Source organism: Erpetoichthys calabaricus, chromosome 15, assembly GCF_900747795.2.
Source record: "Erpetoichthys calabaricus chromosome 15, fErpCal1.3, whole genome shotgun sequence".
NCBI classification, from domain to species: Eukaryota; Metazoa; Chordata; class Cladistia; order Polypteriformes; family Polypteridae; genus Erpetoichthys; species Erpetoichthys calabaricus.
In genome coordinates, this window is record NC_041408.2 from 2,211,249 (window position 1) to 2,282,724 (window position 71,476).

The 71,476-nt window shown below is 40.8% G+C and overlaps 4 protein-coding genes across 9 annotated transcripts; 2 read left to right on the plus strand and 2 right to left on the minus strand.

The window, feature by feature from the left end:
- Positions 1-1,565: 1,565 nt before the first annotated feature.
- Positions 1,566-22,958, minus strand: LOC114665958 (putative deoxyribonuclease tatdn3). 4 transcript variants are annotated; one of them, XM_028820643.2, is made up of 10 exons: positions 22,872-22,958; positions 20,427-20,459; positions 19,505-19,578; positions 17,731-17,815; positions 15,896-15,958; positions 13,363-13,472; positions 12,061-12,116; positions 11,074-11,186; positions 9,780-9,860; positions 1,566-1,650 (listed from the first exon to the last, which is right to left on the minus strand). In XM_028820643.2, the coding sequence occupies exons 1-10, from the start codon at positions 22,944-22,946 to the stop codon at positions 1,627-1,629; spliced, it is 714 nt and encodes a 237-aa protein (XP_028676476.2). In that variant the 5' UTR covers positions 22,947-22,958; the 3' UTR covers positions 1,566-1,626. The 4 variants fall into 4 exon arrangements, with proteins under 4 accessions (XP_028676476.2, XP_028676475.2, XP_028676478.1 ...); XM_028820642.2 differs by lacking the exon at positions 1,566-1,650 and adding an exon at positions 7,388-7,885 and having other exon boundaries at positions 22,872-22,957; XM_028820645.2 differs by lacking the exons at positions 1,566-1,650; positions 22,872-22,958 and adding exons at positions 7,388-7,885; positions 22,312-22,467.
- A 785-nt stretch (positions 22,959-23,743) lies between these two features.
- LOC114665618 (putative deoxyribonuclease TATDN3) lies at positions 23,744-38,526 on the minus strand. Of its 3 annotated transcripts, none has more exons than XM_028820224.2 (10): positions 38,240-38,526; positions 36,739-36,771; positions 35,970-36,043; positions 31,691-31,775; positions 30,495-30,557; positions 29,593-29,702; positions 27,803-27,858; positions 27,347-27,459; positions 25,662-25,739; positions 23,744-23,972 (listed from the first exon to the last, which is right to left on the minus strand). In XM_028820224.2, exons 1-10 carry the CDS (start codon positions 38,291-38,293, stop codon positions 23,829-23,831), a joined length of 810 nt encoding a protein of 269 aa, XP_028676057.2. In that variant the 5' UTR covers positions 38,294-38,526; the 3' UTR covers positions 23,744-23,828. The 3 variants fall into 3 exon arrangements, with proteins under 3 accessions (XP_028676057.2, XP_028676056.2, XP_051775467.1); XM_028820223.2 differs by having other exon boundaries at positions 25,662-25,742; XM_051919507.1 differs by lacking the exon at positions 35,970-36,043 and having other exon boundaries at positions 25,662-25,742.
- A 44-nt stretch (positions 38,527-38,570) lies between these two features.
- Positions 38,571-50,887, plus strand: LOC114665619 (kinetochore-associated protein NSL1 homolog). The gene is made up of 6 exons (XM_028820225.2): positions 38,571-38,819; positions 41,471-41,555; positions 44,669-44,790; positions 45,275-45,326; positions 49,729-49,796; positions 50,259-50,887. The coding sequence occupies exons 1-6, from the start codon at positions 38,613-38,615 to the stop codon at positions 50,457-50,459; spliced, it is 735 nt and encodes a 244-aa protein (XP_028676058.1). The 5' UTR covers positions 38,571-38,612; the 3' UTR covers positions 50,460-50,887.
- Positions 50,888-55,090: 4,203 nt separating this feature from the next.
- Positions 55,091-66,232, plus strand: batf3 (basic leucine zipper transcription factor, ATF-like 3). The gene is made up of 3 exons (XM_028820226.2): positions 55,091-55,280; positions 57,422-57,526; positions 63,614-66,232. The coding sequence occupies exons 1-3, from the start codon at positions 55,215-55,217 to the stop codon at positions 63,785-63,787; spliced, it is 345 nt and encodes a 114-aa protein (XP_028676059.1). The 5' UTR covers positions 55,091-55,214; the 3' UTR covers positions 63,788-66,232.
- The last annotated feature ends 5,244 nt before the right edge of the window (positions 66,233-71,476 follow it).

Here is a 71,476-nt window from a genome sequence, read left to right on the forward strand (position 1 = left end):
TCAAGGCCCACACGCTCTGGTGGCGAACAAAAACACTGGCGGCCGGTTTCCCTACGCATGTTCATACGCACCAATGATCTCCCATTCTCCGTTTCCCATTTTCTTTTGTTTGAGTATACAGGGCCTAACAAAGTAGCTGATGTTGCAAAAGGAGTTATAATGTTAACCAAGCAAAGGCATCAAGTGCTGGAGGAGGTGGAAAAACTGTTGCTAGTGTGATTGAACGAAAAGCAACTTGCAGGGGATAGCGTAAGCAAAGCGATCATATGTGCGAAAGCCAGGAAGATTCATGGCGATTTGCTGAAAAATAAAATCCTTCTTTGAGTGGCAAAGATGAGGAATTTAAAGCCAGTGGAGAATGGTTTGAAAAGTTTCGCAAGAGAAATGGCATTTAATTTTTTCCCTGTGCCTAAAACTCAAAAAAAGTTTACAGCGAGCGGTTCGTAAGGGTCTGGTGTGAACTCTTACAGTGTTAGTTTTCTCTGTTATTCAATGTTTTTACATTTACAGTAGTTTATTATTACACTGGGCATTCTATGGTATAATTAACTCTTTTTATGCTTAAAAAAATCTATATATTTACATACAGTGCGTATGGTCTGGAACAGATTAATTGTATTTACATACAATCTTATTGGGAAATTACGTTTGGGTTGCGTCCAGAGTTTTGGAACGAATTACAGTCATGACCAGAGGTACCACTGTACTACAGGAAAAGCCAGTCCTATAATGACGTATTAAAACGTAAATGGATGGATAAACAGGAAGCCTTTTTAATTGAGCCAGATTGCATTTTACAAACAATATCTAATGTATTTAAGGACTTGTCAGAAATTCGAAAAATTAGGTATAAACAGTAATTTGGCTGTAAAAAAAACAGGGTTTATTGTACCTTGTTTCATTTTTTCACTTGTGTATTTATATTACTGTAATTTTTTTTTTCTCCTTTCTATTTTTAGATAAAGAGTGTGTGTGGTGTCCTTCAAACAACAGCATGTGACTTAAAAGGATTATTTTGTTTTATTACACAAGACGGTATGTCTTTGTGTATTTTTATTTTTATGACCTTCCATAAACCAAGGAGCAATAAGGAGCTGTTATCATTGTGGCCGGCTGACGCTAATTGTGACTTTCTACCCAGTGAACTGTTATACTTATTAAAATGCATGCTGGCTCATCATGTACTCTCCCACTGCCCACTGAGTTCAATGCTGCTACATGTGTACAAGGTCCAACTCCCTCTGTGACATGCATGTATGGTTTAATCCTTAAAATATATAACAGACCAAACTTACATAAATCACAGGGTCCACTCTTTTTAAACCAATTTTGCTGGAGAATATTAATGTGGTGACAAAATACATTTAGAAAATAAAAATTGCTTCATATGGTGCTCATCACACAAACATGCCATCCACCGTGCCAAGTAACGCAGTCTCTGACGGGCGTATCTGTGACCCTCCATCAAAGTCAAACTTATTGCATACAGTACGTGTCGACGGCCTACCTTCAAGGTGGACTCCCTGCTCCGCTGCACACTTATCAGCTTCACTGGAAATTGTGCAGGAAGGGCGTTCGTCTTCACGGTGCAGCCAGGGGCCATGGCAAAGCTAATGTTTTCGACTTTTAAAAGAGAGGCCTTGAACAGACCTGTAAAGAAAAAAAAAATGGTTAAAGATTTGATAATATCATGAGGATGGCATCTGAGAAACGTCATGAGGACTGTGCTTAGATGACTTACACTCCATTACAATGTTGGACTCAAAGGTTTTTAGAGGTAACATCTAGCATATATGTTGATAACATCTTGAACAGTTTCTCATTTTGGGAAGCTGGATGAGCCAATTATTGCTTGGGCACATTTATGACCCTACTAGATCAGATTGATAAGTGATGCTCTAGGGTGTGCAGTTCTTTTTAGGGGGGGCTGAAGGTTCTGCATTGATTTGGTTGTAACTGACTGCATAAGAGTACTTTGCTATAACCTGCACCCTGATTGGTGTAAAGCTGCTGCTGTGATACTCCGTCTGTGACATCAGAAGCATGGATTTAGCCGTACAGGTAAAATTTATGAGCCTCTGGAAGGAGGATAAGTTTTAGAAGCAGGAACACCCCTTCTCGTTCCAGGAAGACAGCCTGGTGGAAAACAGGTTAATTAACGTATGAATAAAAAGTGTAACTTTCTCTCCTGCCTGTTCTGCTACTCGGTCTAATTTCCTGGGGTTATAGATGTAAAAGAAAGTTGGAAATATTGAACTACAGTAGCAATCAACTCTGACAGTTGCCAGGCTAACAAGAATAAACATACCAGGGCCATAGATAGGGTATGGGGCATTCTGTTCAGGTCTACGTAAATAAAGAGCCTGAAAGGGAAACCAGGTCACCCCATGAACCTAACCACGGCAAAAGAAACACTTGCAAAGTCTTACTCAAGACATAAACTTTAATGACAAATTACACCTAAATACGTATTACAAATACTGTCTCAAAAACATATACATGTTTGTAAGTAAGAAGATATATACACTCACTGTATCCAGCAGGGGGTGCTAGCTCCTTTGTTAGAATAAGTTCTTTTGTAATTGTGGCATTTTACATAACCCGAAACTATACTGTATAGATATAATATAAAAAGGCGATACCCCTCCCTCAGTGATACAGCAGTAAAAAATAACATAGGAGAAATAACTTAGCTTTCTTTAATGACGGTTTACGTGGCATAACAGATGAGGAAGCCATGACAAGACCTTTGGGAGTGGGGGCCCAATGTATAGAGTCTGCCATTTTCGTCGCTGCACTGCAAAGGATTTTCAGGATCGGATGATGGTATCTCCCATTCGTCCGTCGGCTTCAAAGGTGTGCCGGGCAATGTTCCAAGGCTTTAAACTCTTTCCCCATGTGCAGGCTCCCACTTAGGTAAATCATGCCATTCCAAACAAGGAAAAGAAGATCCAATGTCATGCTGACTCTGACATACAGAAATAGTACAATGCCCATTTTGCAGTTGTCCTTAACTTGTCTGGTCTTGAAATGCTTTGCCTAGCCATTCTAAATGCTGGGCCCCCGTACTAAATCTGGCTTTGTGTTAGCTGTACATGTGAGAAGAAAAGAAAAGCAGATTTAAAATATCTGCACAGAGCACAATGACATATTAAACTTCTAGTCTGATTACACTCACCAGCCACTTTATTAGGTACACCTGTTCAACTGTCTGTTAAGCACTTTGAGCTACTTTTTTGTATGAAAATGTGCTATATAAATAAATGTTGTTAACAAAAATTATTAAATCAGTCAAACACATGGCAGCAACTCAATGCATTTCGGCATGTAGACATTGTCAAGATGACCTGCTGAAGTTCAAACTGAGCATCAGAATGGGGAAGAAAGGGGATTTACACGACTTTGAACGTGGCGTGGTTGTTGGTGCCAGACCGGCTGGTCTAAGTATTTCAGAAACTGATGATCTACTGGGATGTTCACGCATCCTGGGGTTTACAGAGAATGGTCAGAAAAAGGGAAAATATCCAGCAAGCGGCAGATTTCTGGGCAAAAATGCCTTGTTGATACCAGAGGTCAGATGGGAATGGCCAGACTTGAGCTGATAGAAAGGCAACAGTCACTGAAGTGCAGCTCTGAACGCACAACACCTCAAACCCTGAAATAGATGGGCCACAGCGGCAGGAGACCAAACCTGGTGGCACTCCTGTCAGGTAAATGAGGCTACATTTCACACAGGCTCACTAAAATAAGACAATAGGAGATATGGAAAATGTTGCTGGTCTGACAAGTCTCAATTTCTGCTGCAACATTTGGATGGTAGGGTCAGAATTTGGCATCAACAACATGAAAGCATGGGTCCATCCTGCCTTGTATCAACAGTTCAGGCTGGTGGTGTAACAGTGTGAGGATATTTTCTTGGCACACTTTGGGCCCCTTATTACCAAATGAGCCTTGTTTAACATGCCACAGCCTACCCGTGTAGCTGTCCCTTTATGACCGCAGTGTTCTCATCTTCTGAAAGCTAATTCCAGTAGGATAACACGCCTTGTCACAAAGCTCAGTTCATCTCAAACTGGTTTCTGGAGTGTGACCTTAACTTCAGTGTACTCAGATGGCCTCCAAACTCACCAGGTCTCAATCCAGTACAGCACCTTTGTGATGTGATAGAATGGGAGATTCATATCATGGATGTGCAGTCGACAAATCTGCAGCAACTGCGTGATGCTATCACGTCAATATGGACCAAAATCCCTGAGGAATATTTCTAGGACCTTGTTGCATCTATCCTAGGAAGAATTACAGCAGTTCTGAAGGCAAAAGGGTTTCCAACCTGGTACAAGCAAGGTGTGCCAAATAAAGTGGCTGGTGAGTGTATGTGTTACATAATTCAGAAAAGTGCGATATGTGCCATACAATACAATTTATTTTTGTATAGCCCAAAATCACACAAGAAGTGCCGCAATGGGCTTTAACAGGCCCTGCCTCTTGACAGCCCCCCAGCCTTGACTCTCTAAGACGACAAGGAAAAACTCCCAAAAGAAACCTAGTAGGGAAGAATGGAAGAAACCTCGGGAAAGGCAGTTCAAAGAGAGACCCCTTTCCAGGTAGGTTGGGCGTGCAGTGGGTGTCAAAAGAAGGGGGTCAATACAATACAATACACAGAACAGAACAAATCCTCAATACAGTATAAAGATTTTAGAAGTACGAAGTACAATTTAACAGTAGATGACATAAGAAGATTTGGATATGTTTAGAGTCCTGGAGACCTCATCCATCAAGCTGCCTCCCCATTTGGCCATTCCATGGCTGAAACAGCGCTGGCAATAGATTGTGGAATGACAAGTTATTATAGATGGCCACGCCTGGAAGGCTGCATGCAATTGTTCAGTTAAAGGCCTTTAGTTCTTAATTAAGGCTTCTGGCATGTTATGAATGATCAAGCTACTTAAAAACAGTGACGAGCATTCAAGATACCATAAAAATATTTATTGGTATTATTCATAAAAATAATTATTAATACTTAACACCACATATCTCTTTATACAGAGCTGTAGGAATTTATAGCTTGAATTACTTTACATGAAGAGGGCTGAGAAATTTAGATAAGCCACCATCTGCTTTATGGTTACAAATGAACATGCTAATTATCTTGAGGGATCAACAAAGAGAAATTGTTTTTCACTCTATTCATTTCAAAACGTTATCTTTAGGTATGAAGAGTTCTTAGTTTTCTTTCTGTATGCACTACTGCCTGTGTTTTCAGTTTCCAAAGGTTTTGTAAAAGACAGCTAAATGGATCATTTGATTATGAAATTCTGTGTGGCCCACCTTGCATGGCACTGTACTGTAAGCTATAAGGCTGCTAGTTGTCAAGTCACCTACCAGTGCACCAAAGTATCAACAAAGTAACCGCTGTGGACCACCAGGGGGCGTACTGCTCCCCAAACCCCAACACAGACAGACTGAGACACGTTCAACACACCACACGCTTTATTCAGGTGGGGAAGCGTGGACTGTGGGTCCCCACTTCACAGCACAGTACAATAACATGGTACAATATAATATAAATATAGCCCTTCTTACTTCTCTTTCTCTCTCTTCTTCTGTTGTCTCCACTCCTCCTCGCAAGCTTTGTCCTCCACCTCCTGGAGTACTGGCTGCTGGCTCCTTTGATAAGGTCTTGTTCCGGCAGCACTTCTGGGTGTGGCCGCAGCACCCCGATGGCGCCCACGGAACCCAACAGGGCCGCACCACACTCCAGCTCCCATGGAGCCCTGCGGGAGTGCGAGGCATCGCTGAAACCCAGGGGGGCTGCCACCTGGCACTCAAGGGGAGGTAATGCTCTGGATGCACTCCAGCGTAGAGGTGTCCCGGCCAAAACACCACACCACTGTATTCTGTAATTTCACATTTTTCTGGATGAAAACTAACTAAACTTAGTTAAAAAAAAAAAAACTTCTGCCAACTGATTCTAATTTTATCATTCTGCATTTTGTAAGACCTTTAGGTATATATGCAGAATTACATATCATAGTAGACTAATATTTCATAAAGTTGTGGTTAATGATGAAAAAGGGGTACTTAAAAGAACTTTACAATTAACACTGATTGTAGTTAAAATGACCGGCCAGCCCAGTGGAGCCAACTGTAAACATGAGGATCAGAGTGCAAAAGAAAAAAAAAATGGCAGTGGGGGCTCCTGACTGAGGAGTCAGAATTGTACATTGTTGTCTCTAACAGAAGGCTCCTGGCCCACCAAAGGGCAGTATTATGGCATATGGGGGAATACCTGATAACAGTGAAGCACAGTGGAGGGTCCAGGCAGGTTTTGTGGTTTCTTTCCACAGAGTTCATGAGTTGATTAAAATTGATGTTCCCCCTCACTGCCAAGTAGCACATGCAGGTGTCTGATCAGTCCAAACTTCATTCTGCAGTATGATAATGAACCCAAACATGGCTAAAATCTTCAAAAGAGGAAAAGGGAATTCCGCAGATTATCTCCTAATTTTCACTTCACTGAGCCAATAAAGCAGGCAAAGTCTGCAGTGAAGCAGAGGCAAGTGAACAAGACGCATGCAAGGATCTTCAGAAACTGCAGGACAGCCAACTGCTTGGTAACGTTTAGGCAGACTCAATATTGAACTCTTTGAGGGTTATTTTTGGTTTAACTGTGCTTTCTAGGAAGTGTATTGCTTAATAAAAATATTCATGGCATTGTTTTTGAAAGCAATTCTCGCTTTACAGCATTTTGTTTTGCACAATACTGAGATCAGTCATTGTAATTAGTATACATACACGCCAGGGCGGTGGTTACTCTGTCATCTGTGTGGAATTTGCACTTTCTCCCAGAGCCTGGTTTTGCTCTCACATCCCCAGAGATGGATGTGGTAGACGATGAGCTCTCCGGTTCTGCAGATTTAAGCTCCTGTCTCATGCGGTCCTGTATTGGATCAAGTCGGTTTGAACACGTCATGTTTTATTGTACAACTAAGCTGGCTATGCTATGTGCAGCTTGTCATCTTATGATAAGAACTTAATCACATTAGAAGAGGACAGCGTTGAACTTGACAAAACAGTAATCAGTTCAGTCTGCTCAAACAAGATTAACAGCAGACCTGATGTTTCAGAAATGGTGGGTTAATAAACGCGATAGCTGTTGCTTTATTATAATGCACAGACACCAGAGGTGAGACACTGGCAGCCGTATTTTAATTTCTGAATGTCTTGTTGCTTCTACTGCTTTCATTCTTTTTTTTTTCCCCTAACTGGCAATGGCAGCTTCCTCACACTTTGTATAATGTGACCTTCATTAGTCCCACTTGCCCCCTCCACAGCACACCAAACTCCCTACATGCCAAAAGAGTCATTTAAGCAAATCTCAGTCATAAAAAAATAAAAACAATCTAACATTATAATTATTCTAGTGTCACAATGTTTCCAAATATATACATTTTCTTATTCATTTCATCGAGTTTAGGTGCCCAGCACTTGTTGTAACAACTATAAAATCCTCTGGGATTTTTTTTTAATCATTTTATAAGGGCAAGCGGCAGAATGAAGTTTTCCTATCATGAAGGATATACTGGAAATATAAATACTGACCCTCCCTGGAAGCCCCTCCATGACTGTGCCCATTGAAACAGTCCATCCGTTCCATCCTTTGGTTATGCAGTGCCCAGGCCAAGGCTGAGAGTAAATAAAAGGTCAACAAACTTCAGACCACAGGGGATTTTCTAAGTCAAATATCCAATGGGTAGTTTTTAATTTTAGGAAACAGTTTCATAGCATTATAGGTGGTGGCCTCAAGTACTCTATCTGCTGGAACTCCTTTTATTCTTGCAATGAAGTCACAAGAAACCATAATGTTCTTTGGTTCATTCCTCTCCTAGTGGAGACAAAAAAAAGGTTACTACCTTTAAATTGACAAAGGAATCACTTTTGCTAATGTAAATAATGCTAGATGCAAACTAAAGACATGTGGGTTAGGTGGATTAGCTATACAAAACTGTTTGGTATGTGTGTTCACTCTGTGATGGACTGGACTGTCCAGGGTTTTGCTCCTGTCTCGCACCCTATGCTACCTGGGATGGGCTCCAGCACCCCCTGCAAAACTGTTCAGGACTCAATGGGTTAGAAAATGACTGATTAGATGAGATGCATATGCAGAATAGAAACTAACAAAAGCTTCTCCGTATTCTACATGGCAGGTTTATACGACTATATGAACGTTTTAAAGGAGCACACACATTTCTAGGCATCTGTTTTTTCCAAGTTTGCCGTAATGAACACCTGGGTCAGACTAAAAGATTAGAGGAGGCTGTTAAAATCAACATATCATTCATGGACAAATACAAGACCCAAAAGTAACATTCTTTCAATTTACTTACTAATGAAGTATTTTTTGATGTACAATGTGTTGTAAAATATAATAATAATTTCAGTACACATTTTGTTTAATTTGATTTTCAACTTGTCTATAATATAATCTATCATCAGAAGCAAGCACATACTGTATGTAGAAACCACAGCAGTCAAACAAAATTCATATTCACTTGTGAAAAAGGCACAAATGTGCTCTAGGAAGTGACAGCTCTGAGGCATAAGTACTAAGAGCAGTGCCACCATGCTGCCCAGTACCTAAGGGGTTGTGCAGAATTCTTAAGAGTAATCCCTACTGCCATATTTGCAAACACTTTCGTGATTTCTCCAAACTCAAGATGGAATTCGCTCATCACTAGTAACCTGCTGTAGTAAAATCACTGAATTGTACCACATCAGCTTCTGACTCTTAGCAAACTTGTTAAATGTGATATTGGTGATGCACTCTAAAAGGCATCTGGAGCCTTATTTAGCCACCTAATTATGATTTACCTAACATACATTTTACATATATGCCACAGGCAACTGACACTTCAAACCTATTGTTGCTACGGCAACAACTCCCAAGCATGTTGGGTATTTGAAGGTGAGGCTCATACTGTTAGGCAATCCCAGGTATTACAACAGTTCTCTCTATTGCACTGTGCATATTGTTGTGGTCATACTTCTGGTTTAAAAACAAAGCACAGGACAGACTGCCATCTGAGAGAGACAGTGGTGATGACCATGTCAGTTTATGTGGACTGTGAGTAGTAGGATTATTTCAAAAGTGTGATGTGGTCTATCAAGACTGTTAGACATAAGGGACATTAGTGAGTCTCCGTTAAATGAAATGGCTACTGTGTGTGTTTTTTTAAACCACTGACACAATAATACCAGGCCATGTGCTGTATAAACAATTTCCAATTTGTAAGAAGTACTGTAGATTTGTGATATAAAACCAGCATACAAACTATGTATCAGCTATAAACTGCTCTTCTGATCACACATTGAGAACTTAAACTGGGCTGATTCTTGTCACAGGCCAATAAACTGATACATCTCCAGTATAAGGTGAAGTAAGCAATGATTCTTACAATACAAAAATGTGAATAACCCTTACATGGCTGTTTAATAGAAACAATTTAAACCAAAAGAGAATTAGGTGGCAATCCTATTAAGGTCTGCAAGAGAAAAAAAAAAATACTATACAGTACCTACAAAAAAGTAAAAAAGAATAAAAACATTGCAACTCTTTAAGCTGTGATTGAGAAGTTAATAAATAACATTTTAGAGAACATATACAAATACATATTCACAATACAAAAATGAGAATTAATTATTAGATGATATTTATGTATATTGTACCAGTTATAACGTATAACAAAAGATGCGTGCAAAGCCCTTGCTTTAGGCCTTACCTCTCTGTCCAGGCCAAGTGCAGGTGCATCCGTTTCCAGGCAAATGTGCTCCAAAGGAATTTGCTTAAGCAGCTTAAAACGCTAAGAAGAAAAAGAAGCTTGTTAAAACACATGGAAATATGGAAATGGAATATCTTTAGTCTGACATTCTGATAGGTCATGACTGCTTGAAACAGGACAGGATTCTTTATGAAGCTTTCCAGGTTTAACAAAGTTTCCAGAACAAAATGAAAATCACAATGTAACGCTAGTAGCTACATTAACAACACTGTTTTACTGTCACTTGTTATTTCTAGATATGGATACTGCATGGCACATTTAACATCAGTTTATCTTAGAAAGAGCTGTATAAACAGTTGAAAGTCGTTAGGGTATCCCCGTCATACACAGTAAAGTGTGAATTTCCTTTAAACCTTCACTTATCATATATTTTAGCCTCACTTTATAAATACAGAAGGATATAAAAGTCTGCATCTCCACATAAATGAGTGGCTAACCAATTTACCCTTTTCTTACATTATATAAAGTGTAATGGAATAATTCATAAGACAGTGTGTTGCACTGCACAATTAAAAGGAAGTGATTTATTTTAACCATCACCATTAATGACAGAAAAATATTTGCAAACCACACTGGATTTGAATGCAGCAGCAGACAGTATATGCACATGCTGCCAAGTACAGAGAATTATTTTTCTTGCTGGTTACTGGCACCATGGAAAAAAAATCAAGCATGGTGTGGTGCCCAGTACTTCCGCCACACCGGGAAGTGCTGGGGGGAAGAGACTTGAGGGCACCCGGTGGACTTCCGGCTTCTCCTTGGGAGCTTCCGCCACACAGGGGTGTGGCTACGGAGGTCCTGAGGATGCACCTGGAGCCCATCCGGGGCACATAAAAGGGGCCGCCTCCCTCCAGTCAGGGCGAGAGTCGGGAGGAAGAAGACGAAGCATGGTGGAGAGGAGTGGAGGCGGACCAGAGACTTGAAAGGCATTGTGTTGTGGCCAGGACTTTTGAAGGGGTGATTGGTGCTTTGTGCACTGGGTTTGTGCACCTTACTTGATTTATTATGTTTAATAAACGTGTGGTGGACTATAATATGGTGTCCGTCTGTGTGTGTCCGGGCTGCGTATCACAATGGCAAATTTTATAGGTATACAATTTCTGTGGTTACTGTATATATACATACACCCACACATAAACATAAGAAATATATGCATAATTCAACTAAAAACTTGATTTTTCAGTACATTCTTTATTAGAAATGTTAACAAAGTCGTTTTGTGCACTGTACTTACCTGGTCATTCCTTGCTACTGCTGGTGGGAAAGAGAAATAATATCCTGCTTGCACTCCTTCCAAGGCCACTGATGGCCTCCCTGCAAAGTTATGCAACAGAGCATGTTGAATTCCTGCAAGACAGAGGAAAACAAAGATAAAATGCTAAATAGAAATGTATGCATCTGCCTTGAGAAAAATAAAATCCATTCAGACAGCATTGCAAAGATTTATCCAATGCACATCATGATCTCCAACGTATTTCAGTCTCTGTATCTCTAATTATCACTTGTGCACTCCAGTAGACAACGAATACCTGACCCTTAATGACTGATGGCAGCAAATGGACATACACTTTCTGAAAGCCAGTGCCAACATCCCAGCTTTAATTTGGTGCCTGGTGGGAACCCAGACTCACTACTTCTGATGAAATATGAATATATATTTGAGAAAATATGCTTTTATTTCAAACAGGTTTTACATTATACATTGGAAAGACATGTAGCCTTCAAATCTGTGGACTAATGAAATAGCACTGCACAAGTATTTACAGAAAATAAAGGTTTCTTATACTTTTGCTTGTATCTTTTCATGTAATGCCATAGTAATGGGTGCCAAATACTACACTTCATTGCACCATAATTTTTAAAGTAACGCATTCCTCAAGATGCTGTTGTCAGTTCTAGGTAGAGGTAATATCTCAGACATTTAGTTGTGTCTCACCTGCTTGTATCTTGAATTTGAAAGATTTCTGCTTGGACTGTCTTTATCCAACTCTATAAGTGAACTTATTTTTTAAGCCTGAATACACCACTCCCTTATATTATACATCAAATGCCATTCAGTTTGGACATATTACTTACCTTTATATGTTTCTGACACATTTACTTCTGTTACTATGGGTACATGCCGGCTGGAAGCTGCTTATCACCACTTAATCAACAGAAAGCTTATAATGGCCATTAAGGCAAATAAAGACTTGGGTAAATAAAACCCGTTTACACTCACCATGTTCTTTAAGAACTCTGATGGTTTTGCTTGCAGCAGAGCGAGAGTGCACATTTCTGTGGGTATTTTAAAAAGCAATCAGCCATCAAGCAATTTTATTATGTCGTTTTAAACAGCAAATTCTCCATCAAATGTTACACCACCCCTCCAAAACATGCATTAAAGTATTCACACCAACTGGAATCTAATTACTTGAACTTTCATTTTTTTCTTTAGTACAAGTTGGCACCGTGGTTAGCTCCAGAGTTCTGGGTTCAAATTTATGTTAGTCCATCACAGGTCCCATTCACACATAAACACCTGAAATTACAATTGGGCCAAGCTAGAGTTGCCACTGAACCTGAGCCTTCATATGTGTGGGAAAGGGGGTAAGGAAATGGGGTACCTGGAAGAAAACCCACACACAGAGAAAATGAGTCAACTTCCCACAGTATTTGACTGGATTTTAATGCAGGATGCAAGACCATAAAGTAGTCATGCTAACCCAATGCACAATAACTAAACAAATAAGCAAGCTATAAAAGAAGACTTGAAAACTCCCATATTTTGATAATATTAGTTTATAATAAAAAATAAATAAATAAAAAAAAGACTGCTGTAAACCATCTTCATGCCTGCCTATAAGAGAAAGACAGCTACATCATCAATCTGGAGGGACAGAACAGATTCTACCTACCCTGGCCACCAAATCACATTGGCATTCTCAGTAAAATGCCCCGGTGCACAGAACATCTGAGTTATCACTCATTGCCAGTGGCGTCTAGTTTAGTGATCCCTATGCTTCTATTACTCTAATCTGCCCCAACTAAACAATACTAAAGGGTGAAAAAGTGGAAACTCTGCCTTCATGGATTCCATGCAGCTATCTGAGGTGGTGTGGGTGTGACTGGCCCTGGCAAACTCCAAATAGGATGGCTGACAAACCTGAGACAGTAAATCACTTGACTGGCTTGGGACACTGTTGTGAAGGATAAGCTGGTCTAGCTGGTTCAAATTAGTGTGTTGTTACCGTGACTCTAGCCAAGACAGACTGCAAGTCATTTTTGATTGAAAATGTTAAAGATGACTGAAATTTCTTCCAATTGCTCTCTATAACTTTTCTGTACGCAGCACTGACTAATGTTTTGCAATGCAGACATTTCTATGAAAAAACAAAAGATTCTTGTGGATACAATTTATCAGGATGTCATACAATTTTAAACTCATCCACAACTGCAGCAATCATGCTTTAATAAAGACATTGTATAGACTTCCTCATTCCCAATGTTGTAAAAAGTTAAATAAATAAATAAGGCAACTTACACTGGCAGCTCAAGATGTCTGGAAATCTCAAGTTGCTTTACGAAAACCTTTAGCTGCTCATCTTGATCTTCTTCGTGGTGGACAAGCCAAGGGGTGAAATCAAGACCAATCTAAAATATTGAAAAAGTCAGCTCCAGTTTCAATCCACATTAATAAGCACTATAAAACATCAACGATCCCAAACTATTTTTAAAAGACATATTCTTTATAACATTTAACACATTTAAAATGCTGATGTTACCAAACCTAAACAAATAATGCACTTTAAACTGAAATCATTACTTAATTGTTTTATTAATGAAAAGCACTGGATGTATGATGATTATGAAAAGACAGAAGTTCTTTTAGTGAGTGGTAACCACTAAGTAAGGCAACGGTGAAACCTCGTTTTCAAAGGCCTTCAATTTTAGTTTGGTTAAATCCTTCTGAAATGATGACCGAAATTTAAGCGCAAGTTGCCACTTCTCTGTCCTTTTCTGTCTATAAATGTAATAATGTACAGCTTGTCTGTAAAATTTTAACAATGAAATAACAGCTCATTTCAAATAAAGTGGCAAGGATTATAACAAGGACTAAGAATATAATCATATAAGTCCAGTTCTTAAATCACTTAATTGCTCCAGACTATGAATACAATGGTCGCAAATGCGGCCGAAAATAGACTTTGCCAATTTCCGTTTCTAATTAGATCGCCAGTGGCGAGTGAAATCAATGAAACTAATTATATAGCAATAAATACAAAAGGCAATTTTTGTTTTTCAATCATTGAGCAGATGTGCCGTTAAAATATGTGTCTGTGCATTTTGTTGTGCGATGTCCTCCTTGGAGATCCATGAACTGCATTCCACTAAAGGCTGGTTTATACTTGACAGCAAAAATGACGTCAGACTTGGGAGATGAACGTGTGAAAATGTTTCTAACTACACAATATTCCAAATGGTGAATTTCAAGGAGTTGCTGGTAAAGGGCTGAATGCAACACAACAGGTCATCAAAATGCAAGGAAGACATTAAAAAACATTTAATATTCAACTGCCCATCATGCAAGTCCCCTGTTATGAAGATATCTGCGCTCCATGGAATTCAGTTGTTCCTTTGGACATGGCACATAAGGTGTGATTGTCACCGATCTCCTTGTGTTGACACATCTTTACGTGCCGTTTCACTTTTGATTTAACGTATGCTCCATGCAAACTGCCAGCCCGTCCGTCAGTAATCTTGTATGCGCAGCTGCCTGCCTGCTGTATCCTCACACACGGTGATGTCACGATGCCTGCATTTTAAGGTTGCAGGTGTATTACATGTTATTGTCGTTTTACTGGAGTGCACTGTAACTGACGGTGGACAGCGGACGTTGCTCTTCTGTTTGCAAAATGAACACTGGACAGCTAACATTGAACTAAACCAATAAAAATAATCTATTGTCACTTTTTCTTCACAGTGCCTTTTTGCCCTATCCATGGAAAAGACACTTGTTTCCCCGACTGGACCACTGTCTGGACGTTACAAAATGAACACTGGACAGCCACAATTCTTCAAAATGTATTTTAAAAGGATGATGGCTCACTTAACACCAGAAGAAAACCAAATTACAAAATTCACTGACACAGAAACAGAGCCAGAATAAAATATGCTGTTCTTAATGACTATAGATGGTGTGAAAGTTATCATGACATTCAGTTCCCAAATCAAGACAGACACAAAAAGTACATGAGGAGGATGCACAGAAAGAAAAGAATTAGGCACACAATACATGGAGGGTGGGAAGGCAAGGGACTGTAAGATTGTTATTGTACACATTTAATTATTTGGCACCTAAAGCAAAGCTACTGGCTTTTAGGAGCCTGTTGAGTTTATAACCGCTTTTTAAAATTAACTTTCTCATAAAAAAAAAAAAAAAAAATCACCAATGGTTTAGCACCTCCTTATCTTAAAGAACTTATTAATTTTAGAACTATTGGGCAAATATTGCATAACAAGCTGCAAGCCTGTTTAAAATTTCAAGGATCAGCAATCCTAGGGTAGGAGGTAGAGCCTTTGGTTATAGTGCCCCCTACCTGTGCAATTAAATACTTACCAATATTATTCTAACATACATTTGTGTATATTTCTTTGCACATACTGCATGTTGTTTGTTTTGTGTTTATGCTCCATGCCATTTAGCCATATCACACCATACTAGTAAAATGTTGTTGAACCTGAACTATAACAAAAACTCAGAATGAGCAGGGTGATACAAAACCTGAAAATGTGATTTTTGTTATTCCACAACATAAACAAAGTTCTGTTTAGAATGAATCTTTGCTAAAATACACTTTAAAGTATAAACATTGAGATCTAGTGACTGACTGACCAAGGGCAGATAATGTGGGTCCCACATTCCTTCCCCCAAGGTATTTGTTACTCTTCAGAAAAAAAGTGAAATGTAACACAATCTGAAAACCTGCCTACATTTTTAAAGTATAGGCAAAGTCACTTTACACAAAAATAAAGGATTCCGAGATTCATTTCATTAGCTAAAAAACACAACTTACCTCACCAACAGCCACAAGTTCACATCTGTATTTCTGAAATAAAGGCAGGGCAGGTTCCAGGTCCTGTAATAAACACATGCATTGGAGACAGAGGTGTAATGTAATTATATAAGCACAATGGTTTATGTACAAATCTCTAAAAAGAAGCCTATGGACTGATTTCAATTTTGTAACACACAAGTCCTGCTAATAAATTTATTTTGAGATCTGTTCATTCCACTCTGGTTTTCTCTTCTCTAAACTGGGCTGGCGTGACAAGCTGTGGTACGAGTGTGCGAGTACTGCTGTCCCATTGAAGGTTAGCTTCAGCCATGAGCCTTTTGTTCCCAGGGCATACTCTACTTCCCTTTGTCCACTTAACAGAAATAACTGGATGGATATTTTCACTTGAAAGATGCCAGCGGCTATACATCATTACTATATTCCACCAACGACTATGTAAATATACCAGCAATGTGGGTACATAATTTGAAATTGATGACACATATTTACCTTACGTACACTGAAAATGGTACAGATAAAAAGCAGTCTGTGAATAAAAGGTATTTAGTAATGATACAACTACTACTAGGAACAAACCCATATCTGTCTTCACACACAGTATTTACAGGTCTACACAGTTTTCTAACAAATATCCTACTTCAATCCACATCCTTCCTAAAGAATTTACTTGAAAGTAAAAGCCTTCCTTTATAGTGTTAAATCTGCCAGTTACTGACCGTGTGCAGTCACCTCCCTCTCCTCCCATAATGAGTGGGTTTTAGTCCGATTTTCTCTTAACATTCCAAAGACATGTATGCCCAGGCTGACTGGCACCTCTGACTCTGCCCTGTTTGTGTGTTGAAAGTGCCTTGTGATGGACTGAAGCCTTATTCAAGGTGGCACCAAATATTGTTGGGAAAGATCCCAGCTTCTGCAACCTTGAACTGCATTAAGCAGATAAGACTTAACTTTAGTTTCAGTCTCTTCTTTCAACTTTTAGTAAAACACCCTGTTGTGATGTGCATTGGTTTTCTTTTTATTTTTGGAACAAAAATCTGGCAAATTAACTATTTTTTCTAGCTTTTTAGAGGATTTTGGGATCACAGAAATAATTTCTGTTACTACTTTTTTAATTCTTTTGTTTTAAGGTGGTTAAAATATTTGTGTCTTCCCCAAACTATTTTCAAATTTTCTATGTATATTTACTGTGGAGTGATGTTTGGAGTGACTCTACGCATGATGTCACAAATCAGGAGGTATAAAGTTAAATCTTTTAGACTTCCAGATTATTCAAGTTTTCAGATGCAAACCAAACTCTACGCGTGTCTGCTTATTGTTTCAGCCTTTAAACAGTACTTTTGAAATTTGACTACGAGTTAAAACTTCATCTTGGTTTTGACACTAGGCTTCATTTACTTTTCTAGTTAAATCAGTGTAAGTGTAACTTCTGTTGGTGTTAGGCCAGAAGATGAAATAACAGCCCAAATGTATCAAAACTAAACATTAATAATGATTTGCTATTTATTCCCTGCATAAATTGAAAATAAATTGATCATTTGGGCAGGCCTGCTTATACCACTCCATATGGATGCAGGAGCTGAACCTGCATGGGGCACTAGTCTGATATAAAGCTCAGTGGCCCATGAAGCTCTGAGGCAGTAGAACTACCCAGTTAACCACTGTGCCACATGAGATTTGAATTTGCACATAACAATATACAGCAATAAATACATTGTAAAACAAATGAATAAAGTATCTAAATTATTTGATATGAGAATATTCTATGTGTGATACTGGATTGAAAACTTTCCTTGAATGTTAACACTTAAGGCAAATATATGAAGGTTACTTACCTGCATTGTCACACTGCGCTGATTCGTAGCAGAAACACGCTGAATTGGGTGAATTCCAAAACATGGAGCTACATAGCTTGGATACCTAAAACACACAAAGACAAAATATTACCTAAACTGTAAAACTGTATACTCAAGAATCATTCAATTGCTTAAAAGAGAAGCTTTTAAATTTGCCCAAATGTAAGTAAACACTAAGGGAGATGCCAATTTATTACCTACCTACAGCAGATGTTAAAATTTCTGAAAATAACTCCATAAATATGACCTATTTAAATTCTAAGAACCAAGGGCATTAGGTCAAGTCAAGTCAGATTTATTTATAAAAGCACTTTTAAAACAACAGGTGTTGTACAAAAGGGCAACAAAAGAAACACAAACAAAAAAGAGTGTATGAAAAGGTTAATAAAACAATCAATTAACAGCTTCCACCTCAATCTTACACACAGTGAAAGGCAGAAGAGAAGTAGTGGGTCTTAAGCCAAGTTTAAAAAAAAAAAAAAAAAAAAAAACCTCAATACAGGAGGAAGATCACCAAATGTGGAGAAACAGATCATTCCGAAGCCCAGGAGCACCAAATGAGAAAGCTCCATCTCCCCTCAACTTCAGACAAGATCGTGGAACTACAAGGTGTAGTTATCCAGATGACCTCAATGCCCTTTGTGCCGCATTTTGTACCAGCTGAAGGCGCAACAGAGCAGATTTGGGCCATCCCACATATAAAGAGTTACAATAGTCTAGCTGAGATGTGATAAAAGCATGAATACTGATTCCAAGACCTTCTGTGAGAGAAAAGATTTTAATTTTGAGATTTGCCTGAGCTGGTAAAAACTGGACTTTACTACAATGTAAATTTGTCTATCAAACCTTAGTGACGGCCCAAAGATGATACCCAGGTTCCTGACATTATTATGAATCATTGCTAACAAAGAACCTAAACCGAGTGTCAATTTCAGAAGTGGGTAACGAAGGACCAAGAAATAATGATCTCTGTTTTATTTGCATTTACTTGTAGGAAATTTTATGCCATCCACTATTTACTATTATCAAGGCACCCCATCCACTTTTTACTGATGAAATGATGTCAGGTCTAACTTTGAGGTATAGCTGGGTATCATCGGCATAGCAATGGTAAGCAACACCATGTTGCTGAAAGATGGTCCCCAGGAGAGTAAATACAGGGCAAGTGGAACCTTGAGGAACACCTTGTATGAGAGGTGCTGGGTGAGAGAAGCTCTTCTATGCATTATGCATTTTACCCACACTCCCAGTTTTGTGACCTGTTTAACAATGTACACATCACAGGCAATGGAAACAGATGGGAAGCCAAAGGTAAGAGAAAAAATCTGCTATCTATTTCTAAACGAACAATGCCAATGTTTTCGGTATAAAAAAATAAAAATGTTTCAATTTAAATTGAACTAAGGGATTGGTATGCCAGGCAAAGAAAAATAAAACATAACAGCTACTGGGGAAAAATTGAACAGGCCAGAAACCAAGTGCTACAACTAGCAGCATGTGTTCTAATTTTGACCTTAGACACTCAGATGGACAAAGAATTGAACAGTTAAAGATGGTGTCTTCTTGTAGGATGGGAAAGAAATTTAACTAACTAAGCAGAATAAATAAAAAAAAAAGAATCAGAGTATACATAACATACTCCTGTTTAAGAAGCATTAGCAAACATGCTTAAAAAGAAGCAAATGACACAAATAGTTATGCATACCACTTAAATAAACTCTGACAGTTTTAGTTCCTCTAGACATCTTCTTACCTTTGGTGCAAGTGAATCATTTTCTCAAATTCACCTGCTTGCTCTGTAACTGAAATAAGTGCCTTCACTTTTGCCTAAAACAAAACAAATATTAAAACAAATGAGAAATTACAGTGTTAAATCACTGTTCAGACTGCTGATTAAATCAACTGCCTATTAGTTTGGCTTCAGTCTGTCTGGATGTTTCATCTTCTCTGAGAAAGCACATGGCAATGGTGTGCAAACTGTAGCACACAGGACCAAGAATCCACTGGGACCATCGGAGTCAGAAGTTTGGGTCCCATCTTGTCCTGTATGGCCCTAGAAAGCAACCACGCTAAATTTGGTCCAGATCAGTCAAAGGGTGTAGGACTGCAAATGGAACATACAAACAGACAAACATATATTTTATATATTATATACAGTTCTTTAAAAATATATTTAGAACTCTGCATTGGTAGGTCTGTTTCATATTTGGCTTATATTCATTTCTTCAGACTACTATTATTATTTTTTTTTTACTTAAATCAACTTATAATGTATCATGGTCACAGCAGTTCTTACACTCCGATACTGTGAATCAGTGGTAGAGTCTGACCAAGCAGCCCTCGAGTCTTACTGTCCAGAATCTGAGGGCCTGGGTGACACTTACCATCACACAGACCACTCACACACACTAATGCTCACATCAGCACAGTGCCAATATTGGAATTACTGTGTCTCTAGAGATGTGTTACGAAAAGCCACCCAGACTGAGAATGTACAAACTCCACATAGACAAGGACAGGGCGTAGGATTCAAACCAAGAACACTGGATAATTTAGGCAGCAGCTCTAGCCACTGTGCCACAGCTTGGAGAAAACAAAATTTATAACATTGGTAATCATACAAAAAGGCAAAGAAAACATAAATATTGCATTTATGCAAATTGTGAAATACCTACTGCTTTTGCTCTTTCAATCACATCATCGAAGTCCTGCAGGAAAAAAAAAAGAGTTTATTCTTTTTTTATACAGTAAAAAAAGGTAATTTCAAATTGTTGTTTTTGGAGATATTCAAGGTGACTGTTGATTTGATACTTGGTGCGTACCAACAGCAATTTAAATCAAAAGTAAACTAAATGCACAAAGAATGTATTGCATTACTCAAAATAGAGTTTGATCATGAAAATACTACTTCTAGTTGACCGCATTATTTTTCCATTCTCTATTAGTGATTAGCTTGAAAGGTCAACTTTATGACACAACTTGGCTAACAATGTTTTCTACATTCTCTGCAAAATCAGTAGCTTACAGGGTTTTTTAAAAAAGACATTGATTTGTTTTAGTGTATCATACCTTTGAAGATAAAAGTAAGGTTTACCTTTTTCTGAACGTATTTATACAAAATTGTGTGCTGTGATTTTAAGATCATTTAAAAGATAAAAGATATTTTGCTTACTGGCAGCCTGTCCAGGTATTGTTCCTTTGTTGTGTCCTATGATTGCTGAGATCCACGACCCCACCCTGAGCAAGCGGGTTAGTTAAGATGGATGGACGAATGTCTTTATTTACTTTACCATTGTAGAGTGAAATATAAAACATGGAATATCCTCAAATTATTTTGAGAAAACTCAAAAATGCAGATTGATAGAGAAGACACCAAACGTTGCACAATTCCAAATTGAAACAGACTGTAAAATGAATACATTGGATGGAGTGAACAAATCCATGGCAAAAAAAAACTATTAACGACTGGAAAGTCTCAACACTCAATTTATTTGAGCCTCCTGTAATGTTTATAATATGGGTGGCATGGTGGCAATGCAGCTGCCTTGCAAAAAGCATAACAGGGCCCATGCCCTGGGTGCCCACTGTCTGGCCTTTGCATGTTCTCACTGTGTCAGCCCCCTCACAGTCTACAGACATACACAGTACGTCAGGTGGACTGATGTGGGTAACGGTGTGTGTGTGTGTGTGTGTGAGGCCCTGCACACAGTTTTTTCATTGAACTTGTTTAAAATGATTTGTATTTTTCTTTATGGAGAACTGTTGCAATTTTGTTTCCTAATAATTGTATCACTGGCAGCTGACACTTCGAAGGTTTCTAACTCATATTTTAGAGAAAAGCCAAGCAAAATGACACCTTTTATTGGCTAACTAGAAAGATTACAATATGCAAGCTTTCGAGGCAACTCAGGCCCCTTCTTGCCTGAAGAAGGGGCCTGAGTTGCCTCGAAAGCTTGCATATTGTAATCTTCATAGTTAGCCAATAAAAGGTGTCATTTTGCTTGGCTTTTCTCTACATTCATAATGGCTAACACGGTACAACACCCTAGTACTAACTCATATTTTGCAATGGGAATCTCGAACTTCCCCATTCACACCCCGCTCCCCCTCCAACGGCGATGACCCTTTCGATGTTATACTTAAGGACTTCGCGAAAGAAATAAAGCGTCAAAATAATAAAAATCAAACTTTACATATTCTTGTTTTTCTTTTGTAAATAAGCGAATGTAAAAAAACAAAGTTTTTCTAATGCCTGTGCCTGTGGCGGGGGTATAAACAGCTTTTGGTGCCACTCTTCGTTCTGCACTGTTTATCCAAAAATTGTACGTTACTTTGTAACGACCGAAAGTGAACCGATGTGTATTTCTATGCCTCTTTAATCCATTACATCTTGCATGAAGAAGGGGCCTGAGTTGCCTCGAAAGCTTGCATATTGTAATCCTTTTAGTTAGCTAATAAAAGGTGTCATTTTGCTTGGCTTTTCTCTTTAATCCAGAAACTGACGTTTTTTTTTTTTTTTTTCAAACCAAATACCCCGTCCATTTAAAGCTTAAAACCTACCAGTTTCCGATACAGTTAACAATCAATTCATGCTAATAATAAATGCATCTGAAGGATGAGAAAGACAACCCCACCCTAAAAGCAGCGCGTCGCTTCGGCGCCGGGGCACTGAACACCTCAAGTCCGCTAACGCGAGTGCAGCAGGAGCGCAATGCCTGAGCGGGACTTTGAGGGCCAGCCAGTCCTGGGCGGGGCTTGATTGTGATTGGGCTAAACAGGTGCCCGTCAAACGTGGCTACCCGCCCGTCTCACGACGCATCCTTCACTCACGCCGTCCATTTCACTTCTGGCCGACTGTAAAACTACTTAAAAAAAAAACAAAAAAAAAAAAAAAACAAGCAGGCCGCTGGGACACTCGCATTCTCTCCGCCACTGTTCCCCAAAAGCAGATTTCAGCCCTACTAAGGCTACTGATAGAAACCGACCCACTATCATTTTAAGCCCTGCCACGCTAAAAGTTTCTGCTTTAAATAAGGAACTAAGAATAACCACACTTAACATCTTCACTGCGCCTGCAACGCGGCATCATCCACCGAGCACGTTCATCAAATATTACTAACCTCTCGAAACTCCTCCGCCGAGATGTGGCAGTGACAGTCCACATACCCAACACCCGCCATAGCTGACTGGGGCATTGTGGGAAGTGTAGTTTTAGCGCAGCATATTTTACGTCAGAAGGTGCACGCCGAAGGAGCGCGCCCATGGAGAGGAGGTTAGTATTAAGGGCTGTCAAGTAACTAAGATCGATGGACAGTGTCAGGGTAAGCTAAGGAGAGCGTACGTTTGAGTAGGGACATCCCTAGCTTGAAACAATGCAGTTAGTTCTACAACTTTGAAGTATGTTAGAAATATGGGGATGCATGCCACTTGGGTTTTGTGCAGTCAAAGAGCAGGTGGTCCCCCTGTGGAGTTTCACACATTCGTCCACGCATGCCAGGTGGCAGAAAGGACGGAAGGGGAAGACATGGTCTCATGAAGATCAGTGGGCGAAAGCTACTGAAGATCCCTATAGGGCGTCACTGCCGTTGAGCAAGAGAGTTAAACCTTGAGGAGCCTCGAGCCTTGCAAAGACAGTGGCTTTGGGAGAGCAGGGAGGCAAAAATAGGAAGCTACCTGACACTCTGATTCAGGGTATACAAGTTTGGCTGATGATCCAACATTGGACTGTTTGCCAAGATAACTAAAACAATTGGCCAGACAGAGCTCCAATTCTATGAAAGCAAGCTGCGGAGGACATGGGCCTGATCACCAACAGTGACCTGCAGAGAAGAAGCCTGTCTGCTGACTTAGTGGTACCTGGACCCAGAACACCAATTCTGTGAAGCAGCCCTGATAATCACTGCATTATTGTGATTTTAGTTTATCATTGATATTTGAGTTAAATAAGGGAAAACACAGAGGCCAAGGCAAGATCACAGCATAAATGAATTTATTCTTTTATTTCTTTTCCAATGTATTTACAGGGTTTGCACAGATAGTTTTCATGTCAAGAGTGTCCTAAACCAATGGCTTTCCATTTATAGATGTACAAGTTTTTGAATCTTTGGGAAAAGTTTTAATGCATTCTGTGTTGTCATTTCCATCACTTTTTCCAGCGAGACCCCTTTTACATCTGCAATATATTTCGCAGAGATAGTAATGTTGTGTGGCTCATTCCGTACCTATATATAAAAAAAAAAATTACAAACAAATTACAAAAAAAAAAAAATACACACACACCCACACACACACACATATATATATATCTATTATATAAAAAAAAATCCTGCAACGAGACAAGACTTTTTTGAAGAGATTTTTTCATGTCCCGCGAGATGAGATTTTTGACATGAGATTTTTTCAAGTTCCACCCTCCTCTCAACCGTATTCCAACACGCCCACGGTCCAATCACATCTCATTCATGTGAATGCTTTTGCCAGACACAGTTCCTGCTCTGTCAGCTCTTATAAATTTTTACGTTTTCCTCACTTTAAGTTCCCAATTAAAGAAGATGTATTATGTCCTAATCTTATTGAAGAATTTCATTCCAAAGGGTTATCAACAGAACAAATGAGTACACAGGCGATCCACAGGCGAAGTCAAAACGAATTAACGCGAAAATTGTTGATCAGTTACACAGCCTATTGGTTAAATGCATATCAGTAGACTCTACTGAAACAGTTGGTGGTGATGGTGTGGAAGATAAAAACATCAATTTACAATATCACGAAGAATATCTACAACCGTTAACACCGTCGGGTCTTTCACAGCCCAAATTACTGTTGAAAGAAGGATGTATCTAAGAAAGGTAATGTAGTACATCTTCAGGGGATAACATTAGACAACAAAGGAGATCTTGATATGCCATTTGTATTAAAACGTCAACCATTTTCCGTTAGAAAAGATTTTGCAAAGACAATTAACAAATCACAGAGACAAACATTCGAAAAAGTCGGTTTATTTATTAGAGAAAAATAAACAAAATTAACTCATGGGCAGTTATACGTTGTGTTGTCACAACGGAAGTCCAAACACGGAATCACAATTCAATGCGATATTGAGGAAAATGTAATTCAAAAAATTGTTTTTACTGAAGTTTTACAGTAAAAGTGTACGTTTAAAAATATTTGTGTGTTAATTTCAGAGCCAAACAGAATGAAATCATATCACGCAATGAAAAACTCGAACGCAACATGAAACATAATTTACTTTCAAATGATTATGTTTTGCTATTTTTAATATGGTTAATTACTCACTGTAATGTAAAATAGTTAGTTCTATTATGCATATGTAACAATTCCCATGAAAATAACAATCTGTTTAAATTGTGCATCCACATCCCCATAAGCAAGCGGTGCCGGCCTGGGGGTTGGTTAGCGAAGCCCCCCTAGTATATATGTATGTGTGTATGTATTTTATATATATATATATATATATATATATACACACACATATATATGGTGAAATGCTACTGCCTCAACTAATAAGATATTCTTGGGTTTAAAAAGGCAATTTTTAAAAAATTTTTAAAAATACACTGCTGCCATTAAGTAATACAAATCAATATCATTTTTGTCTGTTGTTACTAGCCAGACAGGGCACCAACCTGGCAAAGCAGTGCCAGGGATAAAGAAGGCAGTAGGCTTTGTAATACTCAGAAGGGCATGTCTTCTGGATTGCAGTAACAAACACAGGCAGTTACAAAATTGGAGGGCACACAACTAATGCCTCTCATTCAAAGATTAACAGCACACGACAGTTAACCAATATAAGAAAACAAATCTAAAAACGAAAGTCGATATTAACATGCATTCCATAACAGCTGGCAATTTTAAGTCATTAATCATTTTTAACATGTAATGAATGGTACCTGTTTTTCAGGACCAAGTGCTGGTGAATCCGTTTCAAGGCACAAGGACTCCAATGGCAGTTGTTTGACTAGTTTTTGCTTCTTGGAAAACAGGAACAAAGTAATTATAATACATGGTTAGTTACTTAGAATGATTAAATATACTTAGACTGAATAACATTTTTAAAACCATTTCACCCAATTCAAGGCTGGGAGGGATTGCAGGGGAGTTGTAGCCTACCACAGAAGAGTCAGACGCAAGGCAGGAACTAGCCCTGGACAGGGCACCACTCTACCACAAGGCTGACTTGTACATAACCCACATTCGCACTTGGGCAAGAGTTAATTTAGAGTTGACGATCATCGTGAAAGTGTCAGCTTTGGTGAGGTGGGAAGAAAACTGAAAGGAACTCAGACTCAGAAAACTCAGAAGAACACCCATGCAGACACGGGGAAAATGTGTTTGCTGTTTGTGCAAAGTATTTATAATGAATATCAGTGATGTTTGTAATTCAACCAATTCTTTTAATATATACTATTGTCACACACGTGCGCATGGGAGGCAGCTAAACGGACCAAAAGGTGGTAATTCCAAGACAGGCCAGGGGGTGGCAGGGTGCAGTAAACTTTTCTCTTTTATCTCTGCAGACCAGACATGGGAAACTCTGCCTGATTTTGATGATGTCACTTCTGGTTCTGGGCCCGATGATGTCATCTGGAGCAGAAACCAGAAGTGACGTTCTTGGGACCAGAACCAGAAGTGACATCACTTCCGCCGACCAGCCATAAAAGAAACCCAACCACCTCTTTACAGTTAGTTCTGTTTGTGGACTCAACCTGTACACTTCTGTGCAACCAGAAACTTCAAATTTGCAGCCTAAATCAAGTATACGGGTGGCTGCTCCAAACCTCTTTTGGTGTCAAGATCTATTTATTTCACTCTATATATTCGAGTCTGAATACCAGCTCACACACTGTAAACCACAGGATTTCAGATAATTGTGTTTGAATTAAAAAAAAAATACACAAGTTTTTTAGTGAGTGATAATTCTGTGAATAGTAAAGCAACACTAAGTACTCTTAACTGAAAGGGCTTGAATTTTGGTTTGGCTGTGATTGTGTGATGCAATCACACAGATATGGCCCAGATGTTTCCAACATTGTGTAGAGTTCATGCCACAAAGAACTGAGGCTGTGTGGACAGCACAGGGAGGCCTGCCCAGTATTCCTATAATGTTCCTAAGACTTTGCTCAGTGAGTGTGTATTTCATTGTGCCTGATTGCTTTTGTTTTAATAATATGTTTTGTATTTATGCTGTACTTCTTTTTATTCATATTATTTTTTGTAATTACTGTATAGTGCGCTGGCTCACAAGTGCAAGTGTGCTCAAAAAGGAAAAACTGAATTAAGCTGAACTTTACCAGTTCCTGAGTGTCTCTTGTCTGAAAAACTGTATCTCTCCCACAGCACAAAGGCCTATGTTTTGGTTTACTTTGCCTGTCTAATTTGGTCTACAAAGAGTGAATAATGAAAGTGTATCCATGAGTGAGCCCTGTGATTACGTGGTATCCCTGCAGAGGGGTGCCCTCACTGCAATTAAATTTTCAAAGTTAGCTGCATGGACAGCTTTGCTAACTGCAACCTTTATTGGACTAAGTATGGTTAAGAAAAGTTTAAGAACCCTTTACCTAAATCTGCTGTTTACCTGTTCACTTCTAATAATTGATGGAGGGATAGAGAAGTAGTAGCCAGCTTTCACTCCTTCCAGAGCCACAGAAGGCTTCCCGTCAAAAGCATGCAGCAAAACTTTCTCTGCACCTGAAAAGCAAAGAAGCAATACGTTAAATTGAGGATATTAACATCAATCTGAGTGTTTTTTTTTATTATAAGATTACTGTATTATGTAAAGCCTATTTGTATTTTACTGCAGCAGTGCAACATGACTTAGTGTCCTCTTCCTAAAAATATTTGAATGACAGTATCTTTGTGCCACATATTTAATTCAGGCAAATAGCACATACTTACTTGAGCTAAAATATTTTAGCAAGGCTAACTGGTCAAAATGGAACATATACCAAAATAATAAATGCTGCTAAAAGGTAATGTGTTGGTGTCCAAATGCTTACCATTTTATAAACTACAATACAAGAAACAAAAGTACCTTTCTCCTTTAAAAGATTTATAGTGGGCCTCCCAGCAGATCTTGAATGCACATTTCTGAAAGACAAATCCTTTGTGAACAAAAAAAAGTAGGCTGGCTAATTAACACATACAATAGCTATAAAACTGTAGGCCTTATTTTGTCATTCTAACATTTTTAAGTTAAAAAGGCAAATATTTAACAGATATATTAAATCATAGTTCCTTTCACATATTTTTTTTCTCAATTAAGGGTGAGCCACAACAGCAAAACACCAACAAACACAACCATGCAAAAGTTTGAAGTCACCCAGAAATGTTGTATTTTTGATAGAAATTTATACTTTTATTTTTGTTTGTTTTTAAATCAAGATAACGTTAATCTCAGAATCATCTTTCCTCTGTTGCAGATGACACTGGCATTTGACTTGTATTTAAAGTTAAGAAGAAGTCAACTGAGGACCATCAAGGTGTTTGTTTCTCAAACTACAATTTTCTGATGTCCTTCTCTTACGCAGTTATGTATTTGGACCTCAGACAACCCCCCCCCCTTCCTTTTTTATCCTGGCAGTAACAGACACCATTGCATGTAATCTGCAGTTTCCATGCAATCTTTATTTTGGAAAAAAAACACAAGTAAACTGACATGTTTCCTGAGAAAGTGGCATCATTTTGGCCATTTTTGAACCCAGGACTGAACTTTAGGAAAACCAGTGCCTTGCAATACACATGAACAGGATTACAGGTTTCACTGGTGTTGGTGCAGTTAGAAAGGCTTCTCTAATAACCAATTAGCATGTAAACAGGTCTAATTAAGGATAAGCTAAGGGAGTTGAAGGAATTGCTGCTGAAAATGAGGCTTTGTAGCCATATGTGAATAATAAATTAAAAATCAGTCATTTCAAGCACTAATAGCCATACTAGTGATGCCTTGGCTATATTTTTTAAATCAGTGTAATGGTATCTTGATCAAAAAGGTATTAATTTCTATTAAAAAAAATACTAAATTCTGAATATATACAATACATGCCATATATATTGGGGACCCATGCCCGGCCGGGACTCCCCTTTGACACTGGCACCGGGGGAGCAACCATGGGATGCACACTACGTCCCCCCAGAACGTGTGGTGGCAGCCCTCCTGGGTTACATCGGGGCAACAGGCGTGGGACTTCAAGGCTCAGACCTGTTGGGCTCCGTGGCCACCCGGAGGAGCGGCATGGCTTAACGAGCCCCTGTGGGCTAGAATGCAGCCACACCCGGAAGTGCAGCCTAATTAGGCCAATTACCACCTGGAGCATTTCCGGGAGGGCTACAAAAGGAGCCTGCAGCCACTACTCAGGGTGCCAGAGTGAGTAGGAGTGTTTTTGGGACTGTGACGTGCCCCATGGCTGAAAAAAAAAAAAAAAAATATATATATATATATATATATATATATATTTCTGTTTATTTATACCTGTGCCTCCGTTGTCAGTCTGTCTCGGGTTGATGCCTATATAGTGCCTTCTCCCACTATATTTTTTTATATATATATATGACATATATTGTATATATCCGGAAATTCTGAATACTCAAATACTTCCGTCTTTCCATCCTTCCAAACCCTTTTAGCCAGAGCAGAGTGACAGGAAATATATACTGTAAAAAGGATTGAGTGTATATATGCATTATGTGTTGCATGCTATGTAAACTGTGTGCATGTTGTGCTGCCATTGTATCCCAGTCACTGTTCTGCAGGTCAGCATTTCATTGTACTGAGAACACATGACAATCGATTTAAACTTGACTTGATTTGACAAAAACCAGCCTTACAAAGGTAAATCGTAGCATTTAGCAATTTCAATCTGGTGAATCAAAACCTGCCGCTGTGCGTCTTTTTGGGAATCAGTGCCAGCAAATCGAGGAGTGAAATCCAGTCCCACCTATTAAACAAACAAACTGTATTGCAGAATCAATAAGAAACCCTCAGACACAGGCAATGACAAATTCACATTGATGCTCTTGGCTCTAAAGTACCCCCGCATACATATTTACAGAACAATAATCAGTGACCGCTGATGTCAGGCTATTGTAAAGTTAAATGAGTGTTAAGCACATCATGCACTGTTAATATCTATGCTGTAACAACAGTGTGTTTTACAACTTGATAAAATGTGTCCAAGTATGAGCTTTTCTGTAAAGTCCTGTTTTATGCTGTGATAACATAGAACATTTATAGTATGATCTGGAAAAATGCACTCAGTGATTCCTGTAGCACTGCTATTCTATTATGTTAGAAGATATTTTATTTCTTACAGTATTCTTTAATATTTTTTTCAACTAGATTTTTAAGAAAGGCCTTATAACAAAACACAACTTTTTCCCCAAAATTCATAGAAGAAAATTCCTAACAACACAACTCACAAAAAAGCAGACAATCTCTGCTTGTTGATCACAGTACCAAAGAGAACAGATGCGATAACATTTTCCACAGATGTAAAAATTTGCAAGTAGCTGTTTCACTGTAAACTACACATATGATAATACTTTTCAACTTTAACATATTAGGACATGTTATACTGTGTCTCTAGATGCAAACTTCAGCTAAAAGAGTTCCAGTTATGAGTAAGTGACCATCATAATCACCCACAATCATTAACTATAACAACATCAATCAAAACATCATGCTGGGTGTGATCTGTCTAAAATGTTATACATTTTAATAGAAATCTTACCTCCCCAATGGCTACCAAGTGACCTGCATATTTTTGTATAAGGGGACTTGCAGCATCCAAGTCCTGATAAGAAAAACAGGATGACACAACTGTCGATACAACATCATGAACTACTTCTTACTTTAGTAAAAATGACAGAAATATTAAATATGTTTCATGTACAAAATGCAATCATTTGTTTTACTATACTTAAAATTAAAGCAATATTAGTTTTGTACAGACTATTTAAGCCATGCATCAGTACAACACAAAATTGTGTATCACTAGTCCTCAAGTTTTATGGACGTTTTAAATATAGACACACAAAACTCTGCTCACTGTTCACAAAATACAAAATCAGGCTTACTTAATTAAAAAACCCCACACCAGTGAGGCCTAGAAACATGTGGTAGGCCTCAAACAATCAAAAGTAAGCGTAGCCTCAGTCTATGGGGCCTGCACAAACCAAAGAACACCAAGTGTGTTTTTTTCAGAAATTTGTCAGATGGAAACCTGAAAACCCCGACACCAAAAATCACAAAAATAACAGGATATATTAACAAAAGATTTAAAGAAAACAAACACACACACAACAAGAATGTTTAAAAAGTTGACAAAAACGCACCCCGAATGAGAACAAAGTAATCCAAAGATAAAATCAGGAAAGCGAGAAAGAATTAAAAAAACATCTGAAGAATTAACAATGCGCCAATTAACAGCTCAACACCACTAATTCCTCTGAAAAGCACAGATGCTTCTTGGCCCATTATAAAGTGTCAGGGTGGTCCCCACCTGCAGCATTAGAGAGCCCTCCATGCTGAGGTTTAACATGCAGTTTAAAAAGACCATAGCAGAATAAACATACAGAACAACAGCAGCCTAACTAAATTTGAGAACACATTAAATGAAAATAACAAACAGGCATAAACAAGAACATTAACAGAAAAATAACCAAATAATAATTAAAGAAAAGTCAGGAGGATAACCAGACTTAATTAAAACAAACAGAGGCGAGGGCCTCAGCTCTGGTTAATCCGTAACAATTCTCAACAGTATATCGTGATCTACAGTACAGATCATCAATTACAATATGAGCAATTTGTAGGAAGTGTTAACAATTGTATTTCATAAACAATAAAAATTATCTTTTCAAATAAACAATCAGAGCGATAAAACCTAACATCAGATATTCTTATCTGCATACCCATTTATATTACCTCTAGCGTGGCACTTCTTTGATCTTCAGGTAAGACACCCTGAACTGGGTGAACCCCTAAACAGGGCAGGACAAAACCAGGAAATCTGCAAATATCACAATAGGTGACGTTTACTAGACAAAATAAGTTTAATGTATTAATTTTTATTAGCAATAGTTTAGCACGTTAGCAAAAATGTCCGCCTAGTTAGTGACAAATTTAGAGAAGTAATTTGAAGCTGGTTTTGACCACACAGATCTCACTGAAGCTGAGGTGTAAAACTGACTGGCTCTTCTGTAGTCAGACTGATGATCCTATAAACGTCTCTCACAGTCATCCATCTGTTTTCTGAACCTGAGTACTTAATACAGAGACACAAGAAAACTGAGAAATGAAGGCAAGAATCCACTCTGACGGACACTACGCACTGCCCTGTGTAAGACCACTAATGATGTATCAGTTCAGCTAACAGTAGGCTTTTGTGTTCTGGAAAGAAACCCATACAACACAGGATACACATGGACATTACACAAAAAAGGGTACATTGGCTGGAAATCGAAGAGTCTCTCTGCACTGGACTGGCACTCCTTTGTGTAATGCACTAGAAAACAATACAAATACAGCAGTGATTACTAACCCAGTCCTGCATAGAATGTTAAGGTGGACCCCAGATACATTTTACACTAAGTGTGACTGTAAGAAGTTAAATAAAAATGAAAATATTTAATGCACATATTGAAAAAAATTAAACAGGATGTGGTTAATGTACACAATACATAAATACTTATCAATTAAGTGATTTCAGTTTTAAAAATAATTCTGAAGACATATGAATGTTAATAAGGTATTTCTAAAGGTATTTATGCTTTGTGGTACCCAGCGGGGGTTCATGCCTGGCCGGGAGGCCCAGGAGGACCAGAGGAGGGCTTGTGCCTCCTCCAGAACACGAGGGGGCATCCTCCCTGGATGCTGTGGGGGCCACGAGTATAGAGCTTGGAAGCTCAACCCTGTAGGGGCCCGTTGTCACCGCCAGGGGGCGCCCCGATGCCTTGGGAGCCCTGGACCTCAGTACTTCCGCCACACCCGGAAGTGCTGGGGGGAAGAGGATTGGGGACACCCGGAGGACTCCCGGATACACACGACAGAGGTTCCGCCACACAGGGGTGTGGCTACAGAAGCCCTTAGGATGCATCTGGAGTCCATCCGGGGTGTATAAAAGGGGCCGCCACCCTCCAGTCAGGGGCAAGAGTCGGGTGGAAGAGGACGAAGCTTGGTGGAGAGGAGTGGAGGCAGACTAGAGACTGTGAGAAGGCATTGTGTTGTGGCCAAGGACTTGAAGGGTGATTGGTGCTGTGGCACTGGGTTTGTGCTCACCGTTGTAAATAATTATGTATAATAAACGTGTGTTGGGTGAAACCATCGTGTCTACCCGTCTGTGTCCGGGCTGTACCCCACAATGGCATCCCAGATGGGACTCTCTGCCTGATATAAGGCAGGGACTCCAAAAAAATAATTTTGTGGGCAGTCCGGAGCAGCAGGTTAGCCCACACACACGCCGCAGGAGCAGTGCATGCACAACCCCGCGAGAGTGGTTCACCTCATGGCCCGCCACCGGTCCAATAAACGGCCATATTCCCCTGGTGCGGGGAAAAGATCCAGGACGTTGCTGGAGTGCAGCGAGCTCCAGCACGCACACTGTCGCTAAGGACGTCCGGAACAGCAGCATGGCGAGGACAGCGATACAAAGAGACGAGACCCGGGAAGTGAGTGCCCTGCCTAATGGCGATCAGCCCCGCGGGGGCAAACTTACCTTTTGTGTTGCAGGCAGGGATTGCCTGGGTCCGCGTCAGTGGGAGCGATATGTCGATCCTCAGACTGTCGTCGGCGCCGAAGCGGCAGCATGCAGTGCCACGAGGAAGGAGTCGCTGCAGCTCGACAAGCCGCAGCAGCTGCTAGGTTCCAGGAAGGCACGTCACCGCACCAGGAGACAGAGAAACAGAGCCAAAATGGCCGCGGACCGGAAGTCACTCCCAGAGACAGGCTCGGGATTGGGCGGTGTGTCTTGCGTGTCCGCCGATGATTGGATGGAGGCGGGCCCAAGGAATGTCCATCCCGGGCCGAGGAAGGACCCGACAGGGCCTGTGGGAAGGCCCCACAGAGAGCAGCCAGCGGATTGGCCTGACGAAAAGGTAAGGCAACCGCCGACTGACAATCTGTGCTTGCTCACGGCTCTGCGTGAGTTGAAGGAATGCCTCCAGCCCGCGGAGTCATTGTTTCAGGTGGTGCGCGTCCTCCGGAGAGGATTGAAGGAGCTGGAGGTGAAGGCGGCCACGTCCGTGATGACGCTGCGACAGTGGGCGGATCGGCGCGGCGCTGGAGTCTTCAGCCGGAGGGACGCGGCGGGGACGGTAAGTGAGACCGACCCCGTACAGAGAAGGGGAGATCCCACCGATGGGGCCCGTGATATCAGTGATCGGAACCATGTCGGTGGGTCTCCGACAGTGGATGCAGCAGTGCAGGCTGCTCGTGAGGTAAGGGGAGCAACAGCGAGAGGGCAGAGCGGACAGGGGCTAATGAGTGCCCTGGATCCTAGCGCCTGACACCCCGAGCCCGCGGCAGTCTCCCGTCGCTCTGCATGGACGCAGACAGGAACGGGGCTGCATGTTTGTCATGAGCAGACTCAAACCGTCAGGGTGTCCAAGAGGGAAAGGAGGGATCGAGGGGTGAATGCCGGTTCCTCCAACAGGAAGGGACGTGCAGCGGAGTGCGCACGTCCAGAGAAGGGCCACTCCCCAAAGCCGGTGGAATGGAGAGAAATGCAGGCGGTCCCGTCAGCTGGAGGGACACGCAACCCGCGGAGGGGGTTCCAAACAGGCAAGTTCCAGGGTCATCATCAAAGGAGGGAGCGCTGCCAGTGCGTGGCACAGAGGGACACCAGGGAAGGGTGTCCAGGCAGCGGCTCTGCCCCCGTGTTTCTGTGTGTTGCAGGATTGGGCCCGAGACGAGCAGTAGGACCTGCTTCGTGGGAAGCCGACCCTCATCGGACGGACTGTCTGGCAGGACGACACTTCGCTGGCGATGGGGCAGCCCCACAACCGGCTGAGGCTGCGAAGGCATGAGCAGTGCTGAACAGAGGGGCACGTAGACCTCTGAGAGGGTGCCGAAGAAGAGAGTTCCAGGGTACCGGAACGGACCCTGGACAAATAGTAGAACCCACTTCGGGGTTGAACCGCCCTAACGGGGTATGTCGCTCGGACCAACGGATATTCACTGGCGATGGGGCACTGTGGTACCCGGCGGGGGTTCATGCCTGGCCAGGATGCCCAGGATGACCGGAGGAGGGCTTGTGCCTCCTCCAGAACACGAGGGGGCACCCTCCCTGGTTGCTGTGGGGGCCACGGGTATAGAGCTTGGAAGCTCAACCCTGTAGGGGCCCGTGGTCACCGCCAGGGGGCGCCCCAATGCCTTGGGAGCCCTGGACCTCAGTACTTCCGCCACACCCGGAAGTGCTGGGGGGAAGAGGATTGGGGACACTCGGAGGACTCCCGGATACACCGACAGAGCTTCCGCCACACAGGGGTGTGGCTACAGAAGCCCTTAGGATGCACCTGAAGTCCATCCGGGGTGTATAAAAGGGGCCGCCTCCCTCCAGTCAGGGGCAAGAGTCGGGTGGAAGAGGACGAAGCTTGGTGGAGAGGAGTGGAGGCAGACCAGAGACTGTGAGAAGGTACTGTGTTGTGGCCAAGGACTTGAGGGGTGATTGGTGCTGCGGCACAGGGTTTGTGCTCACCGTTGTAAGTAATTATGTATAATAAACGTGTGTTGGGTGAAACCATCGTGTCTACCTGTCTGTGTCCAGGCTGTCCCCCACAGCTTGTTAAAGATTTATGTATTATAGACTACAGTTCTATAATAAAACCTCTTTGTTGATTTCATTTCAATTAGATGACATCTCTACTCTTAGATTTAAGCTTTAAACCAACAGGCTACAACTTATCATATACTGCACCAACTGATCTAGTGTATCTATATCGTGTATATGCAGTATGTGTGTTTATAGTATAAAAAAGAAATACATCACAGAAAAGGGAGTATGGTATATATCAGGTATTCTGCTTTGTTTCTTCTATTACATAAAATGAAGTTCTTTAATTTAATTTATGTTTGTTTATCATGGTGCTGGAGATTGGTGACATGTTTTAGGTTAGTAGGACATGTAAGTAGAAATTTCATTGTACTCTTGTGACAACAGGATTATTACTACTCCCACTATCAATGCAGAGATATAAAAGTTAAGTACCTTTTTGAAAGCTCTATTATCCTTTCAAATTCTCCAGCGTGCTCTGCAACAGCAAGCAAAGCAAATATTCCTTCCTGCATCAAAAACACAGATTATTAAAAACAATAAATGTACTTTACTGTCCCCCACATCAATGACTGAACATTAATCGATTATCCAAGGCAAGGTCTAGAGGGTTCTAAGATTAAAAAAGAAAATTGGAGTCCAATACTAATATCCAAAAACTGAGCGTCATAAAGTAAAAATGTCACCCCCTTTGCCATGCTGATGGATAATACAACATTAAAAACATAATAAATTGAATGCATTAGTAGTAATTTACAGCATCTAAACAAGATGCCAATAACTTTGACTGCTGACTTTGCTATGTGTTCATCTTTCAAATGACACAATGAATGGACTCGATAGATAGATAGATAGATAGATAGATAGATACTTTATTAACCCCAAGGGGAAATTCACAATTTACATATATTTATAATCTATATATATTTATATTTAAAATATACGGCACATACAGTACATGAAGCAGACAAACAACCTTTATATTATGTAGATCACCAACCACTTTACAAGTGCACATCCATTACATAAGTATTTTTGTTTTGTTTTTTTTAAACAATTGGGGTTCAGGAATGGGAATTAAAGAAATAACACACTGGTTTATGTTTAAGAAGCTGGACCATAACACTTCACTTTTGATCAAATCTGTTATTTATTATAATCTTTTTAGTTGAAAGAACTTAAAGGAGTTGATGTAAAAATGTACCTTTTGGGCTCTTTGTAAAACATCTTCAATATCCTGAAATGTGGGAAGAAATATTAAGAAATGTTAAAAACACAACAAAGGACTTCACTTATTGCAATTACGCAAAGCTGAAAGTTCTCATAGAAAAAGCCGAGTATCACCCATTTAACCAACATTAGAACTTTTTTTTTCTCCCACTATTTCATTTTAGCTGACAACTGTCAAGATGCAAGGTCAGGTTGCCTCCTAGGAAGCCACACTGAACTGCGTCATTGCCTGGTAACACCTCTACAATCTGCTTCATTCTTTGCCAGCACAGTTTTACCACAAGCCCTACTTCACCGGGGTCGGGGTCGTCTTAACGTATGGGCACACTGGGCTGTTACCAGGAGGCCCCACGAGCATAGGGGTCCCACGTTTTTTCTGATGCCTATGTATGTTTCTGTTTTGCCCCGGGGCCTAGGATGCTGTTAAGATGGCCCTAACCGGGGTCACTGAGAATTTAACCTGCCACACGTTTTCCAACTCCATGAGCCCAATGCTCCACCAACGTCCGCGCACCCAGGCAGATGGGGAAGCATTGGTGGAGCTGCAGAGGTAGCAGTCTCACCCTTGTACTGCCCATGCAAGGGGCACTCCAGACTGCAGATCACAGCCTCAGGACTCTCCAGCGACTCCTCAGAAAAGCCAAGTAAGTCCGTTTTAGGTCTTCGCGGTGCTTTGCTAAATCGGACTGTAGTTCCTCTCCCGAGGGCTGACATCAATGCAGTGCTGGCGCTGAGCGCCATAAGAGACCCTCCGCTCTTTACATGGCACTTTCAGATGGATTGCCATTGCTGCACCAGATGGTATTTGGTTTGCTGTTTATATTGGCACCCCTGCTGCTGGTGATATACGAATGGTGAAGAAGCATCACTAACTGATGCAACTCGCTTACATTAATAATGGACATATTGTTAGAATCCATTCCCAGCAATACATGAATGACACGTGTCAGTCCTTTAAATTAACCTGCACTTTCATGAGTTCAATATGTAAAGATTACAATTCAGTTTTTTTTCTGCAAACTTACACCGCTCTGAGCAAAGCTTCCGTGAATAGCGCTTTACAGAAATAAAAAGAAACTGAAATCACACAAATGAGATTCGAAGAGCTGTAAGTGACGGCCTTACTGTTGGTCAACTTCTGCAGCGGACATTCACTGTGATTTATGACAGAAGACACCACGAGGCGACACTCCACCTTCATTTAAACATAAAACGACAAGAACTAAAACGAAATCAAACCCACCAGGCTTTTTTATTATTTAAAAAAAAAACGAAAAGGCTCGTCGGCTTGCCAGCATATTTTGTCTCGTGACGTGGGGTTTAAAAGATTTGTAACGCCAAAGATTAATTTTAAAGCCACAGCGTCTAATCAACACACCAGCGATTTAGTGTTCGGCCGCCAACCACACGTAAAACACCGCCTGCTAATTAAAGTAGCAAGTTATGCCGTAAGCACGGAATTTAAGGAAACTTACATGTTGAAATTCTGGAGCTGACAGGTGACAGTGGCAGTCGATGAATCCTTGCATTGTCCGAAAGTTGGCTTGCTAGATAACAAACGGATGTGTTACATCTTACCAAGAAAGTACTAGATTGTAATTATTTCATGAGGTTTCTTCGTCGTGAATACGAGATGCCCGAACATGCGTTTTGTTCTCTCTTGTCCTTTCTTTATTTTTTGTTTTCCATTTTTTAACCAGGAAAGTACACAACTGTTTAAAGTGAGGGCCACGTGAGTCCAACGAGAAAGAACAACATCCGGGTAACACACGTCAACCCGCCAGTCCAATGAAACTCTTTAGTGACGTCATTTCCTGGTGTGACATAAGCCGCCTTTCAAAAAGAATAATGGCGCTAAACTCCAAAGCAGAAATTTGTTTGCCGGAGAAAACAAGTCGTTCGGAAAATGCGCCGGTTTGCTCGGTTCGCTGCTACTCCAAGAGCTCGGTGCGTGTGCTCCTTCGGGAAGTCGGAGAAGCTATGTATGGCGTGCTCGACGGTCAGGAGAGGCTGAGTGCGGAGAAGCGAAAGGCGGCGATAAAACAGTTTGTGTCGGTGAGTGCGGTACGCAGCGGGGCCTCGGATTTGGGTTTCGTAAAGCAGCAGCGCTGCTTCTCGAGTTCACTCCTGGGCACCCCAACGACCACGGAGTCGATTTATCTTCAGTTGTTCTCAATGTTCACTTAGATGGCTTTTTTTAGTTCTCTTATTTTGCAAACAGAACATTGCAGCGATGTTAGATTAACATTTATAAGAAACCAGCCGTGTTACGTGGCTTCGCTCAGGAGGTTTTAGAGATAACTGGTCTCGGTTTAACCGGATGTGTCACAAGTTCCAAGTAAGTTACTGGACACTTTTCTGTGTATTTATTTATGAGGCTAACATTATTAGTTTATTGAAGACCCATTCCATTCTCTAAGCCCGCTAAGTCATGAAAGGGCCCTCTGGAGAGTTGGAGCCTAACACAGCAAAACGTATGGCGCAAAACAGAATCGATCCACGGACAGGGTGGCAGTATTTCGCAGGTTGGACACACACACACACACACACAATGTAAATTACCAATCCACCTAACGTAATCTTTGAACTGTGCGGGAAAAACTGGAGCACCCACGCATATACAGTGATAACATGTCAACTCCCACGCATTCCCAAAGTCGTCCATAATCCACTCATTTCTTGTCTTTGTCTTGTTGGAGGTTGAACGTTTGGCCCAGTCTGAGGTCCACAGCGCTCTAGAGCAGGTTTTCATTATGAATATCTCTGTCCTTTGCCCTATGCAGTCTTCCTTCAAGCCCCTGGTACTGAACAACAACCCCCTAGTATGATGCTGCCACCATAATGCTTCACTGATGGAATGGTATTGTGAAGGGTGGTGCCTGATTTCCTCCAGATATAACACAGAACTGACTCCAAACTGTTCAATCTTGGTTTCATCAGATAAAGTCTTGTTTTTTCATAGTTTGAGAGAAGTTTAGGTGTCTTTTTGCAAACCCCAGTTGGGTTTTCATGCTTCTTCTGTGCTTTATAACCAGGAAGGTGGCCAGGTTAGTGCAGTATGGCAGTGTTGGTTGTCCCTCTGTATGTTTCTCCCATCTCCACAAAGTTCCTCACTGGCAGAGTAACCATCAGGATCTTGATCACATCTTTCACTAAGGTCCTTCTATCCAGTTTTCAGTTTGGCAGAGTGACCTGCTCTAGGAAGAGTTGTCCTATCCAACCCTCATAAGAATTCTGGAGGCCACTGTGCTCTTATAGAAACCTTTTTGAAGCCTTCCCCAAACATGTCCCTTGACCCAATCCTGTGTCTAAGCTCTGCTGTAAATTCCTTTGACCTCATGGCTCACGTGTGGGATCTTCTATAAACAGGTGTGTGGTTTTCCAAATTGCTCCATTCAGTTGACTTGACCACAGGCCAAACCTCTCCACAGAGATGAACCCGAGTTAAAGTAGATGATCCCAATACTTGTGTCAATGTGATATTTCAATTTTTTTTTAGATTGTATAAATTTGCAAAAAAATCTAAAATCTTGTTTTCACATTTTCCTTCTGGCTTATTGAGTGTTATTTAATAGGGGAAAATAAATTTAAATGATTTTATCAGAAGGCTGCACAATAACAATATATGAAAAAAGTGAAGTGGCCTGAGCACTTTGTGAAGGTGCCGTTTATGAGTTTGTTTATTCTAAGTTGGCCCTGTGTCAGGACTGTTGCGTGTGGATGAGCCCTGTGACGGACTGCCTTCCAGCTGGTGCTTTTCTTGCTGCTAGAATAGGATGCAGTCCCCCAATTAGCCTGAATTAATTTAATTGAAATTGAGAATAAATCTGAGACAAGGTTTGGAAAACACTTCACTTAGGCAGTGACCCCTTTATGTACTTGATTAATTTCTTATTAATTTTAGTAGCAGCTTGTTGCCCCATGCACTGTTAAACAAAAAGGTACCAAGGCAAATAAGTATGTCCAGAAGAGCAGCGCTTAATGCACTTTCACTCTTGCATGTGTGCTTGCTATCACATAATTTAAATAGATAAACTGAAAGAAGAAAAAAAGAGACTAAGAATAGATGTCAGTGAAGCCAACCTTTATTCTAAATCCCATAGAAAATGAAAATAAATCTGTTTTGGGGAATTTCTGTGTTAGCACATTACATTTGGAAACATTAAATGAATCCTGTTGTCATGGTATTCAGGTTTTGTGTGGATACAACAAAGAAGAGAGTTTACTATAACAACTGTTAGTCTGCATTTAATTACAACGTAATACGTGTTTTACATTGTGAATGCTGGCAGTTTAATTGATGAAGGCTGAATATACGGGACACTCTGCCAGAAAAGTAGTTATTAATTCAGTTTATTCTTTTATAGCACTCTTCACTGAAAGCTTGCATAGAATTAAAAATATATTGCTCCAGTATTAAAGTGTAAAATCATGCAGCATGCCTTAATTCTGTTTTACACTTTTTTAAAAATTAATTACTGCACAAATTTTAGAATTTTCTCATTTTTGTTCTTGTTAATATTCATAATCTAATAAACCAAATAACACTGCTGTTTTCCAAATGTAAAGCTGCTGAGTCTTTTTCTTTTTATCTCTCAAATTAACAGTGATATTAATTGTTGGTGCTTGTGGAGTAAAACTTGGATGATGCCACATAATTCACTTGTGCCTCACTTAATTATAAATGTCTGGTTTATTTCATACAGGACTTTGAAACGGCTGTCCAAGACAACATTACCATCAATGATAAGCCCTGGCAGGATGTCTCAGATGAAACTGATTTACAAAATGGTCTGTGCTTCACTTCTGATTTTATTGTAGTGTGTATCACAATATGCCTAATCCAATTTGGATTTTAAATTTATTCAGTAAAGAAGTGCAAAATTACTGAGACTGATACTGGTTATTAGAATTTCTTCACATTTCTTAAATTCCACTTTATTTCAGTTAAAATTTGGTAATTTGCCTTTTTTAAGAATTGCTGACATATCACTATCAGTTACAGTTATGAATTGTAAACAGGGACAGAAACAAGTGTAAATGTTAGGACACCAACAATGAGATCTACTTTTAATTAAATACAAACTGAACAATAAAGGTGCCAAATGCACTCTTCCACAGGTGACTGTTGTATTGTCTAACACGACCAACCAGAAGCTCGGCCTGTAGCGGTCACTAAGGTCCAAAAGATGACCTCCATCTGCCAGGTCCCCGGTATAGAAAGAGATGTGGAGGAGAAAGGAGGGAGTTGGCATTAGCAACCCCTTTTGCCACAGTGTGGTATTACCAGTCTTAACTGAGCCCTTCTTGTGTTGCCCACAGGCACGTGTAACAGAGTATATTATGACATGTAAATTGTAATTAAAATAAGACCAACAGTGAGGAAGTCGTGGGCCTTGAGTACTAGTATACATTATGCAAGTCTGGAAGGCTATCATTTTTAAAGCATTTCATTCTAATATCACACTAATCCTAATAATTCATAAAAGGAAGTTTCAGAAATTTCAACAGTGATGTTTTTGCCCCTGTGTAGCTGATAAGCCAGTATTTTTATTGCTTCCACAAGACACAGTGGCTTTTATTAGTTTCTCCTGACCAGCCATTCAAATCCTCATATGTATGTAGAGTATATTCCTAAGATCCAGGTTCAGCTTCAGTTTTATTTGACATTTGTAACATTTAGCTTGGAATTCTTATTTTCTTGGAGATGTTTTCTCATCTTTAAAAACTTAATTCAGTTAACAGATATGAAACTAAAATGGGCAAAGCCTACTACAGTAATACAATACTCAATGAATCATTAAAAAACAAAAAATAGCAACCTCAGTGTTAATGTGTACAGATCACAACTATATGACTGGCTATTTTTAGAAGATTCATTTTAAGATCTTCAATGAATTAACACTACCTCATAACTGATGGAGTTCAGGCAATACTAAAGTTCACACATTCTAGGAAAAGCATTTTCACAAAATTCAGTTAAATGATTCGGATTAGCAAATGCTCTGTGACTGTACTGTGTGGTTAAGGATGGCTACACGGGGGTAGACATTAATATTACACAGAGTTATTGTCTGTCTGTTATACCTGCATTGTTATCACTGTTTAATATTGTTGTTTATCAGTATGCTGCTGCTGCTGCAGTATGTGAATTTCTCCTTGGGATTAAGTATCTGTCTATCTATCTAATTCTGCCAACTACACTGTCTATTATATAGTGCCTTTCATATCTATCTATCGCAGGTGACTCATCTGACAAAAAGCCTGGTCATTGTTTTTGGTCATCGCTATTCGTATGGGGGTTTTTAATATTTGACATTATACTTATTAGTCATACGGTTATAGTAAATGGTGAGTACAGTGTGTGGAGTTGAACGTGAAGCTTTTAGGGGAAATCCTAAAAATCCTGTTACCTGGACTTCCCACCTTTTTTGTCTTTTGAACAATACAGTATCAACTCAGCCTTTGGGCCCAGATGACTATTTAAAGTCCAGCCTAAAGGTGAAATGTGTTAACAGTCATTAAATTTCATCCAAGCAAGGCTGTCACTCCTATGAAGGTGTTCAAGGGCAGTCTGTCTTCTTGAGATGACATTATCCAGTAAAGTATTTTTCTATGTCAACTAGAGTGGCTGTAGGAAGCGTGAAACAGTGTTAAGAGCTGATACTATACTAACTTTTCTAAGAACATGCTAAACACAAAAGTAAGGACCACTGTGAATTTGCCCTTTGTTACTTTTTCTTTTTTTTTTGCATTAGCCGTATTGTGGTTTCCTTGAAGGACTGAAGTACGAATGACGACAACAGAATCTATGAATATCAACGTTACGTTTTTGCAATGGTTTGGAGGATACTGGCTTTAAAACCATATGGGCCAGCTAAATTGTTTGTTTTAGCATTTTTAAGTTTCTTGTATGCATTATATAGGTGTCAAGGGGTGCCATAAACATTGAAAGCAGTCACAATGTAGGACAAGTCTGAGACATCCATTTGGTTTTTGTTTTTTTTGTTGATACAAGTCAGTAGCTGCATACAGATACGCCTTCCAGAAAGCCGAGTATCTTCTCCTTTTTAGTGAATGCCTGTTGAGTAACTGTCAGTATATTTTGGCTTAACATACTTTTCTCCACCTTTAAGTATTTGTAGTAATCAATGTCTCGATTAAATTCCAATTACCTGAATCCTTTCACTTTGTTCAATTTCATAATCCATTGATTTAATCGAATTGCCATATGACTCATATATACAGTGCAACAGAGACCTCTTGAGGAAAACTACAGTATGTAGATAACACAAGTCAAGATTACAAATGTGAAAGGACAGTGGAGGTCTCGATTTTCCTCATTGTAACATTCTTTGTGTAAAGAGCATTGCTCCTGCTATAGATATTTTAGGAAGTTGAGGAATTGAACAAAAGAAAATCCTTTTTATTGCTTATCCAACTATTCATTTGTTTTATACAAATTTAAATCTACACACTTCCTAATCCTGCTTTTCTGGAGCAACGTTGCTGGATGCTGTAGCCCATCCCAGCAAGAGTCGGGCTTAAAGCAGGAGCAACCCTACCACAAAATCCTAAGTAAACCATGGTAATGCATTGTACATAAAGTATTCCTGTTAATGTTTGTCGTACTGCCTATATTTTATACTATATTCTCATTTTGGAATTTTGCTATGTTTATCTTAATTTTTCTCACAAATATAATACAATTTTATTTTTTATTTTACACATAGTATTTTGCTTTAAAGTGTTATATTGTAAGAATTTCTTTAACTGTTATTATATGCAGCAATCATTTAATATTTCCATGTAGTGATTGTTTAATAGGTAAACTGAGCTTGCTGTTTTAAACTATATTATAACTAATATCAAAATTAATTCAAAATTATTTTTTTTCTTTTCAGCTGTATTTTTGGATGACTTGGTTGATGAATGTGTTTTTGATACAGCCATTAAACGTAAATACTTTCCTCAAAAGATTCTGAGATGTTTTATCAAAACATTGAAAAGTGAAAGAGAATTGATGGTAAGAATCCCATAATTGCTGTATTACACACTTGACAAAATTGCAGTGTTTTAAGATTCTACAGAAGTTTGTCTCGGTTAAAAATTAATTCGTCTTCTGAGCTGTAAACTTTACATAGTTACATGGATGTGGTGAGAGAGGACATGCAGGTGATGGTTATAACGGGGCAAGATGACGAGGACAGGAAGAGATGGAAAAAGATGACCTGCTGTGGCAACCACTAACAGGAGCAGCTGAAAGAAGAAGACAGATGGAAATGTGAATCTGTCTCGTTCATTTCTAATAAAAAAAGTTTTAATTCTTTGACTTAAGAGAATACTACATTTTCACATTCTAACTTCACAGGGAGGCTTTTGTTAACTTTTTGATGTACCTAAATATGTATGGTGGGGGATGCATCAGCATTACTATAAAGAATGACAACAGTTTCCTTTTAGCTTAGCTGTTGGGGAAAATTCAGATATTGTTCTCTTTGCTCTTTCAGACTATTCATCCTCCAGTAAAATCGGAGACGGTGGCAATTGACCCAGAACATGGTAAGCAATGTGTTTTGAAATGACTTTTCCAGATCTTTACAATGCTTTATATTCATTTCAGAGGTTTACATTTCTTTATTTGACTTATGACTTTTATCAAAGCCAACTTCCAACATTTGCGGTACCATTGGTTACATTTCTTTGGGTTTTCCAATTAGAGCACAGGCTGGTTAAGTAACTTGCTCATGGACAACCCATTTTCAGTAGCAGGATTTGAACCTACAACCTCGGGGATTGAAGTCCGAAGCCTTAATGACCATGTGTCACAATACTGTTCAAAGCTTATTTTTATTTGGCCATGACAGGATTCAAACCACAGTGCTCAGTTTTAACAAATGTAGTGATGCACCACTGATTTAATATTTCTATGGCATATAAAGCCAATTACTACTTAAATTTCTTGAATAGCTGTCAGATTAGGTCAATTTTTAATAGAATTTTAATGTTGCCTTTTGCGTTTTTTTTTTTTTTTTTTTTGTGTGTGTGTAGTTCTCATTAATTGTTTTTTGGGTATCACTCAAATGACATCAGATATGTTGTAGTTGTCACACTTATTGTCACGCACACAGTAGCTTTTTGTTCCTATGTAATATAAGAAGCTGCATTTATTCTGAACTATAAACAAGGAAAGATGGTGGGGAGGGGGGTTGATTTGGGAAGGTTTATGAATCAGATCTTAAAATTCCTAAAGTTTTTATTAAGATCTCTACTTGGCCTTATATTATAGACAACAGATTATTTTCTTATGACTATGTTAACACCTTGGTACTTGTTTAGTTCCTTCCACTCAAATAGTGAGATTTCTGAGGCCTGGACAATCCCCCCATCTACACTGTGCGCTGAAACTCTGTTAGTGCTGGCATGGATTGGTGTTCTGCCGCCGGTACAACTGCAGGCTCCCTGTGTAACGTGTCTGGGACCGACCCACACATTGCAAGAGATTGTATATATTATTATTTTGAATCTGGCAGACTATTTTCTGCTTACAATATCCTGTCAGTGCTCTTTGAGTCAAACATCAGCAAACTGAATCTAAGGGAACAACAGCCTAATTTGTAAATTCAGACTTTTAAAGGAAAGGTTGATAAACCGTATTGTGGAGGAACAGGTTTCAAAACATTGCTGAAACTGCTATATTTTAGCATGTCCATTAACTTCTCTACTCATAATGCAGTCAATTATTTGGCTTCTTATCTCCTGCCTTGTGCCCATTATTTGCTAGCATAGGCTCAAGCTGCCCCATGACCCTGTCCTGGATATATGGGTTAGGAAAATTCATATTTTAAGATCCATCCATCTATCAAAGATTAATTGGTACAAAATATGACATCAGTTTTCATTATTTAAAGTAACATTTAATGAATCCCATGATTCAATGCCATGCATTCAGAATTGAAAAATTTGTAGAAGAAATAGAGACAATAAAATACTTGTAGTAAGCAATTTTGAGTTGAATTAACCAAAGAGAATTTGGTGTTAATGCAGTGCATGTTACATACCACAGCAGTTGGTTTTTCATTTCCTGTTTTCTTTTACCACCTTTACGGATTTGAAACTGCTGCGAGACTTAAGATATTAGGTTCTCACAAAGATGTCAGCCACCCTTCTGAACTGCGTACCTGTGCAATGGTAGACCTGCACGATGCGGAATGTTAACCTGATCCTGTCGTGATGTTCATGGTGTTTATTGCATGTAAATTAGAGATTTATGTGTGTTCTTTAATGGAAGACATTGCAACCCCTACTTGGCCAAAGTTTATATTTTAATTACAATATTCTGGGATTTGGCAGTACAGTGCTGTCGCCCACTGTCCAACTTGACTTGAAAAATGTTCTGAAACAATTCACTTAATGCAGAGAAGCAACTGGCTAGGTGAATGGGTTTTTATCTGTGTTTGTACATCAAAGTATTAGACTCCTATTTCATTCACCCTTCTAAAGGTGTGAGAGACTCTTTTTAAATAAACACGCTAATAATCGGAGACACTTCCTAAGAGATGGTTTCCTTACATCCAAGGGTGAAATCATACACTACATTGTCAAAAGTTTGTGGATTCCTGGCCATCACACCAATATGAGCTTGCTGCACATCCTGTTCTAGACCATGGCTGTTAATATGGTGCTGCCTACACCGTTTCCACCCACCCCCAATTAGCAGCTATAACAGCCTTCATGCTCATTTCCACAAGATTTTGGGGTTTGACTGTGGGACCATTTGCCCATTCAGCCGAAAGAGCATTTGTGAGATCAGGTACTTATTCTAGACAAGAAGACCCAGTATGCATTTGGTGTTCAGTTTCATCCCAAAAGTAATCAGTAGGGTTGAAATTGGGGCTCTGTGCAGGCCACTCGAGTTCCTCCATGTCTTTACGGACTTAGCTTTGTAAACGGGCACAGTGATTCTGGAAATGCACAATTGTCTCAAATTTCTTTGTGTGCTATAGCATTCACAGTACCCTTCACAGGGAACGAAGGTGCTTAGCTCAAACCCCACCAATATTTCTCCTCCACCACAGTAGACACTAAGCAGTCCAGAATATGGTATTTCCTGACATCACGTCAACCTCCGATTCATCCATCAAACCATCAGATGGAAAAGTGCAACACATCACGGCAGGGAATGTGTTTCTACTGCACCGGAGTCCAATGGCAGTGAGCTTTACAACTCTCCAGTCAACACTAGGCATTGCTCCAGCAATCTGTGGCCCCGCTCTGTGAGTTTGTGTAGCCTACTCCTTCCTTCCTGACCTGGTGTTGCTCCTCAACGGTTCCACTTCACAATAACAGCATTTAGAGTTGACCCGGATAGATCTAGCAGAACAGAAATTTCATGTCCTGACTAGTGGCAAAGGTGCCATCGTAGCAACAGTCACAGAGCTGTTCACTATGGCCCAGTGTTTGTCAATGGAGATTGCATGGGTGTGTGTTTTATTTGATACAACTGTTAAAAATGAAATGCTTGAACTCGATCATTTGGAGGGATGTCCACATACTTCTGGTGGTATTGTGTACTGTATTGCTATCAAAAAGCTGGTTTCATTCCTTTTAAAACTGCAACAATTGTAACAGGCTCATCCACGTGTGTTAATAAAACACTTTATTGAATTGCAGTGTTATCTGTTGATTTGCAATACACAGATTCTAATGCACAAAGTAAATACTCTGAGAAATCCCAAACACTCGCTAATATACTCAAATGTGTCTTATATAGGGAGGGGGGAAAAAACAACATTCATAATGTGCACTTCAGCCAAAATACAGTTAAAAACAATTGCCTAATTTAAGCAGTAGCTTTCTGTGTTTCTTTTTTAATATTTGGTGGTTAGTTTTGAGGTAGTTGGGTCATTTTGGTAAATTTAAAATGGGATGTGGCTTGTGTGTAGAGTGGTTGGCTCATCTCTAGAAGTGTTTGTACTTGTTCCATTTCACTATAAAACCATACATTTTGACATTTCTGGAGTGGGGGGAGATTTGTGGTGTGAATATAAGATTTGACATTCAGATCCGTCCTGGGGCCCCTCTAAAGTTTCACAATCAGCCAGTCATTTTTCCTCTAATTTTCATTTAATTTGCTGGGTTTTTTTTTTTTTTGGTTTGTTTTCTCTCCTTTTTCTTCTGCATTTGGCAAAGCACAGCAGTGTATGGTGATGTTTGATTTTTGTTTTAACATTTATGTGACATTTAGAAATACTGATATTCTGGCCATAGCTTTAAATGCTTAAGTCTTGTTGGTTTGTTTTCCTATTCACTTGCCTTCTTTGTAGTTTGATTCCCCTAATAATGATAATTAACAATGAACAGAGTAGATAACACTGAACGCCAAAAGGCCTCAAATACTTTGTCGCCTGCCTCAGTGAAGACCATATCACTTTACATGACTTTTCCAGTGATTTTCTGTCACCGACTTCAATTGCATGATCTTGGCAGATCGGGGGGTAGCCGCAGTGCTCTCCTGTGAACCCCAGTTATGTAGTCGGACATCCCCAGGGACTTGCCTCAACAAAATCAAACTGATTTGATTTCTCCATTAAAAAAAACTTCACACTGTTCCACTCCATCTGAACTAGTGTGGTGCTGAGGTGTCACCCATTGCATGGCTGCACTCTGATCCTGAGTTGGGTTGTCGTGTGGTGGGTATGACAGTGCGCTTTATCAGCACGTGCTCCTAACCTCTGTCTGTACAGGTGGGCTCTCTGTTTAGAACCAATGAGTGGTCATTCAGAAGTATAATGCAGCTACGAGGTATAAGGAGCCACGGGTGTTTAGGACCTGCAAACAGAAGAGAGGCATATCTGTAGTAGAAAGCAAAACAATGAATAATATTTAACATACTGTGTATGGTGATAAGTATTTTGTAGATTGTCTATCAAACAGCCATATACTGTTTGGTTTTACTTTACAGGAGCCCACATGGAAAAGCTGCTGACTGCTATGCCGTGTTTGGCCAAATGGAGTAATGAAACAGAAAAGGTACGCAGTTTGTCTTTATTTGCCTTTGATTCCAAATGTTAATCAGACACGTTCATCAGTCCATTTTGTTTATCATTGTCGAGATGCATGCATCGCAGGTACCAGCATTAGTGAAGGTAAGTTTTATGCTTGATCTCCTTTTCACTGCCTTCATCATAAATTGTGGGTTATTGCCATCACAGAAGAGTCTCGAGAGTACGCAGTCCTCCTCGTGCTTGACTGACACTTCTTCTCTACCATCACTTACCGCCATCACTTCTGAACCCCCAGGCTTTTTCTTTGCACATTTTTTTTTTCTCTTAAAGTCTGCAGTCTGACTAACCTTTCCCATGCCTTGAATCTTACCGTGTGGCTATGTTGCCAGTAATGCCTGAATTTTGAATAACACAAAAGAGTTTATTCCTTTGGGTAACCCAACTGCCAGCCATCTTCATTTATTAAAATGATTATTCTTATTTGCAGTCAATGGAGCGTTTGCTTCAGAAAGTTGTAGGTGTGTCTGAGGTGATGTGTCTGGATCCACTTGTCAAAAACTCGGAGCTCCAAACGTCAGATGACCCAGAGCCGGCCAAAAAAACAACGAGCTTATTACCAAGTAGAGGAAAATCGGGGGAAGAAAAATCATATCCTTTGAAATCAAAGGAAGACATTGACTCCTGCTAGGACAAAAAAAAAAAAAACGGATTAAAAAGCGGCTATTCAGCCTTCTCTGCTTTCAAGAAACGTTCTTCAAATAAGAAGTGCAGTAGAGTTCTTTTAAACATTTAGCACTCGGCACAACTGTTATTTTTAAAGACGTTCATAACCTGTGTGCATGTTTTGCATCTTTTAGCAGTTTTCTTTTTTCCATTGTTCTATTGTCTGTTGAATTTGATATGATGGGAACTCCTTGTGTTACAGCTGAACTCGTCTCTCCCTCTTATAAGCAAATTCTGACAGGTATGCATCTTTTAAAGATTTCTCACAGTATTGTGCACAGTTTTTAACAAAGTTAGTCTCCACTGTGAAAATTATGTAAATGATGTTAGATAACTATTATGGAACAGCAAATCAGTGTGTGTGTGGATTTGTTTGTGGTTGTCTTTTTTTTTTTTTTTTTTTTAATAAATTATTTGTTATTAGTCTATTTTGTTTTAATTAAATCATTGAAAAGATTGTCCCCCAGCATCTCTATACAATAATAGCAATGCCAAGAGTGCCATAGATACCAAAACTGGTGTTCATTGTATTGTGTATGGCTATTTGTTCTGTCTGGTGTGGTGGTTCATTACTCTGTCTATCCAGTGCCACATAAACTACTCTTCTCCTCCCTTCTGTTTGTCTGTCTCTCTCTCAACTCTCGCCTATTTCACCTACCAATGAGTTTTCGACCAAGGCCAGGTCTCCACTACTGTAGTACATTTTTGTTTAAAAGTGCAGACATTGGTCTCCACTTTTGCCTTTTGTCCACACTATTATTTTTTTTTTTTTAACAATGGAAAACCAGGATTTTTGACAATGCCCTCCAGAATTCTGTGTGTTGACAATGCTGACTTGCTGTTGCAGTGTGAGTTGGGGAGGGGGAAAATGAAGAGTTTTGAAAATGCAGACTCTAATTGCACGCTGATTGGTTCGTACTTATTACATGGCTCTTCCTTGATTGGATCCTACTCACTGCAATGTCTCATTCCCTGATTGGCCGTCCTTCATGGAAGAACACTATACTCCACCGTAGAGCAGTTTTCCACGCTGCTTGTTATGTCGCTTACTTGTAATCGTCTAAATTGCATTTTGTAATTTGAAGGCTGCATATTTGCATAAAAGGGAAATGTATCTGTCTCTGCAGTTTTGCAATAAATCATGCAGCCGAAAGCCTTCAAGGAGGACACTTCCTCTTTCTGTTTTCAGTGATGCACATGTGCCCAGTTTAGGCCAATGTGGACATTGTGTTTTTGGTCATTTTAGTGTGAACAGAGATGCTTTTGTAAACCATGTGAAAATGCTAGCGTGGACAAAGATTGGTTTAGTTTTAAAAGTGTGGGTTTCAAATGAAAATATAGGAGCACACTACTAATGGACAGATGCCTAAGGTAGATCTACCCTGAGAAGGCATAAATCCCAATACCAAGTTCCATTATTAGGTCAGTGATGGTCTGTCTTTGCTTACAGAAGAAGGCGTACCCCCTAGTTGTTTGCTGTCTCTCCTTTGCTTCCAAGTCAAATCTTTTGTCAACTGTGCGTTGTGTACTGCTAAATGCTGGCCTGGAGGTCTTCTGGCTTTCACCAGCGGAAGCCAAAACCCCCTGCTACCAAGTGTTGTGGTTTTCTGTTAAGACTTCCAGAGTGTGTCTCTCTCCTTCTGTTTAGAAGGAGTTGCATGCCAAACTTGTTAAGAAAGAAATGGGAGAGCCATGGGAAATTCCTGGTCCTCCATAGGAAAAACAGTGGTCCAGGAACTTCAAAGGTTCAGTTTTACTTACAAAAGTCTTTCACTCAAACAGCAAAATGAGCAAACAAAAGCAGCTGACAAATCTAACCTTAAAGTCAATTTCTGAAAATTAGAAGAAACTTCCATATGAAAATGAATGGATGCCAATGTTAGGTGTGCCCCATTCTTTTAGGGTCAATAGACAAGGTACAGATCTCCAAGAACAAATACTGTTAATAGTTACCAATACTTTTTGTGAAATATACAGTGTATATATAAACAAAAATATAAAATAATTCACAAAATAATATTTAGAAAATTACAAAAGATTAAATATAAAGGAAAAAAAATTACTTGAACCAGGCATGAAATCCTGGCTCTCTCCTAACATGTAGCTGTTACTTTTAAATGGAGATCTTCAGCAAGAACATGGGGACATGGACAGAACCTCTTATGGGTTGATTTCACACAAGTGTTAGAAAGTTCTTCATGCAAAAACTATGGAATAGGAGGCCTGCAAAACTTGACTTGGGAGAATAGGATTGGTGACAAGTGGTGGGCTGAATGGCCTGTTCACGTCAGACATGTTGTCTTCTATGCACACTTTTTGAGAGTTTTTGCTTCCCAGCATCTAAACGTAAAGGAGACGTCTGCCCTTCTAGAGGCGCTTGGCTGAAAGTGCACACAATTTGGTTCCCTTTTCCACTTTCTCTAGGAAGGCTTTTAATAGTACACTTTTTCCACTCTCTATTTTTGTTTTTAAATGATGAGATCTGCAGTAAAGTAGACACTTTTCAAATATTTTCTAAGGTCACCCTTGTGTGTGTGGAGACAACTTGGCTGGCTTAGCTAAATTCTTTAAAGTGGGACAGACCAAGTGGCAGCTTATCTTTGGACATTTTCTTACTTGCTTCCTGATTAATTTCCTGTTTTTCTTTTATTTAGTTTTCCCAGCTCATTAACGGACTTAATATAATAATAAGAGACATGGTTGTGCAGTGCTTAGTGTTGCCATTCTTTAGCGTTTGAACCCTGCTTCATTTTCTGGCATGATGCCTTTTTTCTTTAATTTCCTTTTTTTTGCCCATCTTCTGATTTTTGGCCTAAACTCACAAAGGTCTGAATTACTTTAAGGGTTAACCACAAAGCTACAACATCATAAAATATGAGCAGAATAAAAGTGAATGAATACACACTGAAGGCATCGGCATTAATAAATGGAATTCAGTTCTCCCAGTCAGGGTTTTGTTATTTTTAGCCAGAGGTGTTTACAGTTCCCCTCTCCCTGTAAAGAATTTTTGTAGGCCTCTGCCTTGTTTAAATCCTATAAATTCATTTTTCCCCACATTAAACAACATTCCATACCCCAGAATAACAGTGAAAATAGGGTTTTAGAAAGTTTTGCAAATTACAAAAAAAAAATTAAAAACCCTGAAATATCTCATTGACACAAATATTCAGACCCTTTGGTTTGACTCAGGTACTCCCATTCTACTGATCATCCCTGAGATGTATGGAGTCTACCTGTAGTCAAGTCAGTTGATTGGGCTTATTAGGAAAGGCACACGCCGGACTACAGAAGGTCCCATAGTTGAGCAAAAACCAAGACATGAGGTCAAAGGAACGGCCTGCAAAGCTTAGAGACAGGATTGTGTTGAGGCACAAATGTGGGGAAGACTTCAGCACTAAAGGATCCCAAGAGCACAGTGGCCTTGATAATTCTTAAATGGAAGAAGCTTGGAGCAAACACAACTCCTTCCTACAGGTGCTCATCTAGCCAAACTGAGAAATCGGGGAAGAAGGCTATTGGTACCAGAAGTGACCAAGAACCTGATGTGCACTCTGACTGAGCTCCAGACTGGTGTGGAGATGGGAGAAACTAGCAGATGGACAACCGTCAGTGCAAACCTCCACTAATCTGGACTTTATCTGACACAATTAAGGGCAACATCATAATTTGGGCAAAAAGAGAACGATAAGGCTGCCTATCATCTGCATGTGAGTGAAAATGAATGTGTTTTCTAATGAGAGTTCCCAAAAGAGGCTTGTAAAGTGAGTACAGAGCCCAGCAGCACACCATGTCGAACTGTCAGCCCACGGGATGAACACAAGTGTCCAGATGAAAGCAATGCCAACCTGATGTACAGAATCAGACAATGACCAGACCAGGAATTATACTCTCCTAGCTTGGGGCACTGCTATCATGGTATGATGATATACTGTACAGTACTTCTCCCTAACTACTTCAAGTTAAACTATAATCTCCAAAAATGATTTTCTATTGACAGTAGCCTCTGTCTGAAAACCCACTCAAGAACTATTTAATTGTATCCCAGGCCAGTTCCAGAGGGTCACTTACTGGGGTAAACTCCCAAAAATATCACGGCAATAGTGATAGGGAACCATCGAGCCTTCAATCTTTCCGCTTATCTTTTGGTCAATCCATCCCTCCAAAGATCAAGTGAAATGACAATTTCCCCTCGGGGATTAATAAAATTTATCTAATAATGATAAAAAAAAAATCTTCAAAACTAGTGTGGTGGAGAAGCTGGAGCCTGTCCTAGCAAGTATTGGGCACAAGGCTTTAACAACCCCTGGGTAGAACAGCAGCCCATCAAAGGGTGAACACTCTGTCCAGTCATCCATCTCTTACTCCATCCATACATCAATCCATTTACCAGCTGGTATTTCTTCCAGCCTTCCATTTATACCCAGGAGCTCAGCTTTCCCATCCTTTTACTGTCAAGCACGGCTGTAAAGCTTGCTGCAGATATCGACGTGCAAAATAAAACTCCGCAAAAAAACCATCGTGGAGAAAAAACGCACACGTGACTTAAAGGAAGTATTTAAAGCCCTCCTGAGTAAGTCGGCGAGTCCCAAACGTCACTGCACAGCCTTAGTGTCCGCAGAGAAGACGAAGCGAATCGTACGTGTCACCGCCGGCGGCTTGCGGCTGAGGAAAGTCTGGTCAGCACCTGCACGCCTGCGCACAAAACTCCGTCTGCTCTCCGATGTCGGCTAATAAGGCTGGCGGGCTCGCGAGGGACCTCCTGCTGCGGCACTCCAAACACTTCGAGGTACGGTAAGCGCGTGTCGGCGACAGGGGGCAACTTTAACCTGCATGTCTGAGTTTGTTGAAACGCGTACCGAGGAGCTTTAGTGACAGACCTGTTAGGATATTTGGCACATGTGACACAAACGAGCGAGCTGCTGCGTCTGCGGGTCCCTTCAGTCTTGGAGGAGCGCCGTCGCGTGCATTTAATGCGGGAGGGGAACGAAGTGCAGGCTGTCGGTGACCTGAAGTAGTCGCAGAAAGGCCAGGGTGTGCTAACGAGACCTGACATTAATCTGCTCATTCAGACCGCGTTTGAAGGACTAACTCCGTAAAAGTAAGAGCGGCGGGGCTCAAGTTCAGTTCTGGGGGCCCCGTGGAAGCAGGTTTACAGAGTGGGTGAGTGAGTGTTCACCCAGCAATGGGCTGGCACTGATGGTGGAAAGGGTTGGCTTCAGCGATCCTTAAAATGGATGGAGATATATAGAGATATACATACAATTAAAACCACACAAATGATTGCTGCATTGTGTGATCGTTTTTTCTGCAATTGTCACAAATTATTGACATTAATACTACTATTGTGTGGCTATGCAAATTTCTGCAGTGTAAGTGCCCACTGCACGTGCCCTCAGGATGATCAGCAGCTCTTCTCTGTCGAGGTTCTGCCAACTTGTGATCCCTTTCACCGCACTTCATACCCAGCTCTTCCATTTAGGTGAACTACACGCTCACTCAGGTAACTCAAATATATTGCTAAGAGCATCAGGATTGAAGATACGAGCGCACGCACACACCATGCAGAACATGCAGGCTCGAGCTCTCAGACACGCAGATGCATTTGCCATTTAACATTGGGACACTGAACAAACCTTCCCAATGTTAGGGGGCCATGAGGAACGCCACCCAGACCCAATAAGTCATGCGTTGTCCCCTTCGCCAGGTAGTCCTTTGTGATTCCTTTTGCTGATATGAATCATCGGGACTCTCAGCTGTTGCACACAATACTCCAACTCCAGCTCCCCTGCTCTGCTCTTGTTGTCCATCCAGAGCTTCTCCTCATGCAGCTCATTACCTTTGGAAAACACTGGACCACCCGTCCCTCAAAATGGTCCTGTAACCCACGCCCCAGTCTGTACAGCTTCTAAAACATGTTGTACTTTACCATGTCCTTCAGGTTAGTCCGGACCCACCATATTGTGGGCAGTTTGTTCAAAACCCACTCAGACATCCTACATATATTCTTTTCAGCTCAGATATGTAATGTTATGCCAAGCAGGCACAAGATTTCAGTGGGCGACTGACGGAAAAGATGTAGTCAATAAACCAAAACGAGTGTCAGAACAAGAAGAACAACAATCAGTAAGCAAAACCCAGAATCACAAGAAATCAGAAGGAGTTCAGAAAGATCAAAAACCAGAAAACAAAGTAAAGAAACATTTGGAGTGTGTGTAGTTGGATGAGGACGTATACCCTTAGAGGACCTTTTATCCCATTGCATTGTGACTGACGGGGCCACCACTTCTGAGGTCATGTGCACTCCGGGCCGGTCCTGTGAGTCAACAATAGAGCTATTAAAATGGCTGCAATATAAGGTCCCAAATCAAGATCATACACAAAAATTCAAAAATAATTAAGGCCAAAGGATTCTGTATGGCAAGGAAAAACCCAAGAAATGTACAAGATAATCAAAACATGAGACCCTGACATGTAAAGGTTTAATTAAAGTGCCCGAACTTTACAAAGTGCACATTTTTGTACAACCAAACATTTGGGTATAGAAAAAAGAAAACCAACAGTTTTAGAAATGTCTGCCTGGTGCAGCAGAATGAAGGCACCAGGGAGCCACAAGGATGAATTAATGGCTTACAGCGAGTGCATCCCTGGCTCAGTCCTGGGTGAGCCCTAAGGCCCCCGGGTTTTTATTGTGGCGAGTTTCACGTCATTCTTACTTTTAATTAATGTCCAAATCTGCAGAAACGGACATTGGCTCCCCGTGACCCTGTAATGTCAAAAGCAGGTGAAGAAATTCTGTATTCACTTTTCTCTGCAAATTGCATCAAACACTACAAATACTCGCGGGATCCTTCACGCGTTTATCAAGGTCAAATCGCACAATCCAATGAGTCAAACAGGGCTTTTCTGGCTTCGCTGGTGTTTTTACAGAGCCTTGAAGATGATGACAGGAAGCTAAAGAGAAGAGAGAAGAACAGAGTGGCTGCTCAGAGGAGTCGGAAGAAGCAGACGCAAAAGGCCGACAGACTCCACGAGGTGAGTCCTGGGGGAATTTCTGGCCAGTGCTGGTATGACAACCTGATAAAGGTGACTTCGGATTGATATTTCAGTTTGTTGAAAAGTGCATCGTCTTGGACAATTTTGAAAATTTATTTATTTTATTTTTAATTTCACTGAACTGTTTTAAAATTTAGGTTTCATTTTTACAGTTTTTCAAACCTGACAAATTTTGGACACTGAATTCAGAGGAATACAATCCCTAAAAAAAAATAAAACTAAAAATGAAAAGCATTGCTACATTAGCAGGGGCTCATTCTGCCTGTGATATTCTGAATCTTTGTAGAGCATACAATATGTTGGGGGTTCCTCGGCGGTGAAGCCCAGCGGTGAGGTCTCCTCCCGATTCTGGGTCAGTTTCTCCATGGTGTGCCTTTTGCATGTTCTCCCCGTGCTGGTCAGGTGATCTTGCAGACTATTCCGAGTTCCTTCCATACTTTAGACCAGGGGTCTCCAACACGTCGCTCGCCAGTTACCAGTAGCTCACAACCCCTTTCCAAGTAGCTTGCCAAAAAGGGTTAATGAATCCTACATAAATTTGAAAACTTGATTAGTCAAATTAGGGGTGGGCGATCTTTCCAAAAAATCACATCACGATCTTTTTAACACAAAATCACGATCCACAATCTGAATTGCAATCACTCTTTTCAATGTGGCAGACACTTAAGAAAATATCCGGACTCAAAGTCATCAAGACCTAAGTAACACTTTATTTTAAATATCAAACAAAGTTGAATTCAATTGTTCTCTCGTTCGCTAGCTAAGCGGAGTTATGGCACACGCCCCGAAGCTGGCGAGTCATTGAGGAAGGCCCCTCTCCTCGACCTGCTGCGTGTTTCTCGGATTTGTGCAAATAAATCAGTATGGCAAGCGAACTATGATACACAACGAAATGAGAGAAGTCGCAAAATCACCCGGAATGTTCAAGTAAATTATAGAAAAAAAACCCCGATCTAAATCCGTGAAGTAGTTCTCTCGTGAAAAGCGGACAGACAGACAGACATTGGATTTGATATATTATATATTATTAAACCTTCAAAATAATGTGTGGTTAAAGTCTCAACAGCATTCTCAGCACTTCTGGAGCTTAGTAGAGCCAGATAACTAGAAGAATCTTCACCAAGCAGCTCTGAAATTGTCTGCTTTGTTTGGGTCTCCGTACCTCTGCAAGTCTGACGTGAATGTCATGAAGTCAAAGTTTACAACAAGACGGACAGACAAACATTTAAATGACTCAGTAAGAGCTAAGGGGCTCCACTCCACCATACAACTCAGTGCCAGTCATCTGACTAAATCAAAAACACATCACACATGAAACTGGATCTGTGAATAAAGTGACACAGTGACATGTGACAAAATGACAAATGAAGAAGTCAGATCTGTGAATTTGGAATTGCTTTTATTTTAATTCAATAGTGTGATGTATACAGACACACAAAATGCACTTGCAGGTAAAATAATTATTTTTGTGATGTTTTAATTCAAAGTGTGAGTTGTGGACACCAACATGTTGTAAGTGTTCAGGAAGAACAAGCGTATTCAGTTTGTTTGGGTTGAAATAAGCGATGACAATAAACGCTAGAAAACATGAGGAGCTCTCGGCAATTTTCATTTTGTGAAAGTAGCTCTCAGGGGGAAAAAAGGGTTGCAGACCCCTGCTTTAGACACACCTTTCTGGTTTGACTACCAACTTCAAATGCATCTGTGACTGGATGTGCACATGTGCCATGTGACTGGCTGGTATCCCATCCAGGGCCCCTTCCTGCCATATTGTATTCTGAGCTGAATCCAGTGTGGACCTCAAAAACAGGATATTACTGATGTTAATCAGCTCTTTCAATTCAAAGAGTAATAAAGTATCGGTGAACTTCTTTTGATGTTCAAAATCTTTTTGCACCCGTCAGCTGTTATTTAATAGCATATCAAACCACCTATGGTAGGTCTGTCTGTTTCGATCAGGCAGAGGTTCCTAACCTGCTCACGGGACACCCCAGCTCTTACATCCCTCCTTCTGTGTGCTTCTTGTTGCCTTTGATCATCACAGACACTGCAGCTCACTTGTGAACACCGGATGACTTTACACCCGGGCACAGACTCCTGTCACACTAACGTACAGAAGGACACGGTTCGGTACGAAACTTCAACCTGGGGATCCACACAAGTTTTGGAGAAACAGTAAATTTAAATTGTAGAGCGTACTCTTCACACCATGAGCCCAATGGATGGTCATCCAAAATCGTAGTCTGCCTTCTTGGGGATTAGTGAGCAAGACTTACTGTCTTTAAGGACAACTAAAATGGACATACGAGTACAATCACTATTGTTTTATGTGGAGGTTTTAAATACAAGCATTACGATACTGGAGATGACCTCGCGGTTTATTTATCAAGCACTTCGAAAACTTTTGTCTCTCTGTTATCCATCTATCCATTATTCAACTCGCTGAATCCGAACACAGGGTCACGGAGGTCTGCTGGAGCCAATCCCAGCGAACACAGGGCACAAGGCAGGAACCAATCCCGGGCAGGGTGCCAACCCACTGCAGGACAGTCTCTCTATTATATGAAGAAAAACTTGGGACAAGACGAGACCTGTTCAGAGAGACACTTTCATGTCCCATGAGACGAGATTTAACCAGGCCTGGGGCCGGAAATAAAAGACAAAGAGTAGATGACAAAGTAGAACGTCGTAAAGAATTCAAAAACGTTGGCGTGATACACATGAGAGCAGGTTAGAGATAAAATGAAAACTCGAAAGTCTCAAAAAACTGATAGTAAAGATCGCATTAGTGCAAACAAATGGAAATTATTACTCAGTGAAATAACAGAACAGCAAAAAGAGATTTCATAGTGTTTGAGGATGTCTGGGGGAGAAGAGAGACAAGGCAGTGAGATAAAAGGACAGCTGCTGTACAGGCTTTTAAACGTTCAAAGTGCCGCACAAGATGAAGATCACGTGGCACCACAGCAGCAGCAGCTGATCGACCAAAGAGGAGGTAAATAAAAAAACAAAAAACTATTTGTTTCCCATTGTATCAGCGTTTAAGTGGGGGTCTCAAGCAGAGGCCACATCTCCTTGGGGTGCATTCAGCCCCCCTTTTCACAACGGCATTTAGCACAGGCTTGGCGAACAAAGTGAGCAGTGGGTGAAGCCCCTTAGTACAAATAAAAAGAAATCACATGCTACAAAATGGTTACAGTCATTACATCTTCATTACACTTACGCAGTAAAACAAATTAAATGTGTGCATAATAAACTGCAGGACCACCCAAACCTTGAGACATACAGTAAGAGTCGAGTGATGTGCAGTGCCTACATAATGGACTCTCTCACCAAACTGACTGTAGGTTGATGTTGGTCACCAGAACCCTCTGCAATGTTCAATTTTATAAAAATGATAATGAGATCATTGTAATCTGCAATCCCCATTTCTGATAAAGAGCTGCCAGTATGGCGCAGTATGAAGGTGCTGTAGACAGACTGAGAGGTAGACTGGCACTGTAGGGTGGCGTTTGAGCAGACACAGAACATCCGCAATCATCCATTTACTTACCTTTGCCATTTTTACTTCCTCGTATACGAGGTATAAAGAAAGTATGGTAATCATCCAAAGATTCAATGTCGAGATTCATCTCGACATTTTCGACCTACCTGACTTTCTCGTTTACAAAGTATAGGGAAAGTATCGGAATCCTCCAAAAATTCCATTTTGAGATTTTGATGAACCTCAACGTTTTAGACCTCCCTGAGTCCGATTTACTTTCTCTTAGGGAAGGTATTGTAATTGTTTAAAGATTTGATGTTGAGATTTTGAAGCGTTTTAGACCTCCCCAAGTCTGAAAATACCATTTTTGGAATTATGTCTGTGTCTGTGTAAACACGACAACTTGAGTTTGCTTTCACTTGGGTCAACCAAATTTTGCATACAAGTATTCGGTACAAAATGTAGATTTCTATCAACTTTTTGTTACTTTACCTTTTATTCATGCAACTGCAGAGTCCAATTTATTCAATTTTACTTTTATGATAATTGTTCGATATATTATTAATTTGATTTGTTGTTGTTGTTTTTTTAATGTACATAATATAAAAATCTAATTTTTGTCTTGTGGTTTACTCCTCAAACATCCATCCCCATACCTGAGTATACAAGAAAGTCGAGGGGAGTCGCTCCTGATTCTTAGTACAGTAACAGTGAGAGCCGGAATGTATTTTGATGGGAATGGCAAGGTAGGAGCCCACAGCACACACAGACGCACACTTGCTGACTCACACGCACCTAACAGCATGGAGTCACTACAGGAGATTCACACAAATGTGCAGAGAACTGCATGGAAACTGTTCATGAAAGGCAGCCAAGCTGGGAGATTGTGTTTATTTGTAAGTGAAGTACATTTTTGTGATTACGTTTAAAGCAGGCCAACCTCATCCTTGTGCACAGGTTGACAGCAGTCATCATTAAGGTTAGGGTTCATGTTTACATTACAGTGTCCATAGCAGCAAACTGACCTACGTTAACAAGTACATCTCTCTCTCTGTATATACAGGGTGTGACATATATATACAGTCGACCCTTGATATACGACCGGCCTGACATGCGAACAACTTGCTTTACGACCAAAATTTTTGTTTTGAATTACGACCAACATCTTGCATTACGACCCAAATGTGGGCACGTGTATCTACTTGTGCGATTGTAAACAAACAGCCGAGAGCTGTTAAGCGTCAGTCGGAGCCCAGATACATGTGTTTGTGGACGTAACTTCGGTCAGTGCAGTGATTTATATAATTTATTTCAATAATTGCTAAGGAAGGAAGAGAAGGTAATGAAGGTAAAGAAAGCGATCACAATCGAAACGAAGAAGGAAATTGTGTGGAAATATGAGAGTGGTGTTCGTGTGACCGATCTCGCTAATATGTACAGCATGTCGAAATCCACCATCTCGACAATTTTACAAAGAAAAAGATTTGTATAAGGAGGCTCCTTCCAAACAATAACCACCTTCCATTTCATTCTCCTCCTTCCTCCTTCCTGCAAGCTAAAGATGTCAACTTAAATGGTGAGTACAGTATGAAATTGTTGTTTCTGGTAGGCTAGGCACTTTTTATAACTTTTTGGCTAGTACATTAGAAAAATTATTGGTGTTTTTGGTAAATTATGCACATTATACAACCCTTTTATATTAAAAAAGTTAAGTAAGTGTTGCTGTGGGCGATTCGGAACACATTAAGGGCATTTCCATTATTTCTTATGGGAAAAATAGTCTTGACTTACAACCAACTTGAGTTACAACTAGCCCTCGCGAACGAATTGAGTTCGTAAGTCAAGGGTCCACTGTATATATAAATCCAATGTCTGTCTGTATGTACGTCTGTCCGCTTTTCACAAGAGAACCATTTAATGGATTTTTCTATAATTTGCTTGAACATTCTGGTTGATTTTGTGACTTCTCCCATCGCACTATCGCAGTTTGCTTGTGGTAACGATTTATTAGCACGAATCCGAGAGACAGGCGGCGGGGCTCTCCTCACTCACGTGCCAGCCTCTGTTCCAGTTGCTCGATGTCTTGCCATGTGTTGGAGTGCACCTTTGTTCATTCGGCAGACATTATCATCTAGAGATTGTTAAGGAGTAACGTTTGACGTTTTTGAGAGAGTGAGATCAGAGCTACGTGTGTTTTAGAGGGTAGCTGCTCATTGGCAGACATATCACAGCCACGAGCTCTTCTCTCCACACTGGGGACGCTCTCCCGTCAGAGCTGAACACCATCAGATACAGTGCCAGCGTTTGACGTTAGAAAGTACCTACCTTCTGCTTGGCCAGAATTAATTATTTTTTTTATTATTTTTAAAGTTTGTCCCATTTCACTTCTACATGGGCAGAGCTGTGGGGGACAGCTAGTCATTTCAGATTGCTGCTTGGTGTATTTTGGTTCAATGAAGCAATTACAAAGACTGCTTTGGTGCTTTCTAGCATATGGGCACAGGAGGTATGGGAGTATTAACAATCACAACAATGCACAAAAGCGTCAGCATCACTAACCCTCCGTCGTCTTTGCCTTGCAGGAGTATGAGTACCTCGAGCATGAGAACAGTTCTTTGCAGAAGGAGGTTGAGAAACTAACCGATGAACTGAGACGACTCACTGAAGCCTTAAAAGCACACGAGCCACTGTGTCCCTTGCTACACTGCGCCATAAGTCACAGGCCTGAAGTCATTACCAACTGCCTACCAAGATAAGGTCGTATGGAAGTTCAAACGCAAACACAGGGCCATTGTGGCCGGACAATGTTATGTGAACATTCTGACAGTGACACGAGAACTGTGCTGTATGTAGCGAGCACACTCTGCCATCTTATCCTTTTATTGTAAATTAGAAACTGCATACTTAGTATCATATAGCATAGCAGACTTTTATAGTGTCTTTATGGATAATATTGATTAATTTGGAGCAAGAAAGAAGAAATCATGCCAGAATGCTGGACGGGCTGGTTTAAGCTGGTCTTGACCAACTCATTTAAGCCAGTAAACCCAACTCCCTTCATTAAACGTTTAGTGTTATACAGGTAGGGACTGCAACCTCTGGTATTGGTGTCTCCAAGTAAATACCTGAGTGACTTTCACTTGGTTACTCCCAGTAAATGAGGTTTGAGATTAAAAGACAGGACAGAAACAGGCAAACATCCGAGTGTTCACAAAGTACGATCCTGATACGTGAATGACTTATTTAGTTTGCTTTCATAATGAGAAAAATCCCAGCTGTGTTCCCCATTGGTTTCCCTTGCTTGTGCATTCTGACAACTCCTTTACTCGGTTTTTGACCTCAGTGGTTTCACTGCTCCACAACAGGAGAAGGAAGAAGAAGTGTGAATCGCCACTCCTATTTCTGTCATGAACGACAGACTCGCGCTCTGAGGTAACTGTGCTCAGTTCCGCCAGTACCTGAAGCAGCACATAGCTGACAACGGGGGTTTACTTCCCGTACAAAAGGCCACAGGGCTGACCGCAGTTACTGTATTTCTTTCATCTGGAAACTATCCTTCAGACCAGAAAGCGCTCCAGTATGAGGACCGTGGGTCTTGCAAGTCTGTAGGACAACGCAGCACTCATGATAAAGAAAGAAATCAAAGCGTGTCCATCACACAGCCTTGTAGGAAGGCGTCTTTGGCTTGACATATGAATAGCGAGTACGGCATTACTGATGAAGAGTGAGTAGATGGCCCAGTGGTTTGAGGTGCTGCAGCTCAGCTCGTGTTCAAGTGACTGTCTGTACTGTGCACAGGCTCACTCTTCACAGGGGCAGTTTATTTTACATGGCGCCTTTCTGGGGCGGAGTGGTGGCTCTGAGGGTTAGGGATTTGCATCGGCTATCAGAAGGTTGCCGGTTTGAGTCCCGTAAAAGCCAGAAGCAACTCTACTCCATTGGGCCCTTAACCTGCACTTGCTTCATCCTGGGTGTGACGTTAATCTGCATCCTGCCCTGAAGGCAGCTCCTCCAACTTGCAAGGCAAAATCTGGGGGTTGGTGACAGCCACCGTAAAAAAACCTCCCACTGTTCTGGAGTCACCCGCAGCACTCGGGTCCCAATCGAGGTGGTCTGTCGTGTGGTGGGTGCGGTAACGTGCTACCAGCGCATGCTCCAACCTCTGCAGATGTACAAAGATACACAAACATTGTTGCCATGTACTTTTGTGTGTGCTGAGCATTAGCAGTTGGAGGTGGCACTTGTGACACTAACCTTATGATTTATGGTATGGTGACATAGGCCACAGCTCATTGTTAGGTTAAATTGGTGGCCTTAGTTTAGACTTGTATGGGTTTGTTCATCCACATTTTTTCTCTTTGGTGACATCTTTATCTTTGTCTGACTCTTTTGTCCCACCTATATAGATTCCCTTTGTCCCATGGTGTGGACCCTACTTGTTTAGACTCCCAAGTTTGTTTTCTTATAATTGTCTCTTGTTTTGAATGATTGAGTGTTGTATTTTGTTCCTCTGAGTGCTACTCTTTGTGTTTGTAAGTGGCCATGTTGATCAGCTAGTCATTCCATTGTACTGTGTACACCATCACGAGGGGCCAATAACGAGTCACACGTGTCAATGGAAGTTTTGTAGAAAACTGCAGTTCCTGTAAAGAAGAGCACCAAAAAATGGGTGTGTGCTATAAAAGTCAGATTGAGCCCACAAACAAACCCAAAATGTTAACCAAACGTTGGAGTTTGAAAACACCCAACTATAACCAACCACATGTAGTTTCCCTAACTAGTGTAAAGTCTGGCATGGATTCATTGTTTCTTAAATATTGTGCGCAGAACCAAGTGCGCCGCCATCTTAAACAGAGACGTAACACATCTGTGTCAATTGCCAACAATATGAAATGAAGTTTGAAAAAAAATGGTAGCGAGCAAGAGGGTAAGAAAAAAAAAACCGGTGCAGTGATAGCAGGTAAAGAAATAACGTTAAATAATTTATTTAATGACCATATTGGAAAAATATCAAAATAAAATGTAAAAAAAAATTAAACTTAAAGCCTACTGGAAAAAAATGTTACAAAGAATAACAGTCGATAAACAAGGCATGACAGTAAGTAACCCGGGTTGAGGGTTTGTTAATCGCCACTTGTCCGTGTTCCTCTGAGTCTGGAGCTGGGTGCGGAGGCAGGTGAAGGACCACCGGGAGCGAGAGTGACGACTCGAGGGGGGGGGGGGGGGGGGGACTTCTTTGTGTCTGTGAGCAGCTGTAGAGAGGCTTCCGTAAGAGATCTGTGGACAGGAGGATGGAGCTAGAGGAGGTATCGATCACCTCTGGGGATCATCAGGGTTCCATCTTGGGCCTTGTTTTGTTCTCCTTGTTTATGTTTCTTTTAGGTTCAGTTTTTCAAAAATGTAACATTTCTGCATATATTATATAATATATACGATTTCTGCATTATTCAGTCCCTCCAGGAAGTTGCGATGTCGTGATCGCAACTAGTAATGCAACTTCAACCAATCCTCACGAATTTCACGCAGCCTTGTGATTTTGTCCAGTCACTGCAATTTTTCCACAAATTTGACCACTCACCTTCACCCCCCTCCCCAGGAAAACTTTCTTGAAGCCAAGCCTGCAAGATGTGCTATGTGAAAAGATCACATTTGCCATCAAATATTACTGCTAAAGTCCGTGCAAGTCAATTTCCTGAAGTATTACACGAAAGTGACGGTAAACTGTTTTGCACCCTGTACTATATCGTGGTAGAACACACACAAAAGTCATCGCTTGACAGGCACTTTTCTACTGCAAAACATGGCTGAAAAGTGAGGAGTGCAGAAACGACAAGTCACCATGACAGAGGCTGTTGCATCCAGATTGGTTGAAAGTGCTGAAAGAAACAAGGTGAGTTACATTAAAATGCACATTTGTAGCGGTCTGGTGCTGCTAAGATTCACACCGTCGAGAAGATGGTGATTTATTGATTTTTTTTTTTCTCTATTTCGCCTTATACGATTTCTCGTATTAGGAATTTGTTAGTTTTCGCATACCCCTTGGGGTCAGAGCGCAGGGTCAGCCATTGTACAGCTCCCCTGGAGTAATTACAGGTTAAGGGTCTTGCTCAAGGGCCCAGCAGAGTAGGATCTGTAGGTGTAGGTGGAGATTCCAGGGAAGCACCCAGCCTTAGCCCGACCCGTACGCACTCACAAACAGAGACAAAAACAAAGCAAACCAGTAATCAAACAACAATTAAAGAATGAAAACAACAATACCATCCTTGTTCCCCTTACGGTGATTATACATTAAATACACAAAACACACACAGTAAAGTCCATCAAAAACGGCAATGGATGAAATGTAATGATGAGATCGATAGTCCAGAGATCCACACGTTGAATGGGAATGTGAAGATAGTCCTACTGGCAATTCCAGAAATGGTGAAGACGGGTGGACGGGTTCAGGAGCGCTCCTTCCTTCGCAGGATGGCCATGAATCCACTTACAGTCCTCATGTACACAGGCAGATGGCAGACAATCCAGACCCCAACCACGAAATGATCGAGGACAAAACGAACAAGTACAGGTAACCCAACAGAAGGCAGACAGACAGGAACTTGAAACACAAATCACAAAAACCCCCCTCCCTTTTGGTCACCGGCCCCCTTTTTAAAAGCCGTGCTGACCTCCTTTAACCCCAACAGCCCCTGCAACCTCAGCAGAAGACCAATCAGAGCCACTGCAGGGACTGCTGGGAGTTGCAGTTTCAAATTCTAGTAGCACCACATTTATGGCATAAATGTTAGAGAGGCATAATTAGAAAGTTACAAAGGTGTGCTTGTCAGTCTGCGTCTCAAATGATGTGTGGGTGGGCGGGCGGGCGAGTACGAGAGAAATAAAGATGTTTACGGACAAAAATATTAAGTGAGACGATTACACGTGCTGTACGTCCGAGTGTGTGTGTGTGTCACATGTCACTGATGCAGTGGAAAGAGCAGACACAAATACTGTAAGCTCACACATACAGTAATCATTAGTGAGGACAACAGTGGAGTGGTTAACTTAGCTTACTCAGTTTTATTGCATTTGATCTGCACTTTGTGTTGTTTACATTAACTTTTGTAAATTCATTTGTTATTGCAATGTTATAGAAAAAAAATAAAACCTCAAAACTTTCACCGCAACTTTTTGAAAAAGCATTTTAACGATTGGATGTCAAAACATTTCTCCAGAGGCCATGCGGCCAGTAAAATAGAGAATACAGTTGGCAGTTGTATTTGTCTTTAGAGCACTTGACGGTTTGGCGCTGCATTACATCTCAGACCCCCTTCACTCACAGCCCTCCCCAAGAGATCATCTGATCAAAAACGTCTTCGTGGTTTCGGCCGAGCCTTGAGGATGCCCCCCTTCTATGGGATACCCCACCCGGTCACATTATGTCTGCCATCTCTATTAACATTCTAAAATCCCAAATAAAATATTTTCTTGTTGGCAGTAATGTTGAGTTTGTACCGTCTCCTACTAATGATTTTCTCTGATTTGTTTATGTCGTTTATTTTGTATATACAGTAAACATGTTTAATATATTTATTTTTCATTTTGAAGATGTTTTATGGATAGCCCTTTTGTCAGCATTTCTTGTGTTTAGTTCGACTTTATAAAGAGACTTTGGACTGATTTGATTTGTGGCCGACAGGGCGGTGGGTGCTGTATGCTCCTCCTGTGATCATCCCTCCTTGTTTAAGATTCGGGACTCTTTCCTGCACCCTGTTGTGAATTAAGAATAATGCTTAGGGGCTCATTGTCTGTTGACCTGGTCTCTCATACAAGGGGCTGTCATTCACATTCTGCTTACTCTATGCTTTCACGTTTTTGAAAGAAATTCATCCACCCTTCATGGTGAAAGGAGCTCCAGCTGGAGTCCAGCAAAGGGCAGGTGGCTGTGGTGCTCCTCTCCAGCTCTTCTGAGCTCAGGTAACTTACGCCTGCCTTTGGCTCTCCCTGCTTGATGGACAGCATTTCATTTTTCCATATCTGCTCATTTCAGTGCAGAGTGACTTTGGGGAAGGAGAAAATCCATTAATACAACTTAACGGATACGGATGTACTTTATAAAACACCAAAGAGCCCCCCAGCCATTGGGATGATTATAGGAAGAGAGCTCTTTGCCTTCTCTTTGACTTTTACCGTCTTCCATCTTCAATCATTCACTTGATCCCCCGTCTTCCTCCTTTCACGTATAGGAGGTGCTCGGCCTCTCCGCTCTTCCATCTCTGTGTTTGTGTCTGGCTCATCTTCCTCAAGTTCCATTCTATCTGTCCTTCTGGACCCTGCCTTGGGATCACAGCTGGGACGCTCATCCTGAATGTCCTCTTATGCCCAGTGGGTGCCAGCATTTTTGGCCACACATCTCCCTGAAGGAATCGGAGATGGCATCAATAGTAGTAGCCCAGAGTAGGTGACCACTGGCTTGGCCAACCTGGACATTTGATTTCTGGAGCTGCCCTCCATGGTCTCTGCCAGTGCAGATGGGTACTCAGACTGCCCGTTAGGTCCTGGTGCCAACTGGGTGACCGTCATTGATGTAAATGCCACCTGCGATTTGATATTACGATTGACCGACTGAAGGGTCAAAGGAGACACATGACAGGGGGCTGCTGTGAATCTGAATCTGTTCAGTTTGGGTGAGAAGACCACTACAGCAATCCGGCCAAGGAGGGAGAATAAAAGATGAGGAAGAAGAGCATCATACAGAACGAGGGCTTCCTGCTCGACTTCTTCTGTCTGGCGGAGTGAAGCACTGGGCTGATTGATAACACGAAGATAAGAAACTTCGTTGTTTTTTATATTCACCCGCTTTTTATTATCAGTGTTGGACATTTTGTTTTTTTTTAATCCAACCAACCTACAGAAGGAAGTCAAACAGGAAGTGATTCGCACTCCTTAGCAGGACGGGCATGGCAGGGCACATCTTCTGTTTCATCTTGAAGTACATCACTCACTGGACTCCGTGTATCTCACACATGTGCTACATATGGAAGGCATATGGGTGTCAGGGCAGCGACACACACACCTCGGGCACAGCACGCCCAGTAATGAACATAATGACCATGAGCCATGGACTCCCCTGACTTAACATGGTGGTGCTCTGCATTTCTGTATTCATCAATTAAGCATTCGGCCAACCCACACACCCATAAGCTCTAGCTACTCATTAAGCTGTCCATCTGCCAGTCCACCGGCCCACCCAAATCCTACGTCGGCCAGTCCAGCCACCCTTTTGTTAACCAAGCGATTACCCCATCCACCCGTTGCACAGCTGGGCACTCCGTTCATTTGTAGCTCTCCCAGCAACTTGATGAGGGAAAATAGCACAGAAAATGGAGGGCCAGACAAACACCAAAGAAAAGCAAAGGAAGCCAAAGAATTCCCAGGGTCATTTTAACAGAGCAATCTGGTGCCCTCTAGTGGCTCCAATGTGAGTTAACAAGTATAACTTGATTTACATCCATCTGTCTTCATACCCACCTAATCTGACTGAGAGGCCGGAGCTCACCCCAGCTGCTTTGGGCAAAGGGCAGGAACGGCTGCCAGTTTATAAAGGGCACACACACACACACACACACACAACTATGTCAGGGTTGTATAAATGGCTTAATACGTTTCAGGAGAGCATGGACTGGAACAAAATACAAAACAGAAACCAACTCCCAGTCCATCACCGGGCACCTCACACACAGGAGATCATGCAAAGTCTGCACACACAGTGACTGGGCAGCGGTCTGAACCTTAGCCCTATGAGGTGCTAGTGCCTACCACCATGCCACCCTTCATGTCTACAGCCTATACCCAGTGCTCGAAGTGGAGCCAAATCACTGGCCATACAGTGACATCCAATCAAAGAGTTTATCCCCCATGAGGTTTCAAGTGCCAGGATACATCAACACTTGTTAAGATTGGTGTAAAGGTGCCACTACTTGATTTTCTCAAACTCGGTACCCCTGTGGCCGGGGCTTTTCATTCCAGTGGTGTTCCTGTTCAGAGGATGCTGGGTGTTTTAATAATCCAAGAGTCCAAGATTCATTTTATTCAGAATGATGGATAACTTCTTATGAACTCCTGATGAGGTACAAGCCAGTATGATGATGTACTGTATACCATTAGGTGCTTTGAGTAGTGAGATAAGCGCTATATAAATGTAAAGAATTACTATTATTATTATTGTTAGAGGTGGTAGCACTGGCACAAGCCTGGCATACAGATGTCACCTAGAGGGAAGCATCTGGTAAAGACGTGGCCACCGCTCTGTCCTGTGCCATATGAGCAGACATTGTGCCTTACAAACAACATTCAGTGGTTGTGGTGTTCTTCTGTCACATGACGTCTGAGGAGAACACAAAATGGAAAGTATAGATCCATCAGTAATATTGTCTGTTATATAGTGCCTTCCACCAGCACATTCT

Coding starts and splice junctions, on each gene's coding strand:
- LOC114665958 (XM_028820642.2), bottom strand. CDS start 22,946: ATGCCCCAGTCAGCTATGGCGGGTGTTGGGTATGTGGACTGTCACTGC. Junction 15,959..17,730: donor AGCGCAGTGTGACAATGCAG/GTAAGTAACCTT, acceptor TGTTTATTACAG/GACCTGGAACCTGCCCTGCC. Junction 11,187..12,060: donor CAGAGTTCTTAAAGAACATG/GTGAGTGTAAAC, acceptor TCTGTCTTGCAG/GAATTCAACATGCTCTGTTG.
- LOC114665618 (XM_028820223.2), bottom strand. CDS start 38,293: ATGCAAGGATTCATCGACTGCCACTGTCACCTGTCAGCTCCAGAATTT. Junction 31,776..35,969: donor ATAATAGAGCTTTCAAAAAG/GTACTTAACTTT, acceptor TGATATTTGCAG/ATTTCCTGGTTTTGTCCTGC. Junction 27,460..27,802: donor AAATCTTTTAAAGGAGAAAG/GTACTTTTGTTT, acceptor TTTGCTTTTCAG/GTGCAGAGAAAGTTTTGCTG.
- LOC114665619 (XM_028820225.2), top strand. CDS start 38,613: ATGGCGCTAAACTCCAAAGCAGAAATTTGTTTGCCGGAGAAAACAAGT. Junction 38,820..41,470: donor CGATAAAACAGTTTGTGTCG/GTGAGTGCGGTA, acceptor TATTTCATACAG/GACTTTGAAACGGCTGTCCA. Junction 44,791..45,274: donor AAAGTGAAAGAGAATTGATG/GTAAGAATCCCA, acceptor TTGCTCTTTCAG/ACTATTCATCCTCCAGTAAA.
- batf3 (XM_028820226.2), top strand. CDS start 55,215: ATGTCGGCTAATAAGGCTGGCGGGCTCGCGAGGGACCTCCTGCTGCGG. Junction 55,281..57,421: donor GGCACTCCAAACACTTCGAG/GTACGGTAAGCG, acceptor GTGTTTTTACAG/AGCCTTGAAGATGATGACAG. Junction 57,527..63,613: donor AGGCCGACAGACTCCACGAG/GTGAGTCCTGGG, acceptor TTTGCCTTGCAG/GAGTATGAGTACCTCGAGCA.